Source organism: Alexandromys fortis, unplaced genomic scaffold, assembly GCF_014885135.2.
Source record: "Alexandromys fortis isolate MF-2015 unplaced genomic scaffold, M_Fortis_MF-2015_v1.1 scaffold_3, whole genome shotgun sequence".
In the NCBI taxonomy this organism is placed as follows: domain Eukaryota; kingdom Metazoa; phylum Chordata; class Mammalia; order Rodentia; family Cricetidae; genus Alexandromys; species Alexandromys fortis.
The window spans coordinates 4,164,512-4,236,069 of record NW_026067909.1 but is presented as its reverse complement, the minus strand read 5'-3'; the positions used below and the strand labels follow the sequence as shown (position 1 = coordinate 4,236,069).

Genomic DNA, 71,558 nt, shown 5'->3' with positions numbered 1-71,558 from the left:
GTGTGTGTGTGAAGGGTAACGGTGTGTGTGTGAAGGGTAGCGGTGTGTGTGTGTGTAGGGTAACGGTGTGTGTGTGAAGGGTAGCGGTGTGTGTGTGTGAAGGGTAGCGGTGTGTGTGTGTGAAGGGTAATGGTGTGTGTGTGAAGGGTAGCGGTGTGTGTGTGTGTGAAGGGTAGCGGTGTGTGAGAAATTCTCTTCGAGTATGGGATGTTTACTGGGGACTCCAGACACTTGCAGCTTCTTCCCCACTGAGTTAAAAAAGGAAGCCTCTTAGAGGTAGGGCTCTGGAGGCCAGAGAGCCAGAGAACCCCAAATCTGGGGCCAATGACCCAAGGCCAGAAACATTAGGCCTCTCTTTCAGAAGTCTCTCCAGACAGACATATGGATGCCCCCACCCCCACCCCAGGCACACAGGAAGGAAAGCATAGCCTTGCTCTCCAGGGTCTAAATACTCAAGAGGGCACTGTGACAGACCTGTGTTTCTTCCTTCCCCAAGGAGAGGAGCCTGTGACAGATGGCAGGAGACCTGGGTGCCTCTACAGGTCCAGTGATTCTGACTTTCTGACTCCTGTTTCCTAAACTAGGACTGAGTCAGGCTGATGGTTTAAGGCCCAGTATCTAAGACCCATAATTTTATAGATGGACAGATTCACGGAAAAGAAGATGGACAGACCCATGAAGAAGACAGCCTTTTAGTTATGGAAGGGCATCTCCCAAAAGCCAGAGGTGTGACTCTCCTGCTAAAGTAAGTAAATGTTTGGACACATTAAAGGATGAGAGAGAAGCCAACTGTGGGGGTTCATGGCTATAATCTCAGCACTCAGGGTTGAAGGCAGGAAGATCCAAGAGTTCAAGGTTACTATCAGCTACACAGTGAGCTTGCGGCTGGCCTGTGCTGTATGAGACCTTGTCAAAAAGAAAAGCAAACCAAAAATCAAAAGCAAATCTCAGAGGACAAGAGCGGCCCCTTCACATGACAATGTTCACACCCAGGATCTTGGCCTCAAAGCATTAAATGCAATTTGTGAGCTTGGAGATTGTCTGCGAGCAAAGCCCGCACATCCTCAATGGATTTGCTCACAAGCTGAGAAAAAGAAGTGGAACTCTGGCCTCTCTGCTTTTATTTCCAAGACGCCCTCAGCACACAGCCTTCACCTCAGAGGTCTCATCTACTTGGAAAGCTCTGAGTTTTTCCAAACAAAGCTGAGTTAAGTGCTAGAGGAATGAAGGCTGAGGAGCCAGGTCTGTGCGTGTGTGTGCGCGCGCGCAACTAGCAAGTATCCAGAGCTCTGCAAGCTACAAAGCATATTCTTAGACATCCCTTCATGAAAATCAAGATTATTGTTAACGGGTTGCGGATGTAGAGTTCAGATGGTAGACTGCTTCCCCATGCATGCCCAAGACCCAGGGCTTAATACTCAGCACTGTACAAACCAGGCACAGTGATGCATGCCTATAATTCCAGAACTCAGGGGTTTAAGGCAGGAGGATCAGGGGTTTGAGGTCATCCTCGCCAACATATCAAGTTTGAAGCTAGCTTGGGCAACACAGATCCTGTCTCAAAAAACATAACTGTCTCTGTATATTTATCATGATGAGAGTACTTTAGTTTGAGAAATCCCAAGAGCCCGGCCTGGGGAGTTGGGGGGCTGGAGAGAGAAGACAGAGTCAAAACCCTCTAATGCCCAACCTCAAGTCTTCTTCTGCATAAGAAGGGATATTGTTCTATCCCAAAGGAGGGAGGTCACCTGCAGTACAGCATGGAACGAATGAGATGTACACTTGAGATTATTTTCCCTTGCTAACTGCCAAGGCACTTCAGATGCATTCTTGATACTAGAACTAAATAGCTGCTTAATATTAAATCGTGACCACATTTGCGAGGAAAGTCCTAGGAAACATACAGCATGCACTGGGTTGCATCACAGCCCGCACCCCCACTCCCGTAGACTTCAGACTTCTCCCAGAGTTGAACATGGCCTATGCTGTGAGTGGTCCCCAGTGTCTATACAAAATTCATGGCAGACTGCAATGTTCTTAGGAGAGAGAAAACCATCTTAATTTATGTAAAGAGTATTCCTGAATAGATGCATAATGCATTCCACGAGGTTTAGGCACCAAGCGTGTAAACACCACAGAACCGTCACGGCACATATTGACTCGGAGAGGAAACAAATCCCTCTGCAGCAGGCGGGCAGGCGGGCAGGAGAAACTTGGATTTTGTCATTTTTGCTGTTTACGTGGATAAGGCGTGGGGGGAGCAGTAGGCAAATTCTAAAAATGTCCCCCAGATGTCCACCCTTCCATTTATTTTTTCATCGAGCGCTGATTTAGGGACTGCAGTGAAGGGACTTTGCAGATGGCACGGTGTTTACTAATAAGAGGGCTATAAAATGGGGGGATGGTTCTAGGCTGCTCGAGTGAACTAAATTCTGTGAGACAAATCTTTGAAAGCGGATGAAGGGGCTGTTGACGCTGGTAAGCAGATAAGGCTCATAGTACCAAGACTGACGCCCTGAGTGGAGAAAAGATGCTGCAATGCCCACATATACACCCAACATGTGTGCTTCCCTTTCCCCACATCCACACAGCAAATAACTAAATATGGTAAAATGTTTTTTTAAAAAAATGCAGAGGAGGAGCAAATGAGCTAGAGACAGGAGGCAGAAGAGGATCGGAGAGCCAGAGGACCAGGAGAGAAACTCCCCAATTCATGGCTGGCTTTGAAATGCCAATGAGCAGGAACATGGGGAGAGCCTTCAGTGACAGCAGACTGGGAAGTGGAAGCCTCCATCTTTCAATCCCAAGGAACTGAATTCTGTCAACTGAATCCAACTAAGCAACTTCATCCTTCAAGACAATAAGCAGAGAAGCAGCCAGGACCATGGCTAAGGATAAAGCCATGAGCCTAAGGATAAAGAAACCGGTGTCGTCTGAACTCTGAGGGTGTGCTCACTTGTCACAGCCTAGCATAAGAATCGATGGAGGGCAGGGTGAGAAGGCGTGGCAGACACAAGTGTAAACTCGAGAAAGCTCCTTTCTCCACCCACCTGCAAGGGCTCAGATTTGGTCTAGTACCCCTCTACGCTGTTCGCCATGCACCTGTGTGATGCAGTCAGCTGTGATGTGCATGCCTGCAGGGTAGGAGTCCACCTTAAATCCTTGCACCGCAAGCCACGAGCTCCTGACATATATATGTTTGGCCACAACGTGTTGAATATAAAGCAAAGGACTCCTGGTGGTTGTGAAATCTCCTTGTGGAGTAACAACGAACTCATAGCACGGTCATGGGCAACATCTACATTGAATTTGCTTCTTTCTCAACTTTCTGAAAAAGATTTGATTATTTTTACTGTATGTGTGTGAGTGTTTGCCTGCATGTGTAGAACTGAACTATGTACTGTACTCATGAGGGCCAGAAAAGGGAACTGAAGCCCCTGGAACTGAAGCTATGGGCAGTTGTGTGGCCTTACAGGTGCTGGGAACTGAACCCAGGTCCTCAGCAAGAGCAGCCAGTGTTCTTAACTGCTGTGTCTTGCTCCAGTCCCTCCATGTTTTTCTTTTTGAGAGGAAGGAAGAGAACGGTAAGCACATTCTTTTGTTGAGCCGGAACTAAAATACTACAGCTCAGCATCACCTCGCCTGCATCTTCCATTCTTCACAGAAGTACACAGCAACACTGCGCTAGGTATAATAACCCACACTTTATGAGTTCTGAGACTTAGCCATTGAAGACGGCGCTGCAGCTTCAGTCGCTGGTTCAGTAGTGACCAGCTCACATAAGAGTTCGTGGCAGGTTTTAAAAAGAATGTCTCAAGTGGCTAAAAATCATTTTGCTTGGAGAGGAATTCTCGCCGGGATGCTGTGTGGAGAAAGAAAAATAAAGGCAGAAAAACACACCAATCCTACCATGCTGTGGAAGTTTTGATAATAATGAGAAAACACCAGCTTTCATGTTCATCTTGCTTTAAAAAATGCCTCTTCCTTTAATCTCAGCACTCGGGAGGCAGAGGCAGGCGGATCTCTGTGAGTTCGAGACCAGCCTGGTCTACAGAGCGAGTTCCAGGACAGGCTCCAAAGCTACAGAGAAACCCTGTCTCAAAAAACAAAAAAAAAAAAAAAAAAAAAAAAAAACAAAAAAAGGCTCTTCCAGAGGGGGTCAAGGAATCACAGGAAAATCTTCAGAAACAACTATCCTGGCTCATAGGAACTCACAGTCTGAACCAACAATCAGGGGGCCTGCATGGGACTGATCTAAGCCCTCTACAGATGTGTCACAGTTGTGTAGCTTGTCTACTTGTGGGACTCCCAACAATGGAAGCAGGGGCTGTCCCTTTTGGGTGGCTCTTGGGAACCTATTCCCCATAATGGGTTGCCTTGCTCAGCCTTAATACAAGGGGAGGCGCTTAGTCTTATGGCAACTTGATATGCTATGTTTTACTGATATCCATGGGAGGCCTGTTCTTTTAGGACCAGAAACAGAGGAGAAATTGATTGGAGGAGGCAGAGGAGAGGTAGGGAGAGGAAGAGGGAGGAGAAGAGAGAGGGAAAATTGCAATCGGATGTAAAATAAGTAAGTAAATAAATAAATAAATAACTCCTAATTCAAAATAATAGCGTCGGCTTCCTGGATAGTGTTAGTCCACTCTTTTACCACACAGGAAAAAACAGATGGATTTCACCATTTACATTTAAACAAGCAAACAAACCTGGCTGTAGAATGTCCCAAGTCAAAGTAGCAATGCCTTTACACTCACTGAATAGAACAGAGCCGTGGGGAGGCTCCAGCCTTGAGGGAAAAGGTCTGAATTCACCTTAGACATCTACTGAACAGCAATGAAGCAATGAAGACTGGGCTCACTCCATCACTGTCAGGTCACTGCTGCAAGAGCAAGAGGAGGCAGCATGAGCAGGGAACCAGCAGGAAAGGGGATAACGGAAATAAAGACATTCTAAACTTAGTGTTTTTCAAGCGTTCTTAATCTTTTCTAAGGCTTGTTTTATGTGTATGTGTGAGCTTCCATGATGGAGGAAGGTAATTGGTTAATTATAATAAACCAACTGCTTGGCCTCATAGCTTAGAACATAGGTGGGTGGAATAAACAGAATAGGATGCTGGGCGGAAGAGGAAGTGAGGTCAGACTCTGCTCTGCTCCCGGAGACTCGACAGCTCTGCTCTGGAGCAGAGACACCATGATGGACGTAGGTTAGAATCTTCCCGGTAAGCGCACCTTGGGGTGCTTACACACATCATTAGAAATGGGCTAGTCCAGGTGCGAGAATTGGCCTGTAAGGGCTAGAGTTCATGGGCCAAGCAGTTCTTTAAATGAATACAGTTTGTGTGCTGTTATTTCGGGCATAAGCTAGCCAAGCGGCCGGGGTGTTGGGGACGCAGCCCTGCCGCTCCTATTTCAACACTTCCACACATATGTATAAGCATTGCGTGCATGCCAGGTGCCAGCGGAAACCAGAAGAAGGTGTCAAATCCCCTGGAACTGAATTACAAATGGTTGTAAGCCACCATGCGGTTGCTGGGAATAGCACGTGGGTCCTCTGAAAGAACAGTCAATGCTTTTAACTTCTGAGCCATTTGATACGCCCCGTGGATTTCTTAATCCTTCTGGTGACATGTATCCCTCTTGCCATTTAGTGACATTTATCAGCATCAGAATATACTTTGAATAACAGGAAGTAAAATCTGCAGGGTCAGAAAGCTCATTATGAAAACAGGCAAAAGATTGGAACGAGCACTGCTGACCGATTGACAAAGAAACACTACCCGCCAGGGAAGCACACAAGCAAACAGCCCTGAAATCCTTCCACCCACCTTGGAGGGAAGGAAGGCAGGAACTGACAAGGAAAAGTGATCTTCAATTACTGTTCTGGCTTCCTTTCTGTTGCTGTAATAAAACACCCAAGAGGGGAAGCAAGTAAAGGAGGAGAGGGTTTAATTTGGCTTACACTTCCAGGTCACCGTTCATCATTAAGGGATGTCAAGGCAGGAACTCAAACCAGACCTTGAAGGTACAAATGATGCAGGAACACTGCTTGCTGGCTCATTCCTAAATTTGGCCTTAGCTAGCTTTCATACATATCCCAGGACCTCCTACACTGGAAATGGCATTGCACCGTGGGCTGGGCTCTCCTAATTCAGTTGCTGATGAAGACAACCCCACCACAGACGTGGCCAAAGGCCAAGCTGATCTAGGTAGTCCCATACATAGTCGAGGATTCTCCTCTCAGAGGACACTAGCCTGGGTCAAACTGATAATTAAGGCCAACCAAGACAGATCAGAGCCACTGAACCTCATGCACTTCTGGTAGGAAGGCAAATAGTGTGTCCTCTGTGGGAAACAGTTCAGAGATTTCTTTTTCTTTTTTCTTTTCAGTTTTTGGTTTCTCAAGACTGGGTCTCTTTGTGTAGTTCCTGGCTGTCCTGGAACTCATTCTGTAGACCAGGCTGGCCTTGAACTCAGAGATCTGCCTGACTCTGATCTTCCAAGCATGAGGATTAAAGGCGTGCACCACCACAACATGGTCTAATGTAATTTTCAAATATGAGATCCAGCAAACTCATCCTCATTCATTCATCAGAAAGAAAAGTCCATGTTGACACAAATCTTTAAGTGCACATTAGAGCCACCCCACTCACTCCATGCTCCCAAATGGAAAACAGCTCAGATGTTTCCATTTGAGAAGTGCATTAACAAAAGTGGCACCTCTACACTGTGGAATGCCACTCTGCATGGAGTGGAATGAGCTCCTGGTACACAGGGAATGAGTCAGAAACCCTTGCGCTAAGTGAGACAAGCCAGACCCAAGGCTGGATACAAAGCGATTCCCTAGATTTACCATTACAAGAAAGGCCGGGTGACAGACAGAGCTGGAGACTCCCCAGTGGCTAGCAGGGCATGGTTGGGACTGGAGGGTCCAATTAAATAAGAGAGAAGTTTGCTCTGAGGGGATAAAATATGTCAAGAATATAAAGACAACACACTGTTTATATCCCCCCAAAAAAGGCAAACACACACACACACACACACACACACACACAAAGATTTCTAAAAGAGAAAGGAAAATATATGAACATTTTGCTTCTTCAGTGAGAAAACAAAGGCTCAAATACCAACCCCAATCAGAGTCCCAGGTTCCCTGAATTCCGTCCTTGCACTAAAGAGTTAAGTGCTTTTGCATCCTGAGCCCAACATATTCACAATGTGAGGAGGGAAGTCCCTCTGCTTTGTAAAGCTCTGGCCATGGGTGTCCTTGTACCTTCTCAGGGTCCCTTGGTGAGGCTATAGCCTCAACAGATTTACCCATGCTCATCATGGGGAGACTGGGGGCAAGTCTTTCCAGGAACCCTCTAGAAATAGCATGTCTGAGTAGCAGATTCTTGAGGGCAAGGACCTGATTTTTGGAGTTTTGTGTCCTTGGCTCACAAAGACACTCAATGGAAACTTTTTTTTAAATTTTTTTAAAGACCTGTCTCTGATCAGTATAGTTTTTTTCTATTTCTCATTGAACTCATTCTTCCAAGTAACACTGCATTGCATTAGTAGTAAGGATTTGGGCAATAATCTAGATGATAAGGAGATTTATAAGTTTATTATTTGCACAGCACACATCATGGAAGAAATTAATCTCAGAAATTGTCGTTGACAGACGCAAATTGCATATGGAGCCATGAATGCAAATCACCTTCTAATTTTATTTTACAATGCATATTAAGCTCCCTTTCCCCAAATATAGTGCTCTTATGAGGTGAGCATCGATACAAGGCTTAATTTCCCTTTTAGCATCAAGTAGCACATGTGTAATTTGAAAGTATGAATAGTGTAGCTGGGTTCGCAGTCCCTGAGGTCCTGACAGAAACAGGCAAATGGAGCACATACATCTATGTACAGCCACTTCTGTATGCAAAAGGCCTGTCCCTCTGCACAGCCATACAGCTAATTTTTGTACAAAAGCCAATTTGCCGAGGCCTTAACCGCTGACATGTTTGTTCAGTGTTTTGTTCTTCGATGGAGCCAGCTGACAGCTGGTTGTGGCGGCTCACAACCAGAAGATACGCTGAAGAGGCAGAGGCAAGAGGACCGTGAACGCGAGGACAGCCTAGCCTATACTTTAGGATGGCAGAAATGGCTTGGCAGTTAAGAGTGCTTTTGCAACGGACTTGGGTTCATTTCCTGGCATCAACATGGTAGCTCACAACCATCTGTAACAGGGAATATGATGCCCCTCCCCAGCCTTCTTGGGTACCAGGCACACATGTGGTATACAAACAAACATGTGGGCAAGATGCTCATGCACATAAATAAAAAATCAATAAATCTTTTCAAAAATCTTAATTATTGGGTGGGGATGGTGGTAAAGGCACTTGTTACCAGGACTGAGGATAACCTGAATTTGATTCTTGGAACCCACATGGGAAAGAAGAAAACCAGCTCCGGTAAATCATCTTCTGACCTCCATACATTTATACACACACACATGCACGCACACACCACCACCACCACAACTCTGTATATAAGTGAATACTGTGTTTTGATGTAACACCATCAACACATCCCCAATCTGCCAAACACTGTGGTTTCTAAAATACTACTCGGAAGGGAGACGTGTATTCTGAGTGACCTCCTCCAAGTTTCTGCCCACAACAAGACACTCACTCTCTGATCAGTCCGCATGGCAGCTGGGTTCAGGGTGAATGACAAGGATCCTGCCTAACCTGGAACAGAACAGTATATCTGTCAAGCTGCCAGTAGATAGAGCAGAAGCACTGACGATGTGAAAAAGAGGAAATGGGTTTAAGTACTGGAAATTTCCCCACAGGTAGAGGGCTGGATCAAGGCAAACTGGTGCCCGTGCGTGCACTTTAAAACAGCCAAAGGACCACTGAATCCGCTCCTCGTTTCCTCCTGCTCTTTCCCTCTCGGGAATTTTAAGCCGCAAGGAAACAGACACAGGCCTGTCAATGGCCAAGATTTACTGAAAGAGGGTGCAGGCTTGGAACCAGGGCCCGGAAGACGGCTAGATAAACAAATCACGACTCAGCAGCTAAAGGGATGTGAAGGTTTGCTCAGATGCGTGTGAGATAGCGTGGACAGATAAGTGACAGAAAGCAAACAGTGAGGCTTGAAGGGCTGTGAATCACTCACGTCAATCGGCTCTGGAGCGTGCCTGAACCGGACATCTGAAGGCTGTCACAGGCGCAGGAGATGAAGCGAGAGTCAATCAGGTGGGGGCCACTCCAAGCCAGCCTTCTCCAGCAGGTTTGAAAGGGGTGCCCATTATCTTAGCCAAACTCTCTGTGCTTAACGTCTAAACGCAGCGTAAACCACGGAGAAAGCCATGTGGAAAGGAGGTTTTAGATCAGCATAGGCAACCGTAGCAGACGATCAGGAGACCTCTGCAGCGCACTGGGGGGAAGAGATTATTTCTCTCTTAAAAGTTTAATCAATGCAGGAAACGACTCACTCTCTGCTTGCTCTGCAGTCAGTCACCTGCATTCCAAGAGAGATGATTGAGGCAGCCCACCCCCAAGCGAGATAGTCTGTGTTTTCCTCCAGCACGTGTTTAATTGCAAGATGTAAATAGCTCTGATACATGGTCATGATGACAAAAAAATGGAACAAATGCTGCATGGGACCCCAGGCTGTCCCTGCAATGCCTTTCCATCAGTGTTGACTTCATGTCTCTCAAGATAGCCTGGTTTGGGGGCCGCTGAATCTGACATTGATTCCCAGGTGTACAACTCTCGGTTCCAACTTACTGAGCTTCTCACAGTCCATTCTGCTATGCATTAATGGGCTGGTCTCACGTGCATTTAAATGAATATAAGAAACTGCAACTATGCCATTGGATAATACGTTGGTGCCCTGGTGGGTAGGGGCGCCTGGCTACAATGAGTATGTTCCGGTCATTTTGAAATGTCTGTCTCTAGAAAACACTAGCCAGAATTTCATCTAATGCCAGCCTGTGACAACAGTGTGTTTAGGTGCCAGAGAACAAAACACAAAATGAGATTCATCAAGAAATATGCTGCAGGGCTCCCAAGCCGCCACTTCCTTAAATAGGTATGAGACTGTGGGCTTGCTCTACTGTAGGTCTGGCTTGGTTACTTGAGGCCCCAGAGTTCCCCCTTCTCCCCCTACCCCTCTCCTTAGTCCTCTCTTTCTCTCTCCCTCTCTCAACCCTCCCTCCTCCTCCCTTCCCTCTCCTCCCTGCCTCCTTGGACAATGACCGAAGCCTCCCAGCCCATGTCCCTGTCTAGTCCTTCACCTGCTAGCCTGCCTTTTGTGGTAGCCTGGGGACTATTCCAGATCCACAGAGTCTGTCTGTGGTTAGTCCCCCGTGGTAAGAGCACAGCATCTCAAACTCTCAGCCGCATCCTCTCCCGGGAAAGGTGAACGCAATTCCAAGAGAGAAAAAGATTTCTATCTCTGCCACATATGATTGGAGGGCTCTGAAGAGAAGAAAAAGGGGACTGTTCGAATGTGTCTGGGTGTGTGTAAGACAGCTGCCTCTTCCTCATTCCTGGGTGGCTATGCTTAGTTCCTAATGGAACTCGTATTTAATCGGCCTTGTAGGTAACCGAGGAAAATAAACCGGAACCCTTTAAAAATTGTTGTTAACAACCCCTACTTTCTTCCTAGAGGCACTTACTCACCAGGGAAAAGAAAAGGAAAGCAATTTTTTCCTGTCTCTCAGCATGGACTTCGGCAAACTGATACTGTGCACGTGAGTTCCTTACTGTGAACGAAAAGAAGAAATGCAAAGCTTCCTTATTCTGCCTTGAGAAAAATTGCTTCACAGAGTTCTAATCTTTAAAAGAAAAATGGTTGAAGAGTATTTGTTCTCTAAAAGGATTAGCTCCTTTACAGCAGGGTTATCTGCCACCTCTAAAGGGTGTGCCATGTCAGTGCACATAAGGCGCCATGCAATATAATATATAATATATAATATACCCTAGCAGAGGCTAGAGCGCAGCTGGAAGAACACTGGAGCTCAGAGCAGAGCAGACATGGGGAGGCGTTCTCTTCTGTGGGCAGTGCTCAGCAGCCTGATCTCCCCTCCAGGTTCAGGAAGAGATCTCCACCTGTATCATGGGTGATTCAAAATGCTCACTTTTCAGATGAGGGGTCTCCCTGTCCTCTTGGATCCTCCATGAGCCTGACATCCGAGTAAGTGACACAAGGCATAGGCTCTACCCTAGCAGACATGAAGGTCCCGGGAGGCTCTACGATTATTTCAAGAGATGACATGATCAAGGTCTGTTGGCCTCAGAGGCTGAGGACTACAGGCCACATCCTTATTAGAAGCTGCCGTGGCCTGACCTTGACCGAAGCAGGAGCTTCTGGTTTCTTGAACTCCTGCTCACTCTCTGAGCTTTGTTCTCCAGCTTCAATGTTGATTCTGAGAACTTTCCAGCAGCCTTGTCGAGTTTCTGTTCTCACTGAGTTAACCAAAGTCACACTTGGCCATGTGTTGCCAGGATTTAACATAAGGAGTCCTGGTCAATATCTGTTCTTTGGAAAGGGCCTGGCTGTGCTTCCATGTAAAAATATGGCTAACTTGAGTCACAATGAGCATATCATAGAAATGGCAGGACATGACTTAAGAGACTAGATCCTAAAGACATGGTGGTTTCTCCTTGCTTGTTTTGTGGATCCTGCTCTCTGGGAGGAAGGCAGCTGTTCATAATTGTCTTGGTTAGATTTCCTTTGTTGCAATGAAACATGATAACCAAAGTCAACTTGAGGAGGAAAGGGTCTATTTTAACTTACAGTTAATAGTCCATTGTGAAAGGAAGTCAGGGCAGGAACTCAAGGCAGGACCCTAGAGATAGGAACTGAAGAAAGACCATGGGGAAATACTGCTTACTGGCTTGTTCCTCATGGCTTGCTCAGTCTGTTTTCTTTTTTAAAAATTATTATTTTTCTTATTGATTTTATTGAGCTCTACGTTTTTCTCTGCTCCCTGACACTCCCCTCCCCTTCAACCCTCTCCCAAGGTCCCCATACTCCCAATTTACTCAGGAGATCTTGTCTTTTTCTACTTCCCATGTAGATTAGATCTATGCATTCCTCTCTTAGGTTCCTCACTGTTGTCTAGGGTCTCTGGGACTGTGATTTGTAGACTTTTTTTCTTTGCTTTATGTTTAAAAACCACTTATGAGTGTGTACATATGATAATTGTCTTTCTGGATCTGAGTTACATTACCTAATATGATGTTTTCTAGCTCCACCCATTTGCCTGCAAATTTCAAGATGTTGTTATTTTTCTCTGCTGTGTTGTGCTCCATTGTGTAAATGCACCACATTTTCCTTATCCATTCTTCGGTTGAGGTCAGCCTGCTTTCTTATACGACCCAGTACTACCTACCCAAGGGCGGTACCTCACTCAGTGATCTAGGCCCTCCCACATCAACCATTAATCAAGAAAATGCCCTACATACTTTCCATAGGCAACTTGATAAGAGACATTTTTCTCAATCGAGGGTAGGGTCCTCTTCCAGAGGATGCTAGCTTGTGTCAAGTTGATAAGGACTAACAACCAGAACAGTCATCAAGACCTAGAGTGGTTCTGCAAGTTTGACTCCATGCAGGAGTCCAATAAGGGTTCCTGTGCAGAGCCAACAGCAACTAAGATCACTAGGTTTGGGTTGAATGAGAATGGCCCTCATGGACTCATATGTTTGAATGCTTAATCCTTAGTTGGTAGACATTTTAGGAAGGATTAAGAAGTGTGGCCTCATTGGAGGAAGTATGTCACTGGGGTGGACCTTGAGACTTCCAAAGCCAGGCACACTCTTTCTTTCTACCTCATGCTTGTGGATTAGATATAAGAGCTCAGCTACTGCTCTAGCAATACGCCTGCCTGCCTGCTCCCATGCTTCCTACCATGATGGACTAACTGTCTAAAACTGGAAGCCAGCCCCCAATTAAACGTTTTCTTTGATAAGTTTTCTTGTTCTTGGTATCTCTTCAGAGCATTTGAATAGTGGCTTTCCCCACTGAGCTATCCTGCTGGGCCTCCCCTTCATGTTTGGGAGAAAGGGTCTCTCACTAAATCTGGACCTTCCCAATTAGTCTAGATAACCTGGAGCAAGACTCAGAGGTCAGAGGTCATCCCAGCTCTGGGGTTACAGACACATGTCACCATGCCTGGCTTCTTACATGGGTGATGGGGATTTGAACTGAGGTCCCCACGCTTGCAGAGCAAGCACTTTAGCCACTGAGCCTCTCTCCAGCCCTTAGCTCCTGTCTCACTGTCATCTTACCCTCCTTCCCCAGCCTCCTTACTGAAAACAGCCATGTCCACAGCCCTCTAACCATCTCCACAGACCAGATAAACAAAGCCGAAAGGCTGTCCTCACATGCTCTTTTAATTTGTTCAGACGCTCACTTTCCCTGAGACATCTTCAGCCTGACACCGTGGCTAATTTTATTTTCATGCATCTTGACACAGTGTTTAAACGCCACCCAAAAGTGCCTTGTGCTCATTATAAGTATTTTCCAGTGTAACCTTTCTACACTGATGTCCCCACCTAGAACCAGACCCCACACTGTACCAACACTAACATGACGGCTGGATACATTTTGATCCTGGGGGGGGGGAGCTCACCAGAAATTGGGCATCTGGAAACAAAGGCTAGCGATTGGGATCCCTGCTGAATGTTAACCTCAAATTCCAGATTGAACTGAGATCCTGGCAGAGAAAATGAAGCGTAAGTTGTGTATGATATGGGCCCTCTGTGAAAGGCAGATGGAGGGACTGGGGACATGGCTCAGGAGAGTGTTTGCCACACAAGCACGGGGACCTGAGCGTCAACCACAGATCATATTTAACCATCCAGGAGTGGTGGACTATGCTTATAAAGCCAGTGCTGGAGAGGAGACAACAAGAGGATCCTGGGACTTCGCTGGCTAGCCAGCCTGACCAGAGCAGGGAATTCTGGGCCAACTGAGACATCCTGTCTCAAAAAAGAAAAAAAAAAATCTGAGGGTGTCCTCTGACCTCCACATGCGCCCATGCTCGAGCATACACACACACACACACACACACACACACACACACACACACAGTATCTAACACAAAGGTTACTTTGATAAGATTTTTTTCTCCATAGCAAAATCCTCTATGAATCCCTAAAACTAATTTAAAGCATTCTGTCGTAGGAATTCCCCAGGACTCGTAGCAGTGAGAAATAAGACAGCCATACAGCCATGCCCTTGCACTGTGCTCCTAGGTGGTGCTCAGTTCCAGGAAGGCCACCCGCTGTGCCCTCCTCACAGGGTGAGGCCATCCCCAACACTGAACAACAACAAAGAGAAAACACCAGGCATTTGGGGGCTTTAGCTATTACTCATGGCCAAAGAATGACATGCCATTCTGTGCAGGCTCAAGGACCCACTTTCCAGGCCTCTCTGACCCGGGGCAGGAATGTGGAAGGGAAAAGCCACCAAAGGCTCTAGGCAGCCACAGCTGCCCATGGAGCTGCTGGCTCCAGGTCAGCACATTCACTTGGCCAACTCCAGTGTCCTCAGCCAGAGGCTAAGCAGCCCTGGCTGCGAGGTTCTGAGTGGAACAAACAGAGCTGGCACAGTGTGGGGTGTTGGTGGGGAAGGGAGCCAGGGCAAGTGGCTGTGGGGGAACCCACCCCCTGAGAAGCGTTGTCTGTGATGCTGGCACCTGCCTGGGCCTGGTGCTTTGGTCTCCTTTACAGAGTGAAACACTGAGCAGGAATACGGCTCTACTGCAGCAAAATGGAGCTCTTTAAAAGCAAACCCAGGACAGTCATATCGTATATGGCAGAGGTGGTCTAAGGCAGAGTTGGGCAACTGCCCAACCAAGATGGCAAAAATAGACGATGGCCCCTAACAAGCACTGTAACTTCAGCAACACCTGAAAAAAAAAAAAAACAGGGCTTCTGGAAAGAGAGGTCTTTGGGTTCATGTGGACGGCCCAGGGCCTGAGCAGACCCCTTCCCACAGGGGTTGCTAAGCTGGTGGAGCTCCACAGGGTTAGCCCCTTAAGGAACAGGCCTTCATGGCATCCCAGAGGGCAGACAGATGTGGGAGCTGTATTCCATATGGAGGGTCCTTGGGTAAGGATAGTCAGAATGCTGGTGTTTGTCTACCTGGAGGTGCAGCAAAGAGAACAAGATGAGCAAGAGGCTCTGCAGGAATGAGAGGGCTGGCAGTATTGCACCAGGCAGCGTGTCTTCTCTCAGTCCTCCACAGCCTGTTTTCTCTAAAGGAGTAACCTTGAGACCAGACCTGGCCACACCACAGACGACGTGCCCTGGTCCACTCTATCCAGCTGCTTCCCTCGAGTGCTTTCTTGCCGGGGCAGAGGCGCTCAAACAGAGGGCACTTTGGGCTTGTCCAGAACGAACACCTTTCTGGGTTCCGCAGCTGTACCCACCCATTCTCCTGGCTACCCTCCTGCCCTCCTCTATAGTGGAAGAGCCTGGCCACATTCTTGGAACTCTTCAGAGGCCCTAGAGTTCTGGCCCTGGCCACATGCTGAGATTCTTGAGGGAGCTTTGTAAAGCCTGTGACTTCTGTCCTAACTGTAAAAAGCGACGGTGAACACAAGGGGGTGGGGTTCTGGAAACACCCTGGAGGCTCTAAAGGATGAGCCAACAGCCTCTCACAGTCTGGATTTTTAAATGACATTAAATCACTCCACAGGTGCTCATGGGCCACTGTATAGGGGGGAACGGTGGTGGTGGGGGGGAGCGTGCAGGCCCGCTGCTCACGCTCTCATCTCCAGAGACCTGAGTTCAGTTCTCCCACGTCTGAGGGCAGTTCCCTGTGCTCTCTCCCACCCTATGAATGAACCACACCAACTGAGGAGAATGCAGAATGTGAGGGGTCCTGAGGGAGTCATCTGTCATCTGCTCTCATCCCACTGCTACAGTTTAAGTACAGTTCCTGGAGGTTTACCTATGTGTGAACCACATGGGTTGAATGGGGCTGATTCCATCCCTAACCCCACGTGAACTCAAGGCTATGAAAGTATCAGTTAGCCAGCCCTGCCCGTAGAGGAAATTTAGAAAAAAAAAAAAACCCACCGTCCTAGTGTGGCCTTTCAGAGCAAGGAAACTCTCAGGTGGGGTGTCAGTCAGTCTAGCTTCAATTGACTCTGTTGGGATACACGATCTCCTTCTACAGGGCAGTCTGGATGAGAGACTGCTGGAGACACCATTGTGGCACCAATGGTTGAGGTGATGGCACTCTCTGGGCCTGGGCCCTGCTGTTCCTGAGCCCTCAGCTCCCTCAGCCAGTGAGTGAGCCTGATCATGACCTTGAGGGAACTCTGTTGTGTTTCACCTCTCACACGCCTTGGTGTTCTGACACAAAGCTGGCGACAGACTCTGGCTCTAAGTGGAGAGGTGAGACTGTTGGACAAACCTCTCAAATGCCTGACAACCAAAGCAAAATGTAGGCAGTGGCATCCTTTGGCCGTAAGCTGGAAAGGCTTGTGCAGAAAGTGTGGTTCTTACTGTGTTAGAACATCTGAAGGAGGTGACTGAGAAGATAAAGGGTGATAGTCTTTCCTTTTCTATTTGAAGACGATGACTTTCTGGGCTGGTTCCTCACTGTGCTGGATGAGCTCTAATGCAAGTGTTCATAGGGGCATGGGGCCCTTCCCCTTCCCGCAGGTGAGGCGACATCCCACACATCCCTGCTGAGGCCCCAAGAGAGAAGAAGGCTGCCTGCTATTCTTAGGGACAGACATCCCCATGTGGTACTCTGTGCTGGCCCTCCCTTAGTCAGAGTTGGGGTTCATCCTTATGCTCCCCCAGATTCTAACCTTGGTAGTGTATGGGGGCGGTGACTGTTCGTACTTGCCCATATGGACAGTTACATCTCTCCCAGCTCCCTGGGAACCTGGCTTTGAGGATGAAGAAAGGAACCAACAGACTGAGCCTTAAGTGAGACCCCAGCAGTCTCCGCTGAGAGGCAGAATCGCAAGCCTGAAGTCCCTCTTTGCAGTGGGGCCTGGGCCTCTTCTCAGGGAGTCTCTGGTTTTAACCATTGCATCCTACCCTAGGTACTAGAAACCAGTTCCTCTTCTGTCAATGTACTTTCTAAGCCCCTTACATTTGAACATTTTACCTAACATCATTCTAGCAAGGAGCTCAGAGCTGTCATCCCTGGTATGGCTACCCTCTCCATCTGCCAGGTTAAAACCCAGCTTGGTAAATTGAGCCTTCCTGCTCCAGCTTCCAAGATCCCAAGACACCAAGGAAAAAACACCAACCTTCAGGCGTTAACAATCCTTGCTATCCTGAACACACACACATACACACACACACACACACACACACACACACACACACAAGCCGAGGCTAAGCACAGTAGCCAGAATCCCAGCCATTGATCTTTGCCCGGCACAATCCCATCCATTCATGCTGTGCATTTGAATAAAACAAACAATAAATCATTTACTAAACAAAGCACACCATGCATGAGACAGGTCCCCGGGCTGCTGCTGAAACTCCTCCTGGAAGCAGTTTACAGGGTGGATTACTGAGGCCTAGCAGAGCAGACAGAGGGTGACTACAGAGAAGGAGACAGCACCACCTCGCCTTCAGGTCCTGCTCAAGGATAGACCTCGGTTTTGCTCAGCAGGTACAGGGCTTCCTTCCTTCAGGCTCAGGAAGGGGGAATGAAGGATCAGTCCATCCAGCTCAGAATGTGAAAGAGACGCTGAACTGCTGATCCCTGAAATGAGTCTTGGGGCTCCAGGGAAGGCTTACTTTCCTTAACTTCCTGCTGACAGGCCCCATCTCTAACCAGGAAGATGAAGCACATCGCATCCTCAGCTGAGGAAGGCAGGAGGTGACTTCAGCTGTTGGCAAACAGAAAGATTCACACAGAAAAATCTATTTCTGGTGATGGTAAAACACACAAGGGAAGTCGCTGAGAAAATAACTAGAATGGAGTGGTTCTTTTTCCTCTTTGTATTTGATTAAAAAAATGCCTTTTCAGGATTACTTCATCAATATGCAGTATGTTCAAACTCATATGCACAGACACCCAGCCATGTCTATGTTTCATACCTAGACACTGCCCCGTGTGGTTGGGCAGATACCCGGGTCAGGATGGACAGGCAGAACAAGAACTGAAGCTTAGTCTAGTGACTTTGCTGCTGACCACCATGACTTTGGACCGGAAGCCATCCAGAGAGCTTCCCTTCTGCAGATAGACAACAGGCGGCCAATGCCTGCAGTTCGCTGTCCAGTCACTTCTTCACTCTTGGGAAACAGCCACTCAACACTCCACGGGTCAAACCTCGCCTGGGGGCTCCTTCCTTGCTCTTGCTGGAATTGTGCCCCTTTTCTTATCCTGCAAGGTGAGATCAGCCAGGGTTTTGTCAGCGCTGTGACACTCTCACGGCCTTGGCTCTGAAAACATCACCCGTCTTCTAGCCTTTTCCCAAGGTCTCGTTCCTCCCTCTTCCAGAACTTTCATGGTTTCTACATAGATTTCCCCCAATTTCAAAGGAAACTTAAAATGTGGGCTCCCGGATAGGCTGAGGTCCTTGGATGAACGTCGTGGACTCCAGGACAAATGAAAACGTAAGCTTTGTCTCCCAAGGAGGTCAAGGTTTCCCACTAGCAACCATATAAGGCTACTCATAGCAGCTTTGGTTGTGGGAGCAGGTGACACTCCGACCTTAGGAGCATATATCTCTGATGTGACAGGTTTTGCTGAGCTTTAAGAAGATGAACAGCTTAGCACAGAAAGGCAGTTTTCTTTAAAAGGCTCTTTGCTTCTATTGGACAGACCCAACCCCCTACCCAAGAGAGTCAAGGGCTCACACTGTGCACCCCACATTCCCCACAGCCTGGCCTCACCCTTGGCCTTTGAGCCAGCATCTGCTCCAGCAACACCTGGTCACCCCAGCCAGAAACTCTGGGCTTTGGTTCTTGGAGTGCCTCTTGACCAATGTGATAAAATAGCCTAAGAACTCACCCCGTGGCCTCAGTTTCCCCACACTAACCTCTGCTCGGGGTCATACCATAGCCAGAACTTTCCTTTATCTCCAGCCACGTCACTAGCATGGACTACCATACTCAGCATTTAAAACCAGGCAGACCAGTGCTTTACCTACTGAGCCATCAACCTAGCTCCAAACTCATGGGTTTCATGATGAGGACGAGGTCCATGAAAGTGGTCCACAAACATTTTTTTTTTCTACAGATGGAATTGGCAGCATGCTGCAGAATCCCCAAGGGGGTCACTGGTTCCTCAGGCAGCTCCAGACACTTAGCTGGTGACCCCGTGAATGCTGAACCCCAAAGCACCGTGCTTCCTATGCCTTCCTCACTGACCCTTCTCCAGCTGCATCTAGACACCTGCTGTTCCCCAGGCCGGAGAAACCACTTCCCACTGCTGGGCAAGTGTACAGAAGCCTCTCTGTCTGAACTATTTCAGTCCTGTAGACTGCCAAGAAAGCATCCACACCCAAGCCTGTTCTCCGTAATGAAGCCCTTCCAGTTCCCACCGCAAAAGCCCATTCCACCTGCTCTGCCCCACCTCTGCAGCCCTCCCTCGGGATGGTAGCTTCTGTGCCCCTGTGGACCTGGGGCATCCAGAGGGCAGGCACGGTCATAACTTCAGTGCTAAGCACAGAGTGCGTATCATCTAAACGTTCGATAGAGATTTAAGCATTCCATTTGCCTCTTCTTGCAGGCTCTCAAATGCCGCTAGTATTTGGGGGAAAACTCAGAAAGAGCCTTTTGAAATATTTCTAGCTTGCTAAGAACAGGCCTAACTCGGCTCAAGACAGAGAGCAAAGTTATTAAATTTCCCACTCTTGTACTTTTGAGCCCAAGTCGGGGCTTTGCTCAAAGAAATTTAAATGAGCAGGCTAATAACACCATCAACAGAGGACCGCTGTGTTGAAGCCCGCTGTGTGGGCAAAGAGAAATGTATTGAATCACGGATGCACTTGGTTGAGAGCCACTAGGAGCTCAGCAAAGAACTCTAAGTCAACAGCAGCTGGAAGGTAAGGGCAGGGTCACGGGTGCATCTCACAACAGCCCCCATCCATCACTCCAGTGCCTGCTGCCCATGAAGGCTGCTTTCAGGTCCTCCAAAACCACTCACCGAGGACTGAGCTCAGGCACGAGGATTCCTTCCACTTGTAACAGTGCAGGATGATGTGGCTGGAAAGGAAGGAGGCCTTTTTGTCATTGTTATTGTTTTCGTTTTTTATCAGTGAACTTCACAGTACACGCAGGACTGTTGGAGGAGTTTTGTTTATCTGTGAAGCTAAATGTTTTGTTCTCTTTGAGAGAACATTTATAAGCTTTATATTCATTAAAAAATAAAAAGTACCCTAAAGCAACAATTCCCTGGCCCAGACTGAGTTTATGTATATCCTTGAATGCAACAAAAAGGACATATACTTTCTGGCTGTTTATTAATTTACACTGACTGCCTCCTCTGTAACTGGGAAAGAACTTCTACTTCAGAGAACCAAGGTGTTTGGGCCTGAATTCTATGGCTGACGCAACCATGTGCCACCATGTTTTCTAAACTGTCTCAAGCCGGGCCTGATTCTTATCTTCTGCTTGGGTGTGCCCAAGATAGAAGATTCCACATCCCCACTTGAAAGGACACGTGCAGATTGCGGTCCTCCTGGCTAGCGGGTGTGGGAGACAGAAGCGTGGTCCTCTGAGAGTCTAGCTTACTCCTTCATTGCCTAGCTCAATTACTCCCCTCTTTCTCTTTCTTCTCCCTCAGTCCCTTCTGGCTCCTCCCTGTTTGTAGATGATTAGGGTGGAGGCCGATTGGAGAGGAACTTGCCTAATAAGTACTCTCAGTTAGACTCGTGCCTCCCTCACCCCAGAGCTCCCCACGAGTCCCTAGGGAACCTGGAAAGCAGTCCAGGGCATTCTGTAGAAGGGGGCACTTCATCCATAAAAGAAGCTAGAGGCTTTCCCGCTTCTAAAGACCCATCCCTTTCCTCCTCAAATCAACTAGCCTGTGGCCCGCAGTGTGTTCTGGAACACGTGACTGATATAAAGCTGCTAGAGCCAGGCTAGCTGTGAGAAACTGTGCCACAAGAAAAAAAAACTGACCACGGGTGTCCTCCAATCCTTGTGTGCTTCCAGGTGCCCTCCTCCACCCACAGGGATGTGGGCTGCCTCCAAGATGCGATGATCAGCATCCTCGAAGGAGATGTGGTCCTCCCTATGGGTGGAAACCCACCTGTTAGGAAATCTCAGTGACAGAACTAAAAGCTGGTTTCTGTGGTAGGGATTTCAGACAAACAGGAGGGAAACCTTCAGGCAGGGTATCAAATCGTGCAGATAGGAGTGTGTCCGGCTCTGAGACTGATTGGTCTTTTTAAAGAGGAGAAGAAAGGAAGGTCAAAGCTGTCAGGCTTCACAAGGTACCTGTGGCAGATAGGACTGCCTCCCTCCCAGGCCCCACTGGGGGGGGGATGTCTTGCTCCCCGCACAGCACTTGGGCCTGCTGGCCTTGAGTCAAGGTCAGGGCCTTGTGTGCACAGAGCACTCAGCCCCCAAAGCAAACTGATTAGAGACTGGCTGGAGAGACACAGCTTGGAAACTCCAGGTCCTTGGAGCTGGAGACAAAATAACATGCCACAGTCTGAAGGCCACTTATCATAATAAACTGCAATCAAGCATCCATAAACAAGAATCCAAAAATCTAGTTCAGAGGGGAAAAAAAAATGGAACTAATTTTCGCCCGAGTACAAATGGTGACTAATGTCCAGCTGGAAGCATCCAAATAGATCCAAATCCTAACAAAAATTATGTCTGTTTCTCGACTAGAAACCCAACACCTGCCCAGAGGACAACATGACAGTGTTGGATGCGCTCAAGACCTTGGTTCAAGGGCCAAGGCTCCTTCTGCAAGCGTAAACCAAGTAATCAAGTCTCTGCTGTGCTCTCTGCCACACCAGATCTTCATATCCATGTCCATTTTCTATTCTAAAGACTGGAATCACAGGGCTGTGAAGATGGCTCACTAGGTGCTTGCCCTGTAAGCATAACTACCTGAGTTCAGATCTCCAGACCCACGTAAAGCCAACTGTGGTAGCATGTACCTGTAACCTTAGCACTGGGATATAGAGACAAGAGCATCCTTGGGCTCACTAGCCTGTCAGTCTAGACAAAACAGTGAGCTCCAGGCCACTGAGAGGACTTGGTTCAGTAATTAAAATGGAAAAGGTCTGGAGAGATGACTCAGTGTTTAAGAGTACTTGCTACTCTTGGAGAGTCCTAGGTTCAGTTCCCAGCACCCACTTGGCAGCTTACAACACCTTTAACTCCAGTTCCAGGCAATCTGACCCAGTGGGCATCAGGCACTTACATGGTACACATATACACCAAACATGTGGACAAAATACTCATATGTGGATATAAAATCAATAAGTAATCTTTAAAAAGAGGATGGAGAAAGGACACCAGACATCAACTTTTGACCTATACAAGAGCATATGTGGGTGAGTATACCTGTACGTGTATGGGGTGGGTGGGGTGGGGAGAGAGAGAGAGAGAGAGAGAGAGAGAGAGAGAGAGAGAGAGAGAGAGAGTCAAAGAACCACACTTACTCAGGATCACACCGAGGACCACATCCTTCTGACCCCACCACTCCAACTCAAATTGCTAGACCTGAACCTGAGTTTGTGCCATCTCCCCTGGGAAACAAAGACATGTCTGTTCTATTTGTGGCTATGTTCCAAGCAGGGTGACACGGCTGGACAGCCCTCTGTACTTGGCCTCCTACACCCTACCTGCACAGACTCATTCATGCACCACCAGCTCTGTTCCCTTGGCCCGTGCATTCCTGCACTTCACAGCCAAACCATGCTGGGTCCCAGGCATCCTGTAACAGTCTGGCCTTCCCGAGGCAGATACAGAATCACACATGAGCTACAGGAGCTCATAGCCGAGCTGTGATCCCCACACTGGACCTTCCAGGGGATCAGAGTCTGTGCTGCCCACACCCAGACCAGAGGCCCAAACAAACTATCCATCCAACACACCTCTCTTCACCCCAAACTACCAACACCCAGACACCTGAATACAGCACGGTAGACTTCCAGCCCAGCTAAGGATCAATTTTTAATTCAGTTTTGTTCCTGTTGATGGAGAGTCTATCTGTTTGGGGGAGGAAAACAAGGAACTCCCTTTTCTTATTAATACTTGATACCAATTCCATGACAGACTAGATTAAATGTGTTCTTAGCTGTGTTTAAAAGAGATCTCAAAACAGATGACCATTCTTTAAAAATACTTTATCTGGCTCCTCCTTCATTGGGGATCAATATAAAAGGATATATTCATTTGTTTTTCTGAACTATATTGCTAAGAGTTTTTATTTCATAAGCTTCACCAAGCCCTTTGAAGCATTTATTTATGTAGCTGGAAGAAAGGGACCCACATTTCTGGCAGGGAGCCAGGTGCAATGAGTGCAGAGGCTGTGAACCACATCAAAAGTCCCTGCATGGCACACCTGGATGGGGTGGACCCCAACTGGCAAGATTTGGGAAACAACAGCAGGAACAGAGAAAAGAGAAGGAGGCTGGCCGGGTGGGTAATTCCCAAAGGAAGACTCTCCCAGCCTGCATCTAGCAGCGGGAGAAATAGAAACATTTTATAAACCACTATCACCTTAGGTGTGGTTTATAAATCCCAACCATCTGGAGGGCAGGTAGAATCTGATTAGAGGTCCACGAGCCAGGAAAGGTTCACAGCTACCCCAGAGGTGCCCCAGAGATGCCCCCACAGCCTCCCTGTTCTTTGGGGGAAAGAATTAAGCTCAGAGGGTGTTGGGGGCCATGCACAGCTTCAAGGTTTTATGTTATGATTGCAAGACTGACCTTATGCCCTGATTCCACATGCTTCGTTCTGGGCTACACTGCCTCTTGGTGCTGGGGGGGTTACCTCGTTTCTATCTGGCTTCACACCTGGCATGGTTTAATTCAGGCCACAAACCCAGGCTAATGTCAAAAGCAAATTGTAATTTGCCTCCCGAATCACTAACACCGGAGTCAGTGGTGCATGTTGAAGAATGGATTCCCTTCTGGTGCACAGGTATGTAGAGGCATTGAGATTAAGTACCCCATTCATGCAAACTTCACATGGTCATCCAGCTCATCGTGCAAAAGTTAAAGCTGCCTAGTGTGTCACATCATATTGATTTGAACTAGTCCACAAAGAAAGACTATTCCTACTGATACGGATTTTGTTCATTCAAATCTTCGTGCATATGTGTGTATGGGGGTGGTGCACATACATGTGATGTATGTGGAGGCCAGAGAACAACCTTTGATGTCGTTTCTCAAATACCACCTGCTGATTCTGAAGCAGGGACTCTCATTAGCCTAAAGCTCACCAAATAGGCTAGACTACCCGACCTGGGAATACAAACCTCAGAGCTGGGAATACAAGTGTGCCGCGCCACACCTGGCCCATTTTATGTATGTTCTTGGGCTCGAACTCAGGTCCTCTTGTTTGTAAGGCAAACACTTTCCCCACTGAGCCGGTCCCACACTGGTTTATAACACATAGGATGTATTTAGCATTAGGTATTTCAGGAGAACATATCTAGCTTCCTGGGTGAGGACCACATGCTTTCTAGTTTTTCGTATCCTCTGCCGCCACCTCAGCACCCCTGCAAAGTTAAGACGGGCAGTCCACTCCTGCAGAATGAGCAGCGTGGTGTGAACTTGAGCCATTTAACCAAGGCCACACCAGAGACAGGATCTGAATACCAAAAGTCTGAACCCAAAGTCCACCGTCTCAGAGACACACTCCTTATTGGAGAAGCTGAACTGTTGAAACAAATCAATAAAGACCTAAAATAGACTAGAACAAGTAATTTACAATAAAGCCAAGTGTCCTTCCATAGAGTCAACAAGAAAAGGGATTACTCCAGCACAGAGGGTCCAAGGAGGTTTTCGGGAGGCTAAGACACTTGGGCAAAGTTAGCTGGAGGCTGAACAGGCTCCATGTCTTGTAGCAGGTGGTCTTCATGAGAGACTAGGCCACAGCTCCATTTGCTAGAGACAGCAAACCAAAGATGACCTACATTGCACAGGACTTTCTCAAGTGACACTCAGGTGTTGAAGAGGCCCAGCTCTCTCCTAACAGCTACATTCACTTCTGTTTTGGAGCAGAGCCTCCCCAGGTGTGACTCAGACAGAATAAACGAGAAAATGTTTTAGGAAGGGCAGAGAACGCATGCAGCTCTTGTTCCCTTCCTGCTCCGAAACCTGCCTCCTTGGGAGGTCCTCTAGGGTCTCTTCAGCTCGGAATCCCCTCAGGAACTGGCCCTGCAGCTCCCATATGGACTGTTTTCCCCTCTCCATGAGTCAGTACGCGTCAGTATATGTTGCAGCAGACACTAGTGAAACAGAGATGTTCGTGCACACAAGCACACATGCTCCAGAGACTGAACTCACAGCACCGTGCCAACATAAGACCCAGCTCACACCCCTTTCCGAAGCAGAAAGGAAGCTAGTGTGTTTAGAAGGATGAAGAAAATATTGGGGGAAACTAGGGGGCCACAAAGTGACACCTTTGACTTGGCACATGACACCCCAGGAGAAAGTATCAGGTGTACTGCAAAGGGTACCTCAGCCTATAAATTTGCCTCTGACCAACAAGGGAGGGGAAGATGGTTTCAATAAATGAATGGCCTCCCTGGTGGAGACCTGAGGACCAAAGCAGAACTTAATTTGACCAACTGAACCCACGGATTCAGGACCCTTCCCACACCTCCCTGAACTTCCTCAAGGCTAAAAGAACTGCACGCAGGAATGCCTGGGGCTGAAGAGATCACTTCCAGGACAGAGTTCCAAATCTTCCTCCAGGCTTCCTCAGAGGTAGGTAGAACTGCTGACCCAGGAGTCCCGCTGCGCCAACTGTATCTCCACAGCAAGAACAAATGGGTTTTCAGCCTGGGAAGCAATGACCTGCTCTGTTCTCACCTCGTGACCCCACAGGGGCTCCAGGAAGCTTCCGAGCAGCAGCCTCCCTCACTGACCTTCAGGGCTGATTTGCCTGAGGGATTCTGGATCCTCCAATCGAGTTTATCCAGTGACCTGGCCTTTCACTGAGACAAACAGCTACCAACATCCAAACCAGAAAACTGTTGGGTTGTGTTTGAGGGGATCGGGATGTGTCACTAACTCTAAGAAACTAGGACCTGAGCCCCCAGGTGGCGTTCAGGAGGCCAGGGCCAGGCTTCAGGTTCCTCTCCCTGACAGTGTGGGCCTCCACTTTAGGCAAACCAACACCTGGCCTTTTGTTTCCCCGGCCCTTGAACTTGCACTGGGAAACCCCATCGTCCATCTATTGTCAAAAAGTAGTTCTGTCCACTTTTTCCATATCCTGAAAGCTGAGGGACCCTGGCAAGCACCAGCAACCCACTGTTTCACTCCCCCCCTTGGTTTAGTGCCCCAGTTTTAGAAAGACACTCCCACCTCCTTCATCCCCTAACTCCACTTCAACTAAGCACCGATTTTTAAGTTGTAGGGAGAAAAAGATAAACATTGTTGGAAAGATGCCTGGGCACCTTGGGTCACAAGTCTCTTATGTACAAGGACGTTACTGACTGAAGAGAGAACAGCAATTCCTAGAACACATGAGCATCATTTGCTGATCTTCCTTCAAACTCCGTGACACAGTCAAGGCCACCCATTTCTTTCCTTCAGTTTCTGAGGTTCCAACACTCAGAGAGTCGTTGTAACTCCATATAAACCAATAATGTGATTCTGCAGGCATCACGGTCTAAGCTCTCTAAAAAGATACTTTATGCCTGGAAGGAATTTAGGTCAGGTTCAGTCCTTAGTCCTTGGGCTTGGCTCTGCCTCATCACCCTGTGGGTCTCCCAGCCTTCCCCAGATGGTCCTGGGAAGCACCAAGATGGGTACCGCTGGCCTTTGGCTCCAGGACCTCCTCAAGGCACCGCACCGACTGTAATTCCCGAAGTGAGACCTGGGCTACCTGCAGGTTTCCCCACCGTGACCCTAAATCCCCAACTGACTGGGCCCCAGCATCCCCAGCATCCCCGCAGCGCCCCTGCGGCGCCGGGAGTTGGCGCAACTGGAGTCACTTTCTGGAAATGCTCCAGTCTCAAGCCCTGGGTATTCAGCCCCCAACACACCGGTTGGCACTCCCTCCCGTTTCCACGGCGTTCACACACGTCCCTGGGTCACTGTCACCCTCACACGGTCGCCACCCGCAGACACACGCCCTCAGCTTAGCTTAGCTATTCACCAAGAAGAGCTGCCGAGGTGACAGCCAATTTGGGACTGCGCCTCGGGCAGGTGGCCGGGGTCGCACGGTCTCCAGTCGCCGGCATCCCGCACACTAGGAGAGTGGCAAGGACCTGACTTGGACGCAATACGACCCGTTTCTCCCACGGCAGTGGCCCAGGCTGTCCCGGTCTGTTCAAGGTGCACGGGGTGCACGGCCACCTCGGTACTCAATGTCACCAGCCCACACCGCGCCACTTACCTCCCAGGGACCGGTGCTGTCGCGCCTATCGCGCCACCGCGGCGACTCCGCATCTCCCGGGCGCCCGCCCGCCGCTCCGCTCCGGGGCGCCCGCTGTTCCCGCCGGTGCGAGGGAGGGTCGTGGGGACGCGCGGGGGCAGCGAGGTCCCCGCGACGCCGGCGAGTTCTCCCGTAGCCAGCAGCCCACAGCCCGCAGCCCCACAGCTCGCAGTCCTCCAGAGGAGCAGGAAATCTGTCTGGCCGGGTCCGGCCGCCTCCAGCGCTGGGCTAGGTCTCCGGCTCTGGCTCCTGCTTCACGGCGGGGGCGGGGCCCTGGCGCTGCGAGGGGCGACGGCGACGCCTGGTGCCGGGCTCTGGGAGAGCACCGCGGGCGCCCGCCCTCCTGGGGCTGTGGCTTCTACACCCGGAGGACGCAGACGCGTGCGCTCTCTGTAGCGCCCCTTTCCTGGCCCTCTGCCCAGACACAGGGTACCATGGAGGGTGCCAAGGGGTGATGACACTCAGACCAACCGGAAAAAAAAAAAAACTCAGGGTCCCTTCCTGTTCATGTTTAGCCTTGGTCCTGGACACCAGGAAGTAGCCTGCCTGCTGGACTGGGATGCACTTTGCGTCTTACAACTGGTAAAGCTGGGCTGGGGCATCTGATAACAAGCCTGTTCAGAGAAGTTGGCAGAACTTGGAAATGTCCCAAACACTCCCTCCCAGAAAAGAGTGTGCGGGCGCCCCATGGTGGGTGTTGGAGGGTGTACAATTAGTAAGAAATGTCTAACAAAATTAAATACAGTGGAACAGCGCACAGTACAGGGGCCTGCTCTGCTTATTTGGGGACTTATTTCTTAGTGGTTTCGCTTGGACTAGAAAGGGAACTGCCAACTTGACACAACCTAGGATTGAGTCTCAAGGGGGAATAATCTATACCTGGTTAAGTTGTGAGCATGTCTGTAGGCGGTTGTTTTGATTGCTAATTGATAAAGGAAATCTCAGTCCAATGTGGGGCAGTGCCATTCCTTGGGACAGGGATTGCGGGTTCAGGAGCACTAGAGAGCAAGCTTATGACAGTAGACAAGGAAGGATGTGTTTATTCTCTTTGCTCTTGACTTTGGATGTATGGCAAGAAAGAGGTGTGTAGGGGTGGTTATTGCTGCTAGAGTTCAGAGCCAAGCTGGCTTACAGGGTGACAGTTTCAAAGAGCCAGCAATCAATGCTTTACTCAGCTGGGGTCTGTTTGGGACAGAGCTGTAGAAGGAAAGCCCCAAGAGCTGTGGAACCCTCCTGAGTGATAAGAATGCTCTTCCCTTTCCATGGAGCGGAAACACGAGCTCATCCTCCCTTCTCTTCCCACACACCTGTCTCCGAGGAGCTAAGGGTTTGTCCTTCATTCCTGCCTCACGAACTCCTGCTCCTGAGGGGGCTTCTCCACCCGAGCGCACATCACTCAGAAGCGTACAGCCTTCCAGACACCGGCAAGCTACTTCTTCTAGCATCTTCTGCCAGTTCAGCCCCAGCCCTTGCTCTTGGTTTCTGGACTCTGCCTCTAATCCATCTCTAAATCTAACTCCTGCCTAGCACCTCTGTGCACCTTGAATACAGTCCCCTTCTCCCTCTCTGTGCTTGCCTCCACTAGGACAGCACTGCCCTCTGATTTCAGACTCCCTGCTTAACACTCCCTCCCTACCTTGAGTAATATCCTGACAGCCAGTGCCTAAGCCCCTGCTCATCTAGTGCAACCATGGGGCTCCTCTTTCTCAAAACTTGCGAAAAGGCTCTTCCTGCTTGGACCCCTCCCTTCTTGCTATCTTTCTGCCAATCACCTTTCCAAAGGCCTCATACCCTTCTCTCACAAACCCTCATCACTGGCATCACTTACTGAATTGAATCGCAATTTGTTTGTTGTTTTGTTTTGAGACAAGCTCTTCCTGTGTAACTCTGGCTGGCCTAGAACTCGCTCTGTAGAACAGGCTGGCTTCGAACTCACAGAGATCCTCCCGCCTCTGCCTCCCGAGTGCTGAGATTAAAGGCACGCAGCACCACCACCCAGCGCTGTTTGCTCTTTTGGTGTCTGTCTTTGCTCTCTTCCTCTGCCCCAGGCCTGGAAGTGGCATCAGCCCAGGCTGTGCCTGTCTCTATCCTGCAACACAAGACACACCCAGTAGCCAGAACACACAGTGCACATGAGGAGTGTCAGAGCAAAGGAGGACAGGTCCCAGCAGGCAGCAGCAGGCAGCAGCAGGCTGTCTTGTAACCTGCCCAGTGCCCAGTGGGGCAGGTAGCCCCCTCCTGAGTGTGCCCTCAGGGAACAGTCCAGGTTGGGTGTAGCCAATGACATCACCCAGCTCTGGACTTGATTGCCATTAGAGCTGTAGAGCCCAGCTAATGTGAGAGCTGGTGACAACGACTATGACGACGGTTTCAAAGCCCTGATAAGCTTGTTAGCACTGCAGGGGTGGGGAGGCAGAGTCTGTTAGCCACCAAGAGGGGAGCGTGTCGCCTTAGTCAGACATCTGCTGTTGGAACGTGACAGCCTTGAGAACAGGATGAGGAGGCAGATGGCTCTTCTCTCCCAGTAAGATCTGCCCTGTTGGACCCCAAATGTTATTCTAGGAATTAAGCGGTATTCCTTCGCATCTTCTGACGTCTACAGACGTCCTGTCATTCAGACACATGCTATCCTTCATTATGTCTGCGCCTCATTTGGGCTCATGGCTCCTATTAGAATCAGCTAATTCCTTCCCCTCATCCTAAACTACAATACCTCTCCACTGCATGCCATCCCAATTGCCTCGTCACTCTGTCTTTTAGTACCTGAGCCATAGTCCCCCAGTAGCCATAGACTCCTCTGCCTTGTTGAGCCCCTCTGAGGCCTTCCATGTACCCTTCTACCTTGTAAGTTCTCCTCCATATATGGCTGTGCCATTTTTCTTTTGGGACACAGTGCCATCCAGGCAGGAGCCCCAGAACCATATCGTCACCAGATCATATGTTCTGTCTTCCATCTCACCCAAGGACTTGACCACTGGGCTTCCCCTCAGTAGTTGTCTTAGTTAAGGTTTCCATTGCTGTGAAGAGACACCATAGCATGGCAACTCTTATAAAGGAAAATATTTAATTGAGGTTAGCTTTTAGAGGTTTAGTCCATTATCATCATGGCAAGGAACATGGTGGCATGCAGGCAGACATGGTGCTGGAGAAGTTGCTGAAAGTTCTATATCTTGATCTACAGGCAACAGGAAGTGAATTGTCTACTATGCTGAGCATTGCTTGAGTATATAAGATCTCAAAGCCCACCCCCAAGATGACACGCTTCTTCTAACCACACCTACTCTAACAAGACCATACATCCTAATAGTGCCAATCTCCATAGGACCAGCATTCAAACACATGAATCCAAAGGCACCATATCTATCCACATCAGCACATTCCACTCCCTGGCTCCCATAGACTTGTAACCATAACAACGCAAAGTGCACTTAGTCCAACTTCAAAAGTCCTCATAGTCTATCACAGTCTCAACAATGTTTAAAGTCCAATGTTCAAAGTCTCTTCTGAGATTTATGCCATCTCTTAACTGTGATCTGCTATAAAATGAAAATATAAATAGCATATCACATACTTCCAACATATAATGGCACAAGATATATATTACCATTCCAAAACAGGGTGAGGAAATACTGGACCAAAACAAGACCAAAAACCAGCTGGGCAAACTTCAAACTCTGCACCTCCATGTCTGATACGAAAATGTTTTTCAGATCTCCAACTCCGTTCATCTTTGCTGACTGCAACACACTTCTGTGTCTGGGGCTGGATCCATTCCCTGTTAGCAGCTCTTCTTGGCAGGTATCCCATGACTCCGGCATCTCCAGCATCTCCAGCATCTTGGGGTTTCCAAGGCAATCCAGGCTTCACCTTCACACCTTCACACAATAGCCCCTCTAAGCTTCCATTCAGGGAAACCCCTGACATATGCCTGATTTTCCTTAGTCTTAGAGGAAGATTCCATAACCTCTTTCTTCTATTGTTGACCCTAAAGCTGGAACCACATGGCCAAAACTGCCAAGTTCTGCTGCTTTCTGGGGATGGAACATGGTTCCTTTGTTTAATTCTATCTTCATCAGTTTTCTGTCTGATGGTTTCTTTCACTGATGAAGCTTGGCTATTCTGGAACTTGTTCTCTAGACCAGGCTGGCCTCAGACTCAGTGATCTGTCAGCCTCTGCTTTCTGAATGCTGGCATTAAAGGTGTGCACCACCACAGCAAAAACTTTTCTTTAATTATTTTCCACTATTGAAAACTTATCTAGGGTTGGATCTAGGTGGTGACCCTGAGGTCAATAATATTTTCATTACATTTCTTAATCTGTTTATCTCCTTGAACACAGGACTTAGCTCAAATTGTACATTTTGCATTTTTCCTTGGTCAGCTCTCTCCTTCTTTAGAGTTACCACTAATATCCACAAGACAGGCTGTCTGGAAATTTCTTCTGCCAATGGAATCAATCCAAATCTCTTCACTTTCACCTCAGGCTGACTCTTCAGACCAGGGCACAAAACAGCAGTGTTGTTCACCAAAGTATCACCAGAACTATCTTTAAGCAACATACTAAAATTCTTCCCCTCTGCAATCTCTTGAGCCAGGCCCCCACAGTTCAACAAATCACACTCAGCACCACTGTCTCCCATTGTCCTATTAGTATGGCCCATTAAGCAGCTGCTTTTCAAATCCACAGTTCCAAGGCCCACATTCCTTTAAACAAAAGCATGGTTAGGCCTATCATAGCAATACCCAAGTCCAACTTCTGTCTTAGGATTTCTATTGCTGTGAAGAGACACAATGACCAAGTTAACTCTTATAAAGGAAAACGTTTAATTGGGTGTCTTGCTTAAAGTTCAGAGGTTTAGTCCATTATCATCATGGTAGCATGCATGGCAGACATGGTGCTGGAGAAGGAGCTGAGGGTGCTTTCATTTTGACCCACAGGCGACAGGAAGTGGCCTGAGACACTGGGTGTGATTTGAACATATATGAGACCTCAAAGTCCACCCTCACAATGACACTCCAACAAGGCCACACCTCCTAATAAAGCCACTTCATATAGGCCAACCATTCAAACTCATGAGTCCATGGGAGTCATACCTATTCAAACCATCTCAGTAATTTAAAAAAATATTTTTATGATTTAAAGAAATTGTGTGTTAATGTGTGTCTATGTGTAAGTTATGTGCACTTGATTATAGGTACCTGTGGAGTCTAGAAGAGTGTATTGGGTCACTTGGAGTTAGAGTTTCAGGCAGTTGTGACCTGCCCCATGTGGGTATTTGAAACAGAACTCAGGTCCTCTGTAAGAATAACAAGAACTCTTAACCACTGAACCATTTCTCCAGCCCTGCAGTAACATTTTTCTTGACACAGGGTCTCCTATAACCCATGATGACTTCAAATTCAATATATAGCCAAGGATGGTTTTGAACTCCTGATCTTGCTAGAGTATAGCAATGTGCCACCATGTCTGGCTTTACGTAGTGTCAGTGGGGATCAAATCCAAAGTTTGGCATGCTTCATAAGCACTCTACCAACTGATTACATCCCCAACCCCTCTCCGTAGTATCTTGAGAGTGTTTAGCTAGCTTGAAGGCTTCCATCTGAACTCAAATGTTGTGGCCAGGAATACTCCCTTGAAGGATAAGCAAAAAAGGGGGCCAAATTGATGTTTTAAAAAAATCAAATAGAATTTGCTTTTAAATAATATGCAGAAAGATTAACATAAAAATACTTTAGGAGAAAAATTGAACTGTAGTGATTAGCTGCGGGACAAGATGAGAGAGAGAGCACGCGTGAGAGAGAATACACTGTTTGTGTTTATAGTTTCCTTCAGAACCTGTTCATACGTAGAGACATGACTCTTATGGCCTCTAGAAGACAGCAGAAGTTTTAATTTCTATTTGTCAATATTGTTCCCTCTACCCCTCTTTTTATGAGTTAGGCCCAAATACTGGCAGTTCTTGTCCACTGAAATCAAAAGGGCGGACTCTGCAGGAAGCCGCCCTACTTGCCCAGAAAAAATAAAAAACAAACAGAAAACAAAATGAAACAAAAAACCCTCTAAACCCTAACCAACACAAAGCTCCACACTAGTCTCAGTCCTCACAATATTTTAATTCATTTTTTTAAATTTCTTTTTACTGATGAGCTATATATATATATATATATATATACATATAATGTGAGATCCTAAGGACGCAGTGCAGCGAGTAGATACAGATACATGGGTAACATGCATGCCCCTACCAAGATACTGGCATTTCTGGCACAGGGAGATAGCTCAGCTGGCAAAGTGCCTGCCCCACAAGCATGAGGACCCAAGTTGACTCACCACCCAGGGGTAGTGTGCAAGCTATTTAACACCCCATTACCGAGGGGTGGAAATGAGCTTAGGCTTCCTTGGTTTGCTAGTCTAGCCAAGTCAGCAAGGCGCAGGCACTAATGAGAGGCTTTGTCTCAATAAAACAAGCCGGATGGCTCCTGAGAGGCAACTCCTTCCCGCCACCTCCACACACAGACAGAGAGACACACAGACACACACGCGCACACACACACCTGCTCACACATAAACACATCTACACACACACATACATACACATACACACACACCTGCTCACACACACACACATGCACACACATACACACACCTACACACACAGTACATACACACATACACACACCTACACACACAGTACATACACACATGCACACACACATGCACACACCTGCACACACACGTACACACACATGCGCGCACACGCGCACACACACACACATACACACTGACAATTTGGTCCCCTAAAACACCTGCTCCTGTCTTTTTTTTTTTTTTTCAGAAAATGATGTATCCCACCAGGACAGCCATTATTCCGATGTCTGTTACCACAGATAGTGTTGCCGCTCTCGCTCTGTATAGAACGTGATTAGATAGTATGTTATATATATAGGCAGATGGCTCTTTCTAAACACTATGTTATTTCTAGTTTCTTTCACACAGCAAAATCTTTTTGAGATTCGCCCTTTACTGCCTTTCCATGGTTAGGTAGTATATATTTTCCCCTCTAGTTTTGTTTTCTGAATTTTCTCCTCATTACTGCTTGTAGAAATGTGATTTAGAATGTCTCACTGTGACTTTCTACCTCATTGATTGACAGCAAAGTATTTTTTTTCTTTAAATCAGAGTCGGGCTGGAGAGAGAGCTCAGTGGTTAAGAACACTTTGCGCTCTTGCAAAGGACCCAGGTTCAGTTCTCGGCACCCATATGGCAGCTCACAACTATACACAATTCTGTTTCCAGGGATCTGACTCGCTTTCCTGGTCTTCATACATACCAAGCATTCCCATGATACAGGGATGTACATGCAGGCAAAACACTCATATACATAAAATAAAATAAGTCAATCTTTTAAACGTTTTAATCAGAGTTGCAGCTATTTCAGCCTTTGCTCCTTTCAGAATGTTTCCCCTTCCCCCCACTTCTCAAACGCTAGAGATATAAACATGGTATCTCTTAATGCTGTCTCTTGGGTCACTAAGCCAATGAGTATAAATCGTTCTTTTAAAATTTGTTTCGTTTATTCTCCTCTCATATATTACATCCTGACCACAGTTTCCCCTCCCTCACTCCTTATTGTGATGTGTGTCTACTCACTGTCTTTCTCCCATGATGCTTTGTCTTCTGTTAAGTCTATTCAGTGAAATTTTCATTTCAGATGCTATATTTTTAGATCATAGAATTTTCATTTGATTATTTTGAAAAGTCATTTTTATTTCTCTGAAGAAGCTTTCCGTTGTTCTAGTTCGCTTTTCTGTTGTTATGATAGACTGGGTTCAAAAGGGGGAGGAATGGGCTTATTTCATTTCTCAAGTCATAGTCCGTATTAAGCAGAAACAAGACAGGAACTGAGGCAGAAGTCACAGAGGAACTCTTTGCCTACTGGCTTGCTTCCTCTGGCTTGTTCAGATACCTTTCTTACACAGCAGACTCACTTGTCCAGGGATGGCACCACCCCCAGTGGGCTGGATTCCCTGAACCAATTAGCAATTAAGAAAATTCCATTGCAGGATGAAGTTTCTACGAGGACAATTGAGATAGTCATCAATCTGATCACAGGGGAAGAACAGATCAGATACCCTCTCTGCTATTACTTAGGGTCTTAGCTGGGGTCATCCTTGTGGATTCCTGAGAATTTCCCTAGCGCTAGGTTTCTTGCTAGCCCCATAATGACTCTCTCAGTCAAGGTATCTCTTTCCTTGTTCTCCCTCTCTGTCCTTCCCCCACCTCAGCCATCCAATTCTCTCAAGTTTTTCTCCCCTCTCCTTTCTCCCTAATCCCCTTCTACTCTCCCACCCTGCAATACTCCCAGTTTTCTCGGGAGTTCTTGTCTATTTTCCCTTCCCAGGGGAATACATGTATGTCTCTTAGTGTTCTCCTTGTTACCTAGCTTCTCTGGGGTCGTGGACTCTGGGCTAAAGTAAAGATTACTTTACATCTAATATCCACTTATGAGTGAGTACATATTACATTTGTCTTTCTGGATCTGGGTTACCTCACGCAGGATGGTTACTTCTAGTTTCATTCATTCATTTGCCTGCAAACTTCAAGACATCATTGTTTTTCACCGCTGAGTAGTACTTCGTTGTGTAAATGTTCCACATTTTCTTTATCCATTCTTTGGTTGAGGGGCATCTAGGTTGTTTCCAGGTTCTAGATATTATGAACAATGCCGCTATGAGCACAGTTGAGCAAATGCCCTTGTGGTATGAGTGTGCATCCTTTGGGTACATGTCCAACAAGTGGTATTGCTGGGTCTTGAGGTAGATTGATTCCCAGTTTTCTGAGAAACTGCTAACCTGATTTCCAAAGTGACTGTACAAGTTTGTAGGCCCACCAACAATGGAGGAGTGTTCCCCTTACCCTGCATCCTCTCCAGCATAAGCTATCATCTGTGTTTTTGGTCTTAGCCATTCTGATGTAAGATGATACCTCAGAATAATTTTGATTTGCACTTCCCTGATGGCTAAGGATGTTGAACATTTCCTTAAGTGTCTTTCAGCCATTTGAGATCCTTCTATTGAGGATTCTCTGTTTAGATCTGTGCCCTATTTTTTTGATTGGATTATTTGGTATTTGCTGTCTATTTCTTGAGTTCTTTATAATTTTGAAGGTCACTCCTCTGTCTGATGTGAGGTTGGTCAAGATCTTTTCCCATTTAGTTGGCTGTCGTTTTGTCTTAGTGACCATGTCTTTTTCCTTATAAAAGCTTCTCAGTTTCAGGAGGTCCCATTTACTTATTGTTGTTCTCAATGTCTGTGCTACTGGTGTCATATTTAGGAAGTGGTCTCCTGTGCCCATGCATTCAAGGCTACTTCCCACTTTTTCTTCTATGAGGTTCAGTGTGACCCAAAGTCCAATCAAAGAGAGGGAGGAGTTAAAGATAAATACCGAAAAAAAAAGAGAGGGAGGAGTGATAATATGAGCAAAGGAGTCAAGACCATGATAGGGACACCCACTGAAACAGCTGACCTGAGCTAGTGGGAGCTTACTGCCCCAGGACTGAACTGGGCCCTCTGAATGTGGGTGGCAGTCATGTGGCTAGGGCAGTGTGTAGGGCCACTGGCAGTGGGACCAGGATTTATCTCTAGTACTTGAACTGTCTTTTTAGAGCCTGTTCTCTTTGAAGGGATACCTTGCTCAGCCTAGATATAGGGGCAAGGGCCTTAGTCCTGCCTCAAAGTGATGTGCCAGACATTGTTGATTCCCCATGGGAAGACTTACCCACTCTGAGGAGTGGATAGGAGTGGGGTGGGTGGGAGGTGGGGCAGCGGGAGCAGAGAAAGGAGAGGAACCTTGGGTTGGTATGTAAAATGAGAAAAGAGAGTTTAAATAAATAAATAAGAATTAATATCTATGGATAAATACTGGTTTCATGGCTAGTAGCCTCTTAAACTGCCCAAGCCATGTAAGATACAGGGAGGAGTGAGTGCCTTGGTCCTGCCTCAAGTGATGTGACAGACTTTGTTGACTCGCCATGGGAGGCCTCATCCTCTTTGAAAAATGGATGGGACTGGAGTGGGGGGAAGGTGGGTGTAACAGGAAGGGGGCCACTTGTTCATCCCAGCCGCTCGGCTAGCTTAGCTCCAAAATAACCACAGGGAAACTGTATTAATTAAAACACTGCTTGGCCCATTAGCTCTCACTTCTTATTGGCTAACTCTTACATCTTAGTTTAACCCATTTTTATTAATCTGTGTATCACCATATGGCAGTGGCTTTCCGGGTAAAATTCCCAGTGTCTGTCTCCAGTGGATCCATGGCATCTCTCTCACTCTGCTTTCTTCCTCCTAGAATTCAGCTCTGTCTTCTCTGCCTACCTAAGCTCTGCCCTATCAGGCCAAGGCAGTTTCTTTATTCATTAACCAATACAAGCAACACACAGAGGGGACTCCCACATCAGGTGGGGAGAGCGGGAGGAGGAGAGGGAGAGGGAACTGGGATTGATATATGAAATTTAAAAATATTGTTTTAAAGAAAATAAAATAAGGGGGGAAAAAAGAAAATGCCCCACAGACGTGCCCACTAGTCAATCCAGTGGAGGCAATTCCTGAATTAAGGTTTCCTCTTCCCAGGTAGGACAAGTTGACAGCTGAAGCTGACTGACACCTTTTGTCCATTACATAATTCTTTCTTTTAAATCCTTGAACATTTTTATAATAGCATTTCTGATTTTTGTCTCCTGCTTTAAACATCTACATTATCTTTGAGGTGTTTCTATTGATGGAGGGGGGTGAGGATGCCTTATTTTCCCACCTTATTTTCATTTTACTGTAACGTTTATAATTTCTTGTTGTTGCTTGAAGGCAATGCTCTTGAGTGTTCTAGATGGCTTTTAGCTTTGTTAGGCTGTGTCTGTAGAAACCCCTAAACAGCTCGGGCTTAAGGAACAGTCTGTTCTGCTCCCTGGTCTGAATGACAGAGGCATCCTCTAAGAGTCTTATACCCCAGTTGACAGGAACAGTGAAGAGTTACAGCTCCATCCATCAGGCCTCTGAAACCTCACTGTCCTCACATGATGCTTCACAACCAGCCTGAGAGTCCCACCCTGCTACGGTGCAGCAGAGACATAGGCTGAAGCTGCTAGGGGGTTAGAAGGGCTTCCGAGCCACATTTATGTATAACTGGAATCTTGTTCAATACGCTCCAAATGCCCCAGAAGTCACAACCTCAATCTCAGTTCTTCAGCCAGATGTAAAGGTCCTCCTGCTTGTGTTTCTTTTTAGCAGCAGTTTAAGGTCCCTGGGCAGTAGATGAGGAGGGGTTAATGTGATGACTTGATCCATCCATCCATCCATCCATCCATCCATCCATCCATCCATCCATCGATCATCTATCTATCTAGTGATAGAAGTGTGACATCAATTACCCTCTCCTAGCTATAGCTGAACTGCCTTCCTTGCATTTTGCATTTCAATACCTATCTGATTGTTCTATGGTTGTCTGTATGCTTCTCTTTCCCACAGAAGTGAAGAGACTGAGCCTAGTGATTTGTGTGTCTTCAGTCTGTTTGCTGCCCTTATGAGAGAAGAACCCTCACCCCACAGGTAAGTAGGATATTTAAGAAGATCCGGGGGTTCTGATGTACATGTGCTATGCTCTGTAATGAAGACCACAATAAAAAATGAAATTAAAGAATAGGATGTGAGCCTGTTTATAATCTCAAGGAACTAATGGGAAACCGAGGACTGGAAATAACTATTTATAGACCATTATCTGCTGGGCCACAAGGACCGGCATAAGAAATTACAGTGGTTAGAATGAAACTAGCCCCCGTAGTCTCGTGTATTTGAATGTTTGATTCCAAGTTGGTGTACTGTTTAGAAAGGATTGGAGGTGTGGCCTTGTGGGAGAAGCTGTGGCCTTCTTGGAGGAGATATGTCACTGGGAGTGGACTTTGAGGTTTCAAAAGCCCATGCCAGACAAAGTCTTACTCTTTCTCTTTGCCCCCTGCCTTCAGTTCAGGATATAAACTCTCGGCTACTCCTCCATTGTCATACCTGAGGGCTGCTTCACCCACTGCCATGATGATCATGAACTGACCATCTGGAAGAGTAAGCAAGCCCCCAATTAAATGCTTTCTTTTGTAAGTTGCCTTGGTCATGGTGTCCCTTCACAGTACTAGAAAAGTAAATAAGACAGAGATCTCTGCAAGAATGTTTAGAGCCACTTTTAGCAGAGTACTAAAGACTGTTAATAATACGCCCTCTGATGCCATCATTTAAATAAGATGCAAACAGGATGCCATGGAAGAGGGAACTTGAAGGGCTAATAACAATAAAGTCTAAGAATGAGGGTATGTAACCTAGAAGGGTGAACCTTTCTCTTTCCACTTCACAGGACCTTGGCAAAGGTTTGAAGCTTGCTTCAGGAATCTCAGTAAAGGATAAATTAGTCTATCCTAGGTGATTCCCAACGGTGCTGGGGCCCTGTGCTGCCATCCCTTTGGGGTACAGGTCTCTATTCTCATTACTTGAGAATTCAAATTGTGTCCTCACACAGTTGGTTAACCTGGCTTCCATGGCATGATAAAGGTTATAAATTAGTCATGTGTTGAGGAAGTCCTGGAAGGACAGCCCAGCCTTTCTTCATGCTGGTTGGCTGCAGCCATAGCAACTGCTTGTTGTAGACCAAAGTTCAGTGTCTGCACATCTTTATGGCCTTGTTCGTAGTTCAATGTCCAGGAGCATAAAACTTCCAGCGAAGACACAGCTTTCACACTCACAACAGAATACTAGACTTTCTTCCTAAACACTGGACTCCAAATGATAAGGCCTCCAAATATCCTAAGTTGGTTGTTGTTCTATCCCAGGGAGCTTCTTTCCTGAGAAAATGCCTACTACACAGAAGACGTTGATGTTCCTATCTGGCTTTCTCACAAGCCTTGGCTCTGTTGTTGTCATCTGCTCGATTCTGGGGACACAAGCATGGGTCACCAGCACTATTTTCTTCACAGATGCTATTTCCAATGGTACCATTGTCATCACCTATGGCCTTTTCCGTGGTATGAGTACTCAAGATTTGAGTGAAGGCCTTCAAGAGCTGGACAAAAACTTTGAAGGTAAGTGATCACCTAATTTGAATGGGAATAGAAAGAATGGCTAAGATTCCTATAAGTTTGTATTTTGGCCAAATAACCATTTGGCACTAATCTCTTCGAAGCCCCAAGTTAGGTTACCAATTGATTAACTCATAATTTTGAAAAGGTGTTTATTATTATTTTAGACTCCTCCTCTCTGGTTATCTTGTTATTGTCAGAGTCTAAACCATTTTAGCAGCAGCTGGGCTTGAATGGTACCTATCTAGTTTATTGACAAATAAATATTTAAAGTATGTGGCAGTTTTATAGTGTTTAATAGCCAGCAAGAGCAGTATCTTAAAGGATGTTAACCATGGGTTTTGACACAGGACATCCAGCTCCATCCAGAAGTTCATAAGCACTTACATACGGAAAGTCTAAAGCAGTAAACATCAACGCCCACTCTGTATTTCCCAGCTTCTTGAACATACACTTTTGTGTTCAAAATATCTCATTGTTGGAAATAACATTTAATTTCTTATTAATCCTATCACCTACAGGAATTCCTATTTGTTCCTCATTTCTGATATAATAATGTCTATTTTTCTATATATACAAAATAAGAAACTATTGAGGATAGGCAAATGTAGCTACTTGAGTTTTATAGTTTGAGATCTGGCATTAGGGTTCTTGATATGTGAAAGTCACATTTGTACATTGTATAGCATATAAGTGGGCGTTGTGTTTTGCCATGATGCACGCAGGGTCTGTACAACTGGTTAGAGATATTTAAGCTTCTAAGAATGCACTGTCTACTACCATATGCCAATGTAATATTTGGTACCCTACTCTAGAATGGAGTTCTAGTAGGTTTATGATTTCATTAATGAAATGGTTTCCATAAATCATAAATCAAGGGCAATGTGTTTTTAACTACCAATGGGTCTTTGAGTGGTAGGAAAACCACATTTTCCCTGAGGTTTCAGCTGCTTCTCCCCTCCCCTGGTGCTGGCCGCAGCCTCTCAGGAGGGTGAAGAGACCTGCTCTACAACAGCCAGAAGCTAAGATTTCAAAGGCCCCTTTAATGATACCATTTTAAAAACCAAAAGTAGGCTTGTTTGGGAATCCTCTGGCAGATTTAAATGCTTTAAATTGGAGACAGAAGTCTATACAGTGTTGACTGGGGATCAGTTGATTCCATCTAGAGACTGATGGCCTCAGTGGAAGCCCTGAGTCTCTACCTAGCCAGGGAGGCCCAGAGAAGGACAGGAAAGGTCAGGCCTGGCAAGTCAGCCCTACGTGACTGGGAGTGAGCATGCTGCATCTGGAGATCAAGGACAGTCTCAGGTGGGATGGTGGCACAGCTTGGGGTCAGTGATATTTAGGTCCTTCCACTTAGTGTATCAACAGAGTCAGAATGCTTGTGTTGCCAGTGCCCGGTTCTCTCTGGTTTTATCCTTTAGTACTGGAAAGCCACTGTAGCCACCCCTCACACTTACAGTCCAACCTCCCATTGCTCCAGAGGGTCAACAACTACCCCACGGAGGAAGATGCTACACAGTTGCTGGTAGGCATCTAGAGGCCACTCAGGGACTATGGGATTTTCCATACATGTGACTGTGGTAAGCGCTGAGCATGTAAACGGTTCTCCCAGACAGGAAGTCATCCTTAAAACATGTATGTAGGCGGTGTTAAAGCTCTTCTGTTGCTAACCCTGTCAGCAGAATCCAGTGTTTATAGTGGGACACTCCGCTCTCCTGCAAGTAAGTCAGGCTGTCATGTGCATCATTAGTCAATCACTGGTAGCAAAATTAAATCTGTATAAAATTAAACATGCAGTGTCCTATTCAGCACTGGCAAACGGATGCTTCCCCTTGAAAAGTCAAGCGTTTTAGCTTTGTAGCTAAGGCTAGGACACACTGAAATCCTCAGGCAGTGAAGCATATCACCAGGCCCTGCTACACTTCTGCACAGGGCGGTTCTAACATATCTTGTCTATTTGGATTACACAGTTTGAAGTGAAAGAGCAGAATGGGCAATAGTGTTTGGTTTAAAGTGTCAAAACCATCCGGGCAACAATGGGTCAATGAATGGAGATGATGCCTAGTCAGCTCCCGTCAGGAACCCTTCTGTTGTGGAACTGGCCTGGCAGTGAGCTCAGGCTGGCTAGGTGGGTCCTGGTTAGTCTAATGTCCAGATAAGAGATCGTTTAGCTCTGTCTAGCCATGAGTCTTTGCTACTCCTAAAGTTCCAGCTGTATAATTTCAGCTCAAAATATCCGCTGTGTGAGTGAAGGTCTTAGACTTAGGTGCTGATAGGGTTTGTACACAGCACCTGTAGTGAAGTGTTCCCTATCCAGGGCAAGGGAAGCTCCTCCTCCTCTGCAGTGCAACACCCTGCACTCATGTAAGCCTCCACAACAGCTGGCGGTGGGGTGGGGAACACAGTGCTGTGGACTCCTAGAAGGAGTGCTCACGCTCACGAGGCTGTGCTCCCCTGCCTCCCTGGTTTGGCTCTTGAGTGCTTTATAACAGGATCCCTAATGAAGTTAACCACTTGACTCTGAGAATACCATAGGTCCTAAGGGGCATGATGTGTACTATTTCCCCAGGATGGCAGGAATGGTGAAATGTGTCACTTGAATGCGGCACCCCTCAGAAGGTGATCTCCAGTCTCCATCCTGACCAGACCAAGCTTCTTTCCATAATCACTTTGAAATTTCAGTGAGTGTTATTTCTTTTCCCAGGGCACTAGATCTCTTTGATCTTGGTCCCAAGAGACCTAGGTTAGTAGACACATGAACTCCAACAGCCGAGTTACCATGGCACTGACTCTGGCTCCGAGATGCAGTCTCCTGGATGCTGCCAAGACCCTCTGTATTTGGCCACCCATACCAATGAGAAGAATGTCAGATTCAGGTCCCATCCCTCTTGTTTAGATGTGCTATTTTCCATGTAACTATGACAAAACACCCGAGAAAAGCAACTTAAAAGAGGCAAAGTTTATTTTTGGTTCATGGTCTCAGAGGGATTCCAGCTCATTCTGGTGAGAAAGGCATGGTGGAGCAGGTTCAACTGTGATGGCAGAGTGTGAGATAGTTTCCTCACATAGAGTGGACCAGAGAGCACAAGCCAGCACCAAAGTGGGTCTAACCTTCAAAAGGCTTGCCTTGGTAATATACTTCTCATGGTCAGTATGTGTTTCTGGAAGTTTCCACAGCCTCTAAAACTGTGCCACAGGCTGGATGGAGTCTGAGCCTTGAAAACTTGAACCTGTGGGGGACATTTTAGTCAATTCCTAACATCAGGTGTGTTTGGTAAACATTGATTACCAACCTTATGGGAAGGAGCATTACCTAGGAGACAAGCCTCGGGCATTTCTGAGAGGGAGTTTCTATATTGGGTTGAGGTGAGACAATCCACCCTAAATGTGGGTGGTATCATCTCATGGATGGAGGTCTCAGACTGCAGAAAATGGAAAAGGTGAACGTATCATCAGCATCCCTCTTGGTGCTTCTTCTTCTTCTTCTTCTTCTTCTTCTTCTTCTTCTTCTTCTTCTTCTTCTTCTTCTTCTTCTTCTTCTCCTCCTCCTCCTCCTCCTCCTCCTCCTCCTCCTCCTCCTCCTTCTTCCAGACTGCATATGCAATGTGTCTAGTTGTCTCGAGCTCCTGCCGCCATGTTTGCCCCACCATGGTGGACTGTACTCTCAAACTGTGAACTTTCTGCCCTTTAATTGCTTTCATTAAGTGCCTGATTGTAGCAATGGAAAAAGTGATTAGTACACTGGATGGTTTTAAGACAGACAGTAATTCTGACTCAGGGTTGATGGTCATCAACCTTGCCTTGGTCAGATACGAGGCCGACACAAGCTTTGGGCATTACTTTCATGCCTCTTGGCAGTGGTTGCTTGAAGTTGGTTTTTTGGTGTTTGATAGCTCAGGACACAACCTTACAGATGAACACAGGCAGGTTGAGGGCAAGTGTCAGGCTCAATGGTCTCCAAGTGCTGAACTTAGGCCAAGGATCAACGGTTACCAGTGGGCTGTCACGACCTGGCTTTTCCTCTGTCCCCAGTCTTCGCTGGCTCTTATTTCTTTTCTGTGATCTCAACATTGTGGGATTAAACAGAATTGAATTAAGAAGGTAAATACAGCACAGAAACTAATTGCAAAGTAAAGAACAGATGAAGTTGATTTCTTGAGACTATGTGAAGACTGCCTACTCCCTACTCTGACTTCATCTCATGAATCAGGATGCGTTTTCTGGAGGAGGGCTGTTTATCCTTTTTCCTTCTTATAGATGTGACCACATTGGAAGGAGGAGATGGAGAGAATGGGCCAAACCAGAAGACTTAGTCAGTTTTCTCCCAAGACAACCTTAGCAATTGTCCAAGATGTTGAGGCACTAGCTGTGACTTCCTGGGAAGTCCCAGGTCTAAGATCATTCAGTCCCTGTGATGTGCACTAGTGTCAGCATCACACTGGGTCAGGTCCCTGGTGGCCAGGTGTCTGAGGGAGTGGAATCAGTCCTAGTTACTTGTGTTTCTGAAACAAAATATCTGGCAAAGGCCATTAAGGAAGGAAGTTGTTTGTTCCTGCTCACAGTTGGAAAGCACAGTCCGTCATGGTGGAAAAGTCACCACGGGAGGAGCATGTGGTTGCTGGTCATATGGTGTATGGTATCCACAGGTAGAAAACAGAAGTGGGGGAGGGGAGACGGAGGGAGGAGGGAGGTGAATCCTGGTGCTCACCACTTCTCTTAACCCAGTCTAGAAACTCCCTCACAGTCATGCAAAGAGGTTTGCTCCCCTGAGAATTCTAGATCCTATAAGTTGCCAGTATCCACCATCCCTCTCAGTGTCTATGAACCACAGAAAACAAGGCCTGGAGGTGGAGGGCAGATGGCAAGTGGGACCCGAGTGAATGAATCTTCTCCTGTGGGGATCTGGGTGTCTGAATGCCTGGCTGAGATATCTGCTGTCATCTCTGTGGCTGCCTGTTCTTGGCCTCTTTCTGAGGCCACCAGAATCAGGGCAATTAGCTCCCATTGTGATGGGACTCCTGAATCGGAAGCTTGTCCCATGAAAGAAAGAAAAAGAAAAAGAACTCCATGTCTCTGCTAATTTTCCGGGGAGGGAGCAGCTGTCAGATGCTGGGAGGGCTATTGTTATTGCACTCTGGCTAACTCTCACCAAACTTTCAGCTTAGCATTGTCTGAGTTCTGAGGCTGGAGCTGGGAAGGCAGAGCTGTCATAGGTGGCAGGGAATTCAGAAATAAGTGTTACAATGCAGCAGTTCAAATTGAGATGAATTGCCCCCCCAAGTACGTAGGAAAGTATGAGTCAGCAGCCCCAAATTAGCTCTCTTTGAAAAATCACGTCTGTTAAATCTTATTGAAAGTCAAGGCAGAGCTAAATTTGATTGTCATTTTCTTTTTCTTTTGGGGCATGCATGTCACGTGCAAGTGCTTGTGCATGGGTGTGCACACATTCACGGAAGCTGGAGGTCAGCACGCTGTGTTTCCCAATTATGTCCCATCTTGGTTTTGCTTTTTAATTTTATGTGTATGTATGTATGCTTGTGTAAGTGTATGTCCATCACGTGGATGCAGCCACTCACAGAGACCAGAAGAAGGTACAGACTCCCCTGTAATGAGAACCTCTGTGTAGGTGCTGGAAATGGAAGCTGGGTTCTCTACAAGAAGAACACTAAGCATCCTTAACTGCTGAGCCATCTCCCCAACCCCTCCACCCTACATTCTGAGACAAGGTCTTGAAGGGAACCTGGAGCTCACTAATTGATTCTACCGGACTGACGGGCAAGCAAGGCAGACTCTCCAGAGCTGGGATTACGGGCTCTGTGCCTGGCTTCTTTTTTTAAACAAGGTCTCTGGGAGGGTTGAACTCAGGCCCTGATGCCTTCAGGGCAAGCATTTCACCCACTCAGCCCTGCCTGCAGCCCTGCACAGTTGCTTCTTAATGGAATATTCCAATTGTAAGTGAACATTCACTTAGAACTGGAAGTCAGTGTGTGAGGCAGAGAGACACTCAGAGAAATCCAGGTGTTCGGGACACCAGGCGTGTTCCTCACACTTGAGTTTCTGCTCTTGGCTTAAATATTCCAGTTATTTCCTTGACTACAGGACTGCCAAGGAGAGAGAAAGCTCTTTTGTCCCCAGCCAAGTTCCCTTGAGAGCGAGGGTTTCCTCCTGACCTGGCTGCTGGGGAACAGGAAGTGGATCCACCTTGAGGTGATGAATGGCTGACACATCCACAGGGACCAGTCTGGACCTCCGGCTGGGTGTGTCTCCCTAGCTCGGCTGCTTTTTCCTATTCTTGTGATGTCACCTCCCTCCAGTTTCAAAATCAGCACATACTGAGCTAGTATAAGCAAAACCTCCTAAATATGCCATTTACATAAGAGTGTGGAGGAGCCAGAGAGAGATCCCACTTGGCTAAGTCAGGGAACGAGTGAAGCCCCAGTCCAGGTGTCTTTGGGAGCCTTGCTTAGGTTACATGGGATAGGGGATCAATCTCCCAAAGGGGTCACTGACGGAAGTCACGGGATAGCCCAGTCACCATAACGACGAGGTTTTGCCTCTAGAAGCTGAGCTTTGCCCCTGTGCCTCTGAGGAAAGAAATGCTCCTCAGTGGGGGTGGGAGGTCATGGTTCGCTCACTGCTGAGCTGGAGTTTTGCTTTTTGAGCAGTCTCTGTTCTCCTGGGATTACAAGGGATGCCTGTCAATGTTTAGCACATGCTATAGCCAAGTTCCCGTCTCTCCTGCCCCTCTTTCCTGCACATCCCTTTGCTCTTTATGGCAGTACCCCTTGCTATGCAGCAGTATCCTTGCTGCTGCCCTCAGGCCACTCCCTTCTAGGAGATGCCTAACCTGGGCTCAGTCACACACTACTCATGGAGGACTTTTGCTACCACCCAATTTTTTGATCATGCCTCCTTTGTCTAGTAGGAGGGTGTGGCAGATTTAGAAAAACAAATACAAGGACTTAAAATTTAAGATGATTTCTCCCAAACTGGGCTGAGCACATACTCTTCCACAAGGTAAATGTCAGATCCTGGGGTCCTGTGTCCGCTCAGATTATCCAGAAACACAGTTCAGTAAAGACCACTTCTTTTCATTAAAAAAAAAAAAAGGAATTACTTATTTTAGGTTTTTTTTTTTTTGCCTGCATATATATGTGTGGACCATGTGCCCATGGAAGCTAGAATAAGACTTCTTCTGGAAGCTGGATGCTGATTCTTCTGGAACTGGAGTTTACAGATAGTCGTGAGCCACCATGTGGGTTGGTAGGAATCAAACTCATGTTCTCTGCCACAGCAACTAGTGTTCTTAACCACTGAGTCCTCCCTCCAGGCCCCCATTTCTTACACAAGTCTCTCAGCCACACAGGGGCTCTTGTTTTCCTTACTAGTCAGAAAGGAGACACCCGTGCATGGTGTGCAGTTCCACAGCGGGCATCGGGAGCATCCGGAACGGGGTGGAAATCAAGGGCATGTACAGTAGGACTTGATACACGGAGAACGTCTCAAGAGTTCTCTTGGTACGGGGATAGAGAGCGGCACCTTGCAAAGAGAGGGTGATGGTGGCGAACGGTAGGATATGGTTCAGAAGAGGCTTTGCTGTTCCTCCTGTCCCACGGGAGCCAGCACACACAGCCCTAGAAGCTAAGAATCCGGGTCTGCCTGGCTACTTCCTGTTCCTTAAAGCTGTGCTGAGCTAAGGCTGTGACTGTCTCCACATCCGTGGGAACCAGTGAAACAGGAAGAAAGAGAAGGAGGATTTGACTAGTTCTTATTCACCCGTCTGTGGGGACTATGGCTTGAGTTCCCAGTGATGTTTGTTAGTGTTGCCATAGTCGGCACTAAATCTTGTTCTCTGGTGGTCTTTTCCTTGGGGCTTCACAGACGGTCTCTAAACACTTTCGTGGGAGATCCTGACATATACTGACAACCATTAGGAGCTGCACTGCGCACCTAGGAAGAGCACACCTGTCACATCTGGTCTGATGTGTGGGAGTAGAGCGGGATGTGGGGGAGCTCGGTGCCCTGGAAAATGGCTGCTAGATCTCGGAAACCCCGAGGTTCTGACAGCTCTGCCCAGTGCACCTGCATTGTGTTTTCCACGAGTGTAGATCCATTATGGAGCTTCTTTGCATTTAAGATACATGCAGATGGTATTTTGTAAAGTGCTTTAAGTTTAGAAGGAAGTTCTGCGGGGAACCAGAAGGTTGTGTTCCCAGCTGCCTCCAGTGTTGGAGTGGAGACCAGGACATGGAGTCTGGACTAAGGGAAAGCACCCTGATTTGGTCTAGCAAGAAATGGTTTCCTATCTCCACTGCTAGCTATGAGCTGGTCCCTCTCTGGTCATTTCCGCCAGCTCTTATTCTCCGGCTTTTTTCTCTGTCATCTGCTCCTGGCTCACTGAATTCTTCTAAGCCTCAGGGCTTATGGGATTCTCACTGCATGTAGATTTGCACAGTGACCCACCCTAAACATTTCTGTCAGAAGCAACTGATTCTAAGACCCAAAGGGAAGCTATGGCAATGGAATTGCCATCTATCCTACTAGCAAGGCTCGGAGGGCAGAGATTAGTGGTAAGAAAGTTGTGGGTATGAGGGACTACCCTCTGCTAAAACTTGAAAACTCAGATAAACATCCAGCCACCTTTAGTGCTGTGCTTATGCAATCAAGTAAGATCACTGACTGGTTGGCCATGAAGGATGTCGTCTCATTCCTGTGCATGTGTGTATGTTCCTGTATGTACATGTGCACTCAGTGTGTCTATGCAGATGCCCGTGCACATGTATACGTGTGCAGGTGGAGGTAAAAAGTCAACTACCGATGTCATTCTTCAGGTGATGCCCATCTTGGTTTTTGAGACAGGGTCTCTGGTTGAACCTGTAGGTCACCAGTTCAAGTAGACTGACTGTCCAGTGAGCCTTAGGATCCACCCGTCTCAGCCATCTCCCCAACTCTGAGATTGCAAGCATTCACCATCACCTCTGGCTTTTTTAGGTGGGTTCTGGGGATTGAACCTCTATGGCACATTACTGACTGAGCCATCTCCTGGTCCATGCCATCTTGGTATTATACTGCTTCCTTCCCTGACACCACAGCTTCTCTAGCTTGGCTGTACTTAGGATTTGCGTTCTGTACTGTGCATTCACCAAATGTTGCTTTAGTTCTAGGGATATTGGGTAATTCTTCCCAGAAGACTTTGCATTTGGTGGCCATCTTATTCCTGGTCCTGAGTCTGGGAACTTCCGTACTGAGCTCAATTTTCACCTTCTACAACAGCATCAGCAACCCTTACCAGACGTTCCTGGGTCCTATGGGCGTCTACACCTGGAACGGACTCAGCGGTGAGTTTCCTGAGAAGACTCATGTGCACATACATGTACACAGATACACATGCACACACAGGTGTATACTTTTGCATACCAATGCATGCTCGTGAACACACGTTGCTCTCCTTCTTACCTTCACAAGGGGCAAATGTGGACTCCAGAGATGCCTCACCTGGATGACTAAGCCACAGAGCAAGGGAGGATACCATCTGGAGCCAACACTCTTCTTGTGGGTTAGGATGCTGTGTGGTTGCTAGGTGATTTTGTTATTCCGTGGGTGGGTACCTGGGTGGAGGACAGAGTCCAGATGGGAAGTGGACCTGCTGTGACTCAGTCAAAAGACTCTCCATGGGTTTTGCCCATGGACTGCAACCCCCACAACTGTAGTGGAACGCAGAACCAGAGGTTAAGGGACTTGGTTACAAATCCAGACATAGGTCCCTAGCATCAAGGGCCCTTCCCGTCAGCCACCAGACCTCACTCACGGCCAGGGTAAACAATGAATTGCTCTTGGTTTTGCTCATGCAGCTCGGATCCAACAGAAGCAGAGGCCCCAGACATGGCCAGATGTAGAGATCATGTCGTGGGAAGTCTGTTTCTCTTCATCCCTGTGTACGCTGATTTCCCAGTGTGTGCTCTGTAGCCGCTACACAGTTGATTCAATCCTCTTAAAGGTCATTTGTCTGTACCCACCCTGAACTCCGCCAGAGGCAGCTCTAGAGGGAACGTCTGCCATTTCCCGGGAGTCAGGAGAGCATCCTGGGCCCAGTTCTCATAGACTCACACATTGACATGTCCTCATCGATGTCTGAAGCCAAGAAAGATAATCCTACCCATCAAGTTGGATAAGAACACTCAGCCCCTCAAGGCTGTAGTCTCGTCTCTTTTCCTCTGCAATGGAGAACAGGCTAACTATCCATGTATCAGAGGCCCCGCACATGTTTGCGAAGAAAAACAAGAAAAGGAGTCTGGAAAGTCACCCCTCAGCCTGCTTATGTCCAGCCACAAAGACCTAGGTTGTGGGGAGAGAGTTCCCACAGTCCTTCTGCCTCAGACATATATTCTGACACAGAGCGCTGTGAGATCAGCAGAAAAACCACCCTTAAGGGTTGTGTAAGGGCCAGATTTGCATTCTGACCTGGGTCTGGGGGAGACCTTTGGCCTTTGGGCAAACATAGGAGTTGGAAGTAGTCTTTTGTGTCCCGATGCTCAGTAAGACAGATTCTGTCCTCATATACCCTCAGACAGCCTTTGATTTTCTTTGCTTATCTGGAGTGTTACAGAGTTTAGTGAAAAACTGGTTTGCAAGAGGCTAATCCTACAGAAGCGCTTCTGTTTAGCACTAACAATGTAGCTTCCTGGCCTTTGGGAAGCTGCAAGGGAGGGCTGGTATCAGACTGACTTTAAGGCCCTGGGGCCAATGAGAATGCTACAATTCCCTGTGGAAGTAGGCTTGCCCATGTTCTCCTGGGCTGCAGGCGGTGAGCAGGCCCAGTGGGCAGAAGAGGAAGTGGATTATCTGGTTGGATTCTGATGGGTAAAAAACAGCCATAACATTGCCTGAAGCTCGTGCCCCCTGACCTCAACCTACACTGGTCCCAGTGTGGCTGGGGTTGCCCACAGGGAATTTTAAGGTGGGTGGAGAGAAGGTTGGATCCAGAGAGACTGTCACAAACTGTCTGCTATAAACATATTGTCCCTCAACTGGAGAACACAGGAAGCAATGAGTAGGTGTCATAGCCCAGCAGGGATGGGCCCTAGAGGAAGCTCATGTCCCCAAGCCTTTCAGAACAGCTCACCACTGCTATCCCCAGCCTCCTGCAGCCTTTCAATCTACAGCTCTGGAGAAGCTGTGAGACTAGCCAGGCCTAGATGCAGCCTATACTCCTGGCTACTTAGGAGGCTGAGACAAGAAGATCCTCAAGTTCAAGACCTGTCTGGCTGCGCAAAATAAAGAATGAAAAGAGGGCAGGGGTGTGGTTCAGTGGTAGAGCGTTTGCTTACTGTTTTCGGGCTTCTAGATTTGATCTCTAGTATTTCAGGAAGGGAGGGAGGGGGAGGGAGGGAAGGAGAGAGGGAGGGAGGAAGGAAGGAAGCAAGGAAGGAAGGAAGGAAGGAAGACAATGAACCAGAAGCAGTGTGGAACCCCTGGCTCCAGGCATCTGCCTCGAAGGGGCCCAGATAGGCAAGGTGTCTACATGCCAGCCCTTCCCCATGCAAATCAAAGCTCCAGACAATCCACTTTAGGGTAAAGGCATTAACCTTGTGCCCATTCCACTCCTTTATGATTAATTAAGCTTTTATAAGAAACTTCACAAGAGGAAAATGAAGGATAATGAAGGGGTGAGAGGCGCCCAGTGAGCATCAGAGGAACGGGACTTTTGTTCATGCAAATAATTAAGAAATAAAGCCATTATTTTGTGGGTGAGGTGTCTCATCAAGGGCTCCTCAAACATTCTCCACTTGCAAACCCCCCTAATTAGCTTCTCTCAGAGGACCGTTTGGGGAGCTTCCCTGCCTGTGGGGTGGGACACAACCAATGCCTGAGACTTCAGAGCTATGCACAGTCTGTGTATGTCAGCAGATGAAGGATCCCAGACAGACTTCATCCCGGGGATTCCCCTGATGTGTCACAACCCCACCTGGGCATGAGCATCCATCCTCACCCTCATCTTCCTTCCAAAGTGTTTTGTTTTATTTTTTTATTCCAGTGTTCATGGCATATGAATACCTGTCATTTGCATTACGTATTTAAAGCACACTGTTCGTTGGGTTTCAGCGTGTTCTTAGCCACTGCAGGCATCACTACCATCCTTTTCCAAATATTTTCACCAAGTCAAAGAGAGACCTTATGACTCCTGGTTACTACCTGCCTCTCGCCCACCTACACAACTGTATGCTTCCTTTGCAGAAGATACTTCCTGGTTCAAGGCTACACTTGCCTGGGCCCTGCAGAGTAGACTATCTGCAGTGGCTATCTAGTCCTTGTAGCATGTGTCCAGCCCTTGAGAGCCTGTGGCTCTCTTGCTCCTGGTGGGACTCCCCCCTCACAGTTGGGGGTGACCCACTGCCCACCCTTGCTCTTCCACCTGTGATGCTGGTGTCTTCCCACATCTTGTTTGTCCATACGCCCACCACATCCACTCTCCATCCCCTGTCCACTCACCCCCACCTCTACATCCGTCGCCCTGGGGCACAGGCTGTGTGTCACCCAGAGATAGCTTCTGAGAGGATCTGAGCCTGCAGGTTAGATACTGTCCTGAAGGATCTTTAGAATGGCATGCCTAGAATCTAGTTTGTTTCTTACGTCTTATTTTTACAGTCTCCATCTTGAAACACTGTAGAATCCAATGTAGCCATTCAATAAATGACTATGGGTTATGTATCCCATAAAGAAAATAAGGGATATTAAAAAAATGCAGAGGGGAGGCACACAGCTGGAGAGATGACTCAGCAGTTAAGAGTGACTGCTGCCCAATCCTTACCCACAAGGACCTGAGTTGGAATCTGTCCCCCTCCCCATGGGTGATTCACAAACACCTATAACACCTGCTCCAAGGGATCCGATACCCTATTCTGGTTCCTGTGGGTGACTACCTACACATATGAGTTGGAATCTGTCCCCCTCCCCCATGGGTGACTCACAAACACCTATAACACCTGCTCCAAGGGGTCTGATGCCCTATTCTGGTCCCCGTGGGTGACTACCTACGCTCACACAGATGCATGCTCATATACATATTTAAATAGTTAAAGTAACTTTAAAACATGTATCACAAGGACGGGTAGATGGCTCAATGAGTAAAGTGATTGCTACAAAGAAACAAGGAGCTGAGTTGAGATCCCAAGCAACCAAGAAAAAAAGTCAGGCAGAATGGTGCATATCAGTAACCATGTATCTGGGTGGGCAGGGACAGGGGGAGAAAAGAGGGATCTCGGAGGCTTGCTGCTGAAACAGGGAATTCCAGGTTCCGTGGGAGTCTCTGCCCTCTCTGCAAAAATAAATAGATAAATAAAAATAGAGAGTAGTAGAAAAAAAAACACCTGTGTTTTCCTTTGGCCTACACGTATGTGCATATACATGTATGCACATTCAGACCCCTACCACAGCAAGGCACATACATGCATGCACACATGTATGGGCAAAAATAATGTTAAGAGTGCCTCCTTGTGTCATTTATGATGCTCAATCTTCTTTCCAGCACCCTTTGTGTTCCTGACCATGGTACTGTTCGTGGGGAATACAGAGTCCAACCATCTCTCAGAAGAACTGTCCCACAAGCTTTATACAGATATCACCATCAAGACAACAACCCACTCTTACGGATACTCATTTTGGCTCGTTCTGCTTGTCATCCTTCTGAATATTGTCACTGTGGTCATCATCATTTTCTATCAGAAGGCCCGATACCAGCAGAAGCAGGAGCAGAGGAAGCCGGTGGAATATGCTCCCAGGGACGGCATTTTATTCTGAGTCCTCTGTCTCTTTACGTTTGCACTGTCTCTGCCAGTAGTAACTGGCTAGCTCCTGTGGACAATCTGCATGGCAGTCTGCTGCGATACCTTCTGTAACCATGACACCATGTCCTTCCTAGATGATGTTTGCACGTTTCTCCACGGATATGCACTGGAAAGAGTTTTCTCATGAGGGCAGGGAAGTGAGTGGGGAAGACTGTGGTCTAGAGGGCTCCAAGAGGGGGTGGTCTGGGGCCTGTAGGCTCTTTTCTCCTGGATTGCTATCCACAGTAATAAAAGTCTGAATTTTTTTGCCTTCCCCGTGACCAACTTAAAGGACTGCAGCCCCCTGATTTGGGCCTTAGGAAGGATCAAACATTTCACTCTTCTATAGGAACAAAGGCATTCTGAACTTGTTTTTCCGGAGTCAAGAGTTGGATATAAAAGGATAAAGGATGGAATGACCCTGTGCAGGCTTAGTTCCTGTAATGAGGGCTTGATACATGTAGAATTCAGGCCTTAGGAAACCCAACATGAACAGGTTAGATGTGAAATATAGCCCCTGTGGTCGGTTTTTCCAGCAGACAGACAAGCAACAAAATGGGGAAGGCACAAAAAATGTAATCTGCATGAGTTTCCAATAAGGTATTCCCTTTGAAAAGCTCACTGAGAACCTTTCAGCCTTGACTATTTCACAAGTTGCCAGATAGGACTGCAAAGTGACCCCTTTTCATGTGTTGATGGATTTGTGAAGCAGTAGCTCTGTGACAAGGACTGGATCTTATGAAGTCCTCAAGGGTACATGGCCTTCAACACTCAGAGCTGTGAGCTGGGTTCCTACAGTGGGGGCAGCACCATGCTGAGCCCTCACCTTCGTGGAGTTTACTGTCAGGCAGCAGTTGAGTCCGACATTTAATGAACACTTACTTGACTCCAGTTAAATCAGTTGCTTAGGGTGGGGGATCTTCCACCCATTGTAGAGCACCAAAGTGCCCAGCATGTTCAAGGCTCTGGGTTCCATTTCTTGTTCTGCAAAAATGAAACATAGAGTTACAAAATTGTGCTTTGTGTTTTGAAGGGACAATCTCAATCACACTCCATCTTGAAGGCCTGCTAATTCAAGACTACTCTTATCTATTAAATTATTAAAAGTTTAGTGTACTTTATTTCCTTCGTGTGTGCAGATGTGCATAGGCTATGATGTGTGTGTCTGTGTGTGTCCTTATGTGTGAAGATCAGATGACAAGCTTCGGGAGTTCATTCTCTCCTTCTACCATGTGAGACCTGGGGATCAAACTCAGGTCATCAGTCTTGGTAGCAAGCACATTTACCTATTTAGCTGTCTTGTGGACCTTCTATTAAATTATTACACAATTTGGATTTGGGCAACAATGACTTAGTGAGTAAAAGTGCTTGCCATCAAGCCTGATGACCCTAGTCCATTCTAAATGACCCACAAAGTGGAAAGAAAGAGCTGACTTCTGCAAGCTGTCCTCTGACCTCCATTCATAAATTGTGCTATGTGCATGCCCATAGCCATAACCATACTTCCCTATACAAGACCAAAATAAATAAATGAATATAGGATTAAATAAAATGCATAATGACTCATCATTGTTCATCTAATTCTTTGATATATATATCTTTGGTTTTTGAGACAGGGTTTCTCTGTGTAGCCCTGACTATTCTGGAACTTGCTCTGTAGGCTAGACTGGCCTCAAATTCACAGAAATCCACCTGCGTCTACCTTCTGAGTGCTGGTATTAAAGGTGTGCACCACCACTCAGCTGGAATATATTTTTAAAATATGATCATAAACATTGAACATACTTTAAACTCTGAGCTTAAAAATAATGGCATTCTTTGAAGGTCCAGGTTTTCTGTTGGGAGTTTGATAATGTGACCATGTAGTGAAGAGGAGACAGATGTGGGTAAGAAGACCCAGCAACAAATGGATAAATAGGGCCTCCCATAACTGGTCAGCTGTGGGAGTACTGCAGCATGGAAAATCACTGCGTCCTTTCGCCTTGGCTTCTCAACAGCACTGGGTTTCCCTAGGAAACAAATGGCCTTACTCCTTATATGGCATATGGCCTTTCAGGAACTTTAATGGTCTGTTCTGTCCCTTTAAGAGGCAAGCCATACCTACTCCCTCCCCCATCCAGTGAACAAGCTGATCTTCAGCTTCTAGTCTGAGTCGTTCCTTTTCCATCTCCCTCTTGAAGAGGCAGCTCTGTCTCTCCTTTCTCCCCACTTCTCCCCTTTCCCCCTTCTCTCTCTCCCTGTTCTTCCCCCTTCTCTCCTTCTCTTCCATAACCCACTAAATAAATATCTAACTTCAATCTGCATGGTGTACCTATCCATGTCTCTGTCTCTCACCTGCCACATGGCTCCCTGCCCAGGACCAGACCAGCAATATGGTCTCATGGTGTGCCCATCTATCTGTCTCTCCTCGTGGGACTGGCTGCCCCATTGAAGTCTCTCACCCACCATGTGGCTCCCTGCCTGGGACTGGTGGCCTGCTGCAAACCACTTGGGGAACTGTGCCATCCCTGCCTGGGACTGGCTGCTCTCAGGACCCACTGCCCACTGCCTGCCACCACTTCGGGAACCTGAAGTGTGGTCTCATGGCTCTCTACTTGCTGCAGTCTCTTGGGAGTCTGCAGAATTTTACTTAAACCATAACAGGAATCACTTCAAAGGTAGGAATCAGGTGAATGGAAATTTGCTTTACAAAGAGAGATGAAGTGAGGTGCCCTTACTGTGTGTGAAGGTGGAAGGTGATGAACTTACACATATGTTCAGTGAATCTCCTTAAGCAAGGGCCAAGCACTACTCTGTCACCGGAGGATCTACTGAGGCCTCCTCTTCAGCCACAAGAGCTAAAATGGAAAAAGTAAAATGCTGCAGATCCCCAATAGCTGCAGCGGCAGAAACACTGCAGGTCCACATGTGGCAGCAGGCAGCGCGTCCCGAGAGCAGCCAGTTCCAAGCAAGGATGGTGCAGTTCCCTAGTTCCCTGAGTGGCTGCAGTAGGCCACAAGGAGAGACAGACAGATGGGCATGCCATGAGACCATGCCACAGGTCTCCGAACAGGGGCAGGCAATGGGCCCCAGGGCAGCCAGTCCTAGGCAGGGATGGCACAGTTCCCATGCTGAAAGTGGCTGGTCCCAGGTAGGCAAGCTATGCAGAGTGAGGTTGGATATTTATTTAGTGGATTATGGAGGGGAAAGGAAGAAGGGGAGAAGAGTAGATAGGGAGAGAAAGAGAAAGGGAGCGGCAGAAGGGGAGGGGGAGAAGTGGGGAGAGACAGAAGCTGCCTCTCTGAGAGGGAGACAGAGAAGGAAGAGAGTCAGGCTGCAAGCAGGAAGGAAGATCTGCCTGCCTCAGCGGAGAGGGTTGGAAAAGAGGGAGTGGGCATGGCTTGTCTGTTAAAGGGACAGGACAGATCATTACAAGAGCAGTATTTCAGTGATTATCTGAACATGATGAGGTGAATGGACCTTTCCCTCTAAGGCTGTGGGACATTGGCTATCCAAAAACCATTAATTAGTGTGCATCCACTTACATTTCTGGAATGCATCCACCCGAAACACCTTTTTTTAAAAAATGAAATATTCCATAGAATGGGAGTGTTTCAGTAGTCACAGTATGACCCCTTTGGTAAACCAACCACATGGTTAGTCAGGTGGTGGCCCACGCCTGTGATTCCAGCTTCCACAACTTTGAAGTCAGGCTGGTGTGTTGGGAGTTCCAGGCCAGGGCTTCAAAAAGAGACTGTTGTAGCTTGAATGAGAAATGTCTGCCATAGGCTCAGGTATTGAACACTTGGTCCCCAGTTGGCAGACTGTTTGGTGAGGTTATGGAGGCTGCAGAGGATGGAATCTCTTGCTAGAGGAAGTGAATCTCTGGGGCGGGCTTTGAGAGTGCACAGCCTCATCTCACTTCTGCTTGCTCTCTCTGCTTCGTGCTCCTAGTGTCTGCCCTGCCAGTTGCTGTCATGCCTCCCTGCCATTATGGACTCTCCTTCTGAAATTATAAGCCCAAATAAATTCTTTCTTTATAAGTTGCCTTGTTCATGGTATTTTATGGCAGCAACAGAAAAGCAATTGATACAGAGGGCCTTTCCTCAAGTAAGCAAGCATATAAGCAAAACTATTACTTTGTCTTGTGATGGGATAGGTTATATGGTTCATTCACATTTGTAAAAGAAAGAAACACACTATGTTCACCCAGGTATGTTGTTACATGACTGTATTCCCAGCACTTTGGGAAACTGAGGTACAAAGATCAGGAATTCCAGGCAAGCCTGGGCTACTTAGGAAGACACACGGAGACAAAAAGAAAAAGAAATGAAACGAAAACTGTAAAAAAAAAAAAAAAAAAAAAAAAAAAAAAAAAAAAAAAACAAAGAAAGAAAGAGAAGGTGAGAAGAGAAAGTGAGCTATTATGTTCACCAACAATGAGAATATGACATTTAGGATGAGATGATAACTTCAGAGAAATCAATACTTTACACCACATCAAAAAAAATTGGGTGACTGTGATCAGCCGAGGTTGTCTGGGGCCAGCCTCAACAAAAATATCCTTTCTAGAGTGGAGGTATGGGAATTTAGAAATATAGTAAAGAATACAAAGATGCGAATGAAAATAATAAAACGCAGAAACATATAGGATAGTATCGGGAGGAAATTTTTCAATGAGTACTGAAAATTCACCTGTGTTTAATTTCCAACTGGTTAATATACCCTCTGACCCCAAAATGTAGGAGTAAAACAAAAGACTGCATTGACATACAAATTGAAAGTCACGGCTACATTCATCACTCTTGTCCTAAACTCACGCCCTAGACCAAACACTCTGTAGGCAAACCACTCCCTGGGTGGAATCCCAAATTATTTCCATAAAGGGAACTGGAACTTAGCTGGATCCTTAGACTTTTGTTTTTGGTAGGAACCAACTACTTCCCTGTTTCAGGAGCACAAGGTTTGGCAACAAGGCACACCTGTTGACAATAGGCTTGAGAGAGCAGAACTCTAATTTACAACTAGGTGGGATCTTTGTTTGAGTTAGAAGCACAATAACCTTGAATAAACTAAAAACAAGTCCCAAACTCTCTGACCTTTGGCTCCTTTGGGCCTCCACAGGAGGTGGGACTCAGGATGTAAAGTCGGCCAGCATCAGAATTTGGTTTTTATTATCTCAGTAATCATAGGAGTTATGTGGGACTGGAAGCTGTATCCTCTTGGACGTGACATTTGGTGTGTGCGAGTGTATTGGGGGTATTTCCAACCCACAGTCCTTCATCCAGAGTCTGGGATCATACAGTCTTTAGCATCTTTTAAAAGTCACAATGAAATTGCTGGTATACACCTCTTCGGCCCCCTCTTGCTGTCTAAAGCCTCTCAGAGGCCTGAGGACTGGGAAAGGTCAGGTGAAGCCCCTCAGAGTTGCTCCCCACACTCACCCAGTGCTCTCAGCATACTCTTCCTCTTAAATGGGAGTCAGCCCATGGACTTCTGCGTGGGCTTGAAGTCAATTCACCATTGCCTAATGTCATCTCTTCTATAAACCAGACAAGCAGCTGGCCCAGTCTGGTAGAAAATAGGACTGACATTCCATCTTGGAGAGGAGTGGGTTTCCTTGGTCCCTCAGCACCTCTGTCCTCTCCCAACCCAGCAACCAAGAACCCTGGGGACGCAGGGTGGCACTGTTTGGGGAGATGACCTCAGATAAGGTCACCATTCAGGGTGTGGAATCTGATCCTTCACACAGCTAGAGAATTGGGCTGTAGCACATGTAATGATCTTGAAAGACCCCTGGAGTGGGGAGACTCTCACTCAAGTCTCAGGATAACACGACACCCCCCCCCAGGAACTCACAAGAGACCATCCTTGCTGCAATCACACAAGGTTTATTGACAGGACAGGAACCAGTGCACTGGGGCTGAAACTCATTTCCCATGCAGGGGTAGATAGAGAGTTCAGCCCTGAGTAGCTGGGAGAAGGGGTATTTAAGGGAAGAAACCACAACCCAGTTATCCAAAGGAAGTAGGGAGGGCGTCATTGAAAAATCCCAAAAATACCAGTCATAATCACAAGGGGGTAACTCCCTGTTTCTCAAGATTATAATCTAACTTTATCTTCAGCTAATTCCTGAAACAGAGTCACTGAACTGGCTAACCTGGTTTTTGGCTCTATTTTTTCTGCTAGAGTGGTCTGGATTTATCAAGGTCTTTCAATCTGTCCTGTCCCTTTAAAATATAAGTTCCGCCCACTCCCTCCTCTTACCACTGAGGCGGGCAGATCTTTCTTCCTGCTTGCAACCTGAGTCCCTTCCTTTTCCATCTCTTCCCTGAAGAGGCAGTTTCTGCCTCACTCCTTTCCCCCCACTTCTCCCCTTCTCCTTCCTTTCTGTTTCTCTCTCTCTCTCTCTCTCTCTCTCTCTCCTCTCCTCCCTTTTCCCCTCCATAACCCATTAAATAAATATCCAACCTCACTCTGCCTGGCATGCCTGTCTGTCTCTTGCCTGCAGTGTGGCTCCCCACCTGGGACCAGTAGCCTTCAGAGACCTGTGGCATGGTCTCATGGCGTGCCCATCTGTCTGTCTCTTTTTGTGACCTGCTGCAGCCACTTGGGGAACAGTGCCATCCCTGCCTGGGACTGGCTGCCCTTAGGACCTGCTGTTCACTTCCTGCTGCCACATGATTCTCTGCCATTGCTCGGGGACCTGCAACATTTTTTTTCAAATATTTATTTATTATGTATACAATATTCTGTCTGTGTGTATGCCTGCAGGTCAGAAGAGGGCACCAGACCCCATTACAGATGGTTGTGAGCCACCATGTGGTTGCTGGGAATTGAACTCAGGACCTTTGGAAGAGCAGGCAATTCTCTTAACCTCTGAGCCATCTCTCCAGCCCGACCTGCAACATTTTAAATTAATCCATTACAGCCAGGTGTCTTGACTCTCTCAGTACTTGGGTGTCTGACTGGAAGAACAATATCTTAGCTTTGCTATCTTACTGCCAACTGCATAAAGTGGCAGAGCTCAAGTTGTTGCCCCTTACCCAGCTCCATACTTAGTAAAATATGACTAAGTAACAGGAGGGACATCCAGGGATAGCAAGCATTGAACAAGGAATTTTTGGGGCCAGGCTTCTGGGTGTAATGGGCTGCTCTGTTCCTTTAAGAGACAAGCTAAGCCCACACCCTCCCAGTCTGCTGAGGCAAGCTGATCTTCAGCTTCCAGCCTGAGTGCCTTCCTTTTTCTGTCTCTTTCTTGAAGAGGCAGCTTTTGCCTCTCTCCTTTCCCCTCTTTTTGCTTCTCTCTCTCCCCCTGCTGCACCTCTCTCTCTGCCCTCCCCCTTCTTTCCTTCTCCCTCCATAATCCACTAAATAAATATCCAACCTTAATCTGCATGACGTGCCTATTCACATCTCTTTCTCTCACCCTCTGCATTGCTCCCTGCCCAGGACCAACAGCCTTCAGAGACCTGCCACATGGTCTTGTGGTGTGCCCATCTGTCTATCTTTCCTTGCCACCCCTCATGGCCCACTGCAGCCACGTGGGAACTGCAACATTCCTGTCTGGGACTGGGCTGCTCTCTGAACCCAGTGCCCACTGCCACCACTTGAGGGCCTGCAGCACTTCTGCTGCTGCCTCCACTAGGGGATCTGCAGCATTTTACTTAATCCATTACACTGGGAATCACCAAAGAGATGGAGGACAGCCGCAGTGTAATGCTCTGACCTAGTGAGAAGGGCCAAGGACCGTGCTTCTTCTCTGGAACTAGAACTACAAGTCTGTAGCTTGTGTGGAAGGAGAGGAAGGCTCCAACACTGCCACCTTTGGGTGCTGCAGGCTGCATCGGTCTCTCTGCTCTGTAGGCAAACAAGCAAGACATAGAAAACGTAAGCCCTGCAGCAGAACTGCAGACAACTCTTGGGCCTTCTACCCACGTGTGATCTAGTGCTATGAATAGCCAGGGACAGAATCACCAAGCTCCTGGTCCCCAGTTTCTGTCCCAGAGGAAGTGTGGCATTCCTGATGGACCCTTTCATTCAGAACGGGATGCCTTGCCCCATCCTACCCTGTTTGTGCCTCTCATTCATTCAGCTTCTTCAGACCATTTGTTTCAAGTGAACCTTGAGTTGGACTTGAAAGCTAATCTGGGCTGGAAAGGGATCTCTCCCACAGAGCTTCCCACACACGCAGCAAAGGAGGAGGAGGTATCTGTGGCAGGCTTCACACTGTGAAAGATTCACTTTCAGTGTTGAAATGTTTAGTAAAAGGTGGGGAGACATACAGTGTATTCTCTAGATAATCATTTTAGTTGTTACTTTTGAAGATGTCCTTTCTGCCTTTTTGACCCCTTCCCGCTAAGCAGAGCGTAAGTTTCTGGGTTTTGCCTTGGTCCCCAGTAGACTGGCCACTCCTCTGGCTCTCCTGAGGCACGGCTATTTTGACAAACATGGGTCTCACGTAGATCAGTGTGCTGCCGCAGGGGTTTCTCCTTTCTCAGTCAAAACAGATATGGAGAGAAGCCTGAGTCTTCACTGGTCCTGGAGCCTCCACTGGTAAAGCCGTGCACACAGTTCTTACTGTTTTCCAGATGGACACCCACCTTTCCACCTAAATGCTACGCACTCGAGAGCTGATGGAGTCCGGGCACAAAGGCACCCTCTGCTTTATCATCAGCCCTGTTTATAGCAGAGCCACTGTGACTCAGGTTGGCTAAGCTGGGTACGGTCATCCCACAGTGAGTGAGAGGCTGAGAATTATTAGTCACGCTCTCAGCAAGGCTGACAGTGGCCTGTGTGTGTATACGGTGGCTGTAAAAGTCAGAACTAAATGTCCAGGACTAGACTTTGAACTCTACCAGCCACCCCAAACACGTGTCACTCTAATTACCGAGTGTGCAAGATTCTTACAATGCTGACATGGGTGACGTTCGCCTTTTGATTAGAGATGTCACTGGTTTCATCGGAATGCAAACTGCATGTTTTCTGCCCTGGCTTACCAAACAGGTCCTGAGTTGAAAATATCAGTTTTAAAGACTGCTCTTCTCATGAAGCCATCACAGTGGTACTCGGTATTTTTCTGTTGGTGGCTGTTGGTAAAGTGGATAGAGCATGCACTGTGACAGAAGCTTCATTCCAATGGTTCTTCTGCAAGCAAATGTTCACTGAGCGGTCACGGCGTGTAGGATACAGAGGTTGGGACTGAGTGAGGAAGGTGTACGGTCAACACTGTGCTTACAGAGCAGGGGACAGGTCACAGAGAGTTCATATGACAGCTGGCGGGTGGAATGGAGCTATTGGAGCTGTGGGGCCTCACGAGGGCATCCTAAACAGATGGGAATAATGATCCGGAGACAGGGGAGTCCTTAGCTCCGCTGTCAGTGTTCTGACCCCAAACAAGGGCTGATAGCAGCCTTAGATATGATCTGCTACACACAGAGGGGCAGGGGAAACTGTGTTTGCTTGTATCTGCCTCCTCCTTTGCAAAACCAAATGAGTAAAAAGACAGAAAAGTTGGAATGCTTATAAAGGCGTTTTTATTCTTTGTAATTCCGTTGGGCTTATTGAAAAAAGACATTCATATATGCATTAAATGTAACTAACATACTATGTTTCCAAGTGTGCAGTTCATGAGGAACAGTGTTGAGAATGTTCCTGTGAGTCCTTCGTCATTGTGAACGCTGCTGTTCTACAAATTGCTATGCCAATTGCTCTATGGGGATCTTGCATTTCTAGAGAACTCTGTGGAAATATTCTTCTTAGCATTCACCTGGCAAGATATGTTGAGTGGTGGTGATGATGGTTATTATGGTGGTGATGGTGATGATGGTGGTGGTGGTGATGGTGGTGGTGATGGTGGTGATGATGGTTATTATGGTGGTGGTGATAATGGTGGTGATGATGTTGTTGATGATGGTGGTGATGATGGTTATTATGGTGGTGGTGGTGGGTGGTGGTGCTGGTGGTAATGGTGATGGTGGTGATGGTGGTTATTACGGTGGTGGTGGTGGTGATGATGATGGTGGTGACGGTGGTGGTGGTGGTGGTGATGATGGTGGTGGTGGTCATGGTCATGGTGGCGATGAACTAGAAAGGCAGTCCCTCTGAGGAGGGTTCACAGTTATACTCCAGCCAAGTCAACAAACACATCACAACCACCTCCAATGTCACCACTAAAGAAGTGTTCTTACAGGTAGAACTGTCTAGTTTATGGTCACCTTGAAATCCTGTGGTCATACACATGTGCAAACAAATCAAAATTTACAAAAAATTTTAATAAAAAGGTGGAAGGTGTGCTATTTAATTTTTTTGAGTTTTACATTCATAATCAACTTTAGAGGAAGTTACAGGTACTCCCTGTTCCCACACACAGGCTATCAGCATCTGCCACTGAAGAGTGTCTCATTTGTGACACTTGATAAACTGTCATGCAACTGTTCTCAAAGTCAATGGCTCTCACTTAGGGTAAACACATCAACTTTTCAGAAAATGGTTGGAGATTCTTCCTGCCTGGAGCCTTCTGGTCGTAGGACCTCTTGGCACTCTCTTTAAAAATGACTAAAGACTCTCAAGGAGCTTTTGTTCACATAAGCGACATCTGCTGTTATGTCTAGACAGCTGGGTGTACTAGAGGAAAAACAGTGATCTTACCAACTTTCAAAAGTATTTGATTAGATTTAAATTTTTTTATTGTGTATGAATGTGGGGGTCACAAAGTGTGGAAGTCGGAGGACAACTTTTAGGAATTAAGGGAGTCCCAGGAAATGAACTCAGGTCGTCAGACTTGGTGGCATGTGCCTTTATCTACTGAACCTTCTCCTGGCCCTGAATAGTATCTCACGATGACAGTGAGTTTCTTCCTAGAGGCTGCACCAAATCTGACAGATGACTTGAATGGCCAAGGTGATGCCTGATTTTGTGTTGTGTTTGCTTAGGTAGTTCTCAGCCCTCTGCCACCAACAGACACAGCTACCTTGGCAACATAGTTGCAATCTTGGCCATGGTGCAGTTGTACTGAACAAAATAATTGCCAAGTTGAATCCAAAATAACTACTATGCTCTGCCAGGAATAACTGTTTCAAGGTTATGTGACCCTCATCTAACTCTGATGTGTGTGGTTTTTAAAAAAATGCTGTATCCCTGAACTTAGACACCAAGAGACTTTTTGGAAGCTTGAGCCTGATCTGTCTAACCACCAGTAAAGGTCTTAAAACTCTTAAGTGACTTCACCAGTGTGACTGCCAACAGCCACCTCACATGGATCATTGCAGTCTTGCTTAAAAGTCATTTGCATGTGGAGGCTGGAAGTCTGTGGGTGAATTCTTCCTTCTCTGTGAAAAACTGCTTCTCTTCTGTGTTGTGAATGACCTTTTTAGCTCTTTCATAATTTTTTAACATTAAACTATGGCCATTTGGAAACAGCAAACTCACCCATTTATCCAAATCTTCCAAACATTGATCTAGTCTTCACTAACATCAAAATACACATTGAGGCCTGGAGAGATGGTTCAGTGATTGAGAGCACTTATGCCCTCCCAGGGGGACTTTAGGAGCCCTTCCAGGCAGGGCTGCTCATAACTGCCTGTAGCTTTAGCTCCAGGGGAGCTGACACCCTCTGCTGGCCTCTGCAAGCACAAATACATGTCATACCACACACACACACACACACACACACGACACACACATACACACACACAAATAAAAAGAAACCTTTTCACCACTAATTTCAGAAATGCTTGCAAATTCAGGAAACTGGAAAGCTCACAGTGGTAGATACGAGTTTTCCAAATTTCTCATCAATATCATCATCATCCTTGTACCACAGCTGAGCATCCTTTGGATATATACCCAAAAGTGGTGTTGCTGGGTCTTGAGGAAGGCTGTTTCCTAATTTACCAAGAAGTCACCATACTGAAATTCAAAGCAGCTCTAACAGTTTGCACTCCCACCAGCAATGCAGGAGTGTTCCCTTTTCCCCACATCCTCTCCAGCATAAATTGTCATCAGTGTTTTTGTTCTTGGCCATTCTCAGAGTGGTTTTGATTTGCATTTCTCTGATGAGTAAGGATGTTGGACATTTCCTTAAGTGTCTTTCAGCCATTTTAGATTCCTCTGTTGAGAGTTCTCTGTTTAGGTCTGTACTCATTTTTTATTGGATTATTTGCTCTTTTGATGACCAATTTCTTGAGTTCTTTGTATATTTTGGAGATCAGACCTCTGTCTGATATGGAGTTGGTGAAGATCTTTTCCCATTTTGTAGGCTGTCATTTTGTCTTATTGACCATCTCCTTTGCTTTACAGAAGCTTTTCAGTTTCAGGAGGTCCCACGTATTAATTGTTTCTCTTGGTGTCTTTGCTACTGGGGTTCTATTTAGGAAGTGGTCTCCTGTAGCAATGCGTTCAAGTGTACTTCCCACTTTCTCTTCTATGAGGTTTAGAGGCTTTATGTTGAAGTCTTTGATCCATTTGGACTTGAGTTTTGTGCATGGTGATAGATATGGATCTATTTTCATTCTTCTACATGTTGATATCCAGTTATGCCTGCACCGTGTTTATAGCAGTATTGTTTGTCATAGCCAGAATCTGGAAACAACCTAAATGCCCCTTGACCGAAGTATGGTTAAGGAAAATGTGGTACACATTTACACAATGGAATACTACACAGCAGAAAAAACTAATGACATCTTGAAATTTGCAGGCAAATGGATGGAGCGAGAAAAACATCATATTGAGGTGAGGTAACCCAGACCTAGAAAGACAATTATCACATGTACTCACTCATTAGTGGTTTTTAACATAAAGCAAAGAAAACCAGCCTACAAATCACAATCCCAGAGAACCTAGACAACAATGAGAACCCTAAGAGAGACATACACAGATCTAAACTACATGGGAAGTAGAAAAAGACAAGATCTCCTGAATAAATTGGGAGCATGGGAACAGTGGGAGAGGGTTGAAGGGGAGGGGAGAGGCAGGGAGGGAAGCAGAGGAAAAGGTATATCTTAATAAAATCAATTAAAAAACATAAAAATATCATCATCATCTATCATCATCATCATCATCATCATCATTATTTCCTGAACACTCTAAGTTGACAATAAATACTGTTAGTCGGTGTCCTCAATGGGTCAGGCTTACTTTACTTATCTTTGAGAAAAACGTTGCCAAATATTCACAGTTGAGAAGTGATGCTTTGCCAGTCATTCAAGTAAACACAGAGTCCCAGGAGAAAACCAGTCAGCTTCGTGGATGTGCAACCACCCGGCAAGAGTCACACAGACACACAATTCAGAGTTTTGTTCTGATAAAAGGTGTCTCTAAGCAGAGGCAGCTGCTCCCTCCCACGTACTGGACACAATGGCAATGGTTTGGTGTCTTCCACGTACACAATGCCAATGGTTAGGGTGTCAGTGTTTGGTTTGTGTCAGGGTACAAGTCACGTTCCCTAGTATCGTTTTTTTGCTTGTTCAAGTGTCAACCCACGGTAAAGAAAAGAAGTCTGAGTGCTGTCCTGGCCTGCCAGAGCGAACAGAGCGACCTGGGGGATGGGAGCCTGTGTCCCCTCGTGGAGATCTGATGCTTTCCATATCTGCCACGCTGGCAGAAGCAGGCAGAATGGCACTTGTCAAACAGATGTCACACACCCGGTTTTGCTCTTCTCATCAACCAGGTGCCCACATAGAATTCCTAGAAGATGGAAGGTCTTTAAGATGATCCATGATTTTGCTATTGCTCGCCTGGTAACTTTCTGATGATACCATAATAAATGGCCAAGATAGCGCACATCTTCAGGTGAAATTTATTTTGTTTGCGGTTTTGAAGGTTTCAGTCTATGGACACCTGGCCTTGTCGCATTTGGGTCTGCGGCGAGGTAACACATCACAGCACCAGCAAGAGAGGAAGAGGAAGGGGGCTGGGGCCCCACCATCTCCTTCAAGGACACACCTCAGTGACTTAACTTCCCTTTAAAGGTTTTATGACTTCCCAGCAGGTGGGGGGACCAAGCCTTTAACTCAAGATCCAGAATAAGCTTGAGAATCAGAACCCATGTGTAGGTCAAAGGTCGTTGGTCTCCCATGAAGGTCTGAAGAAGCAATTCTTATCCTTTATCTTCATATTGCACTGCAGCTGACCTTTAGGAGTGGAAAGGAATGGGCTTGATCTAGTCAGGGATCCCAGATGGAACAAGCTGCATTTATTATCTTCCAGGTGTGGATGGAGGCTAGGTAAGAAGAGGGGACACCCTCCAGGGCAGATACCCAGCAGCTCTGTCCTTGGCTCACCAGGGTTGCTTGGAAAGTGCCATTTGCCACTGTCTACTGCAAGGGAAGGCAGGCAATCTCTGCCCAGGTCAGGAAGAGACTGTAGAAGCTGCCCACTGCTATGTGTTTGAGCTGCGGCCACTGTCTGCCTGGGACCCAATCAGTGCAGAAACACGACCTGACAGCTACCTTCAAAACAGACCTGGTAGCACGGAATTGTATTGGACAGGGTCCTCTTGAGGAACAGAACCAACAGAATGAGTATATATTACAGTGGGATTGCTTAGATTGGCTTGCACACATGGCCCCGATCACATCAGAGAAGGCTAAGAATTCAGTAGCTGCTCAGTTCGTGAAGCTGGATGCCCCAGCAGTCCCAGTCTGTCATCGATAGCCTGGAGGACTTTGGGAGAGCTGCTGATCTTCAGTCCCAGTTGGAAGCTCGAAGCTGGATTCTTCTAACTTTAGTGCATGAACCGAGGCCGTGACAGAGTAGACGGACTAGCCATGGCGGGCGAAGACAAGCCGGCAAAAGCAAAACTTCCTTCTTCTGTCTCATTTTTAGGAAAAAAAAATATTGTTTTATGGGGTTTTGCCTCCATGTATGTCTTGAGGGGATCAGAAGAGGTCCCTGGATCCCCTGGAACCAGACTTGCGTATGGTTGTGAGCCACCCTGCGAGTCCTGGGAATCAAACCCTGGTCCCCAGCTTCCAGTGCTCTCAATTCCTTAGTCACTCGCCAACCTCCCTTCCATCTCCTTAAATGACACCAAAAGGTGTAGTTTCCTTTTCAAATGATCTGATAAAGAAAATCACCCATAATAGTGCTTAGTGGCCTGCTAGCTGATTCCAGATGCAGCCAAGTGGACGAGCAAGATTAATCAGCATGAGCGTAAAGACAGCCCCAGAGTTTTAAGGGATGACAGTGCCAAGTGACAACAGGGAGGGGTTTCTGGAGGGGAGGATGGAACAGCCTCTTTGGTAGAAAGGCTGGCTTTCACTTTGGCTCCTGACTCATAGGAAGGCAGTGCAGAGCTGAAGTCAAAGTGCACTTCTGACCCTCCAGGACTTCCCGCTCCCGGAAACAGCCCAGCTTCCTTGCTCACGCCTTTAGCTGGGTGAGCAGTTGTCAGCCCCACTTGGGAGTGCTCCCTTGCAGCCCACGTTCATCCACACGGCAATGCCGACGCCCTTCCGCCAAAGCAACAGAGACCCTGCATCGAGGAGCAAGACCAACCATGACTGTGGATGACTGTTAGAACCCGGAGTCCAGCCTGACCCTGGAGTCATGACGGGAGGCGTGGCTGAGAGGGTGGAGAGAACATACTGGAAATACGGTTTCTCCCACCAGGTGAAAAACGCCAGCCGGTGTTCAGACAGAAACGGTGTGGGGTGAAAGCTGTTGCTTGGCTTCTCGAAGTCCTCAGCTAGAGCCGGGGGCCTAAGGACTTCCTCACAGGGCTAGCAGAGTAATCCGGTCAGAGGGAAGTGGCGAAAGAGGACTCTGCCTTAGGGCTCCTGATGCACCTGCCACATGGAGCTTCCTTCTCTCTCCTTGGGGCACAGTAGCTGTGGGGAGACCGTAGCAGTTGGGACTCAGGCTCTCCTTGTGAAGCTGGGTGGTGGTCCAAAGATGTTCCTTGTAGTCTTTAAAATAGAGAAAGTTAACAAGGAGAAACAGGAGTAATTTTAAAAAGCATGCTGTCTGGCCTGGCGACTCCAAACAGGAAGTGGTAGGGAAGAGTTCCATTCTGTCGCCAACAGGGGTAGCCCTCCTCTCTAGTTCTGTGGGGTCGGACCTCACCACAGCCCAAGGCACCCCAGAGGACAGACACATATAGTATTGTGTTACTGGTGATGGAGCCCAAGGCCTCATACCCCACACATGCTAGACAAAGGCTCTGCCATTGAGCTACATCCCTGGCTCCCCCAGAGGATGGGGAAAGATGCTCCTGGTTCTCCCTCCAGCAGGCTCAGTTTCCTCTGGTGGCAACAAGGGGAAAACAGGAGGTCACAGGAATCAATCCCTTGGGAGGACCCGGCCTTGGGACACAAGAGATGCTGAAGACCTCAGTCATCTCAGGCTGCTGTAACAAAATGCTGAGGACTGTGTGGCAATGTATTGGATACATTATATACAACAGCAATGTATTTCTCCCTATTTGGAGGCTGGAGAAGGCCAGGGTCAATGTGTTGGTATTCAGTGTTTGACTAGGGTCCATTTCCTAACCTATAAATGTACCATCTTGTTGTGTCCTCAGGCGGAGGAGGCAGCGAGGGAGCTCAGTGAGGCCCGCTCATATACTCACCCCGTTCACGAGGAATACACTCTATTCCTCTCACCCACGTCCCACTGTCACTTTGAGTGGGGTTTTTAACTTTCCTATTTCAAGGGGTGAAAACACAGAGTCCAGAGCAAAAGACATGTCTATGATACCCACCTACCGCAGCAGTCTCTCGGAGACACTGTCTCAGTTCCAGAAACATCTCTGCTGGAAGGGAGAGGAGGATGGACAGATGGAGGACAGAGATTGCCAGACCTAGTGTCACCTAGATCCTGATTGAGGCCCCGGGTGGCAGAACATTTTTGGAAATGCGGGAGAGGGGCAAATCAGAAGACCAGGACTTGTGGGAGACCCCACCCCTTGTTGCTGAGCCTCACTGTAAGTGGCCTTGGGCAGGCCCTGGGGGCCCACAGGGCAGGGTCAGCTAGGCAGCTGGTACACTCAGCATGTGAAGGTCTCTCTAATCACTGTTATGCTCGAGAGCCCTCTAGTGGACATCTGTCACTTTGCGGCAAGGACTCTCAGGGCTGGAC

General features: G+C 47.2%; 2 protein-coding genes across 3 annotated transcripts in view; one reads left to right on the top strand and one right to left on the bottom strand.

Annotated features, from left to right (window-relative positions):
- Ptpre (protein tyrosine phosphatase receptor type E) overlaps window positions 1-27,782 on the bottom strand; it is a 144,448-nt gene extending 116,666 nt beyond the window's left edge. The window contains exon 1 of one of the 2 annotated variants that reach the window (XM_050137189.1): window positions 27,524-27,782. The gene's annotated coding sequence lies outside the window, so the exon portion shown is untranslated. Of the gene's footprint in view, window positions 1-20,129; window positions 20,151-27,523 lie in introns of those variants that run through there. The other variant, XM_050137185.1, reaches the window with a different exon arrangement.
- Window positions 27,783-40,316: 12,534 nt separating this feature from the next.
- Window positions 40,317-55,982, top strand: Clrn3 (clarin 3). Its single transcript, XM_050137409.1, has 3 exons — window positions 40,317-40,677; window positions 49,836-50,015; window positions 54,203-55,982. Exons 1-3 carry the CDS (start codon window positions 40,449-40,451, stop codon window positions 54,472-54,474), a joined length of 681 nt encoding a protein of 226 aa, XP_049993366.1. The 5' UTR covers window positions 40,317-40,448; the 3' UTR covers window positions 54,475-55,982.
- Window positions 55,983-71,558: the final 15,576 nt, after the last annotated feature.

Bases quoted from the DNA above. Each gene is read 5' to 3' on its own strand.
- Clrn3 (XM_050137409.1), top strand. From the start codon at position 40,449: ATGCCTACTACACAGAAGACGTTGATGTTCCTATCTGGCTTTCTCACA. The intron at 40,678-49,835 runs GTAAGTGATCAC...ATGTTGCTTTAG, and splicing joins GCTGGACAAAAACTTTGAAG to TTCTAGGGATATTGGGTAAT. The intron at 50,016-54,202 runs GTGAGTTTCCTG...TCTTCTTTCCAG, and splicing joins CACCTGGAACGGACTCAGCG to CACCCTTTGTGTTCCTGACC.